Source organism: Podarcis raffonei, chromosome 18 (assembly GCF_027172205.1).
Source record: "Podarcis raffonei isolate rPodRaf1 chromosome 18, rPodRaf1.pri, whole genome shotgun sequence".
NCBI lineage: Eukaryota > Metazoa > Chordata > Lepidosauria > Squamata > Lacertidae > Podarcis > Podarcis raffonei.
The window spans coordinates 5,763,958-5,823,729 of NC_070619.1; the positions used below are offsets into that span (position 1 = coordinate 5,763,958).

The following is a 59,772-nucleotide window of genomic DNA, read 5'->3' on the forward strand; positions in this document are numbered from 1 at the left end:
CTGAACCCCAAAGGGTTGTTTCCAGACAAATTCTACTCACGAGTAGAAATTAATGAGCCCGAGTTAGACATGACCCTCAATTTAAATGGGTTCAGCCCTGAGTAGAGGAAGCCTAATGCTTCTCTGTGCGGCGACTTACTTTATCCGCAAACAAAATTTGGTTTCATTCCGCAGGGCACACAAGACGCCGCCGGAGCAATGCTAAGTAGCAAACTTTTAATCGACAAAAGTTGTTCGCAGGTTAGATAAGACCCTCCGGCAGAGTCCGGCCAATTGACGACTCAAATGCTGTGGGGGAGATCTTTAGCGGAAGCCAAATCGAACGTGGACCAGATGAACAATTCGAAATCTGCGAGCCGATAAGGGCTGGGGATAGCCTCAAACCAGCAGATTCCCTTCCGCTGGTTTGAGAACTGCAGTTTGCAAGCTAAGCGCTGGGACCGCACGATTCTATGCTGCCGACAGGATAATTTCGACACCTACCGACGTAGGTGAATTCTAGACTTGGCGCCCTTGGGGGGGGCTGCCGGCGCGGCCTCCTCACCCCACCCCTTTCACGACCAGGGGGTCGGCAGGAACGGCAAACGGATTATTTTAAAATCCGCGAGCCTTTTGAAAAATAAAATTTGAATCGGCCTAAATTTGCAGCACAGGAAGTCCACCTCCGTCCATTTGCAAGGACGGATTTACGGGACTCCTCAAGATCTTGCGATGGAAAAATCAGGAGCGTGACCCCCCAAAAAAGTCTTCTAAGACTTGTACGGAGAGTCAGTGGCCCAAGATTTGCATTTAGACAGCGCCAGGAACCCAGAGGCTGAAAGGTCATTTGCCACCCCACTACAAAACAAAACCCTTGAGAAAACTTTAAACCTCTATGGGCATTATCTGAAATGAGCACCTTCAGGAAGGGGGGAGGGCAGGGGGAGGGGAGAGGAAGAGAAAGGAAGTTCCCCCCCACCCCACCAATTCATTGATTCCTCAAGCCACCAACACAATTTATCTCCCTGCTTTTTTGTTCCTTTGGAACATTACGCTTGCTAAAATAGATAAAATCTCCAATATAATATATATTTATATATACACATATATATATGTATAAGTTTTAAAACGTTTAACAAACTAAAAACTCTGGAAGCTTCGTCTCGTATTTAATAGACCCCCCTCTCTTTCCCCCTCCAACCTGGTTTCCAAAACTTTCCTCTAAACACCTCTTTTCCCCCACCCCCAAGGGCAGGAAAAAACAAAAAAAACCTTAAAAATTAATCTGCGGCTAACGAGAGGGGTACAACAAACTGCCTATTATTATGGGGAAGATCACAAACAAGATATATATATATATATTATAGACTTATAAGGCTATTCTTTTCCTCGCCCCCGCAAAAAAGAGCGAGGAAACCCATATTTTAAAAGAGGAACTGGAGGAAAAGTTATAACTAGATTTTGTGACACCTTTTTTTCTCTCGTTACGGGTTTTTTTTTGGGTTGTTTTTGTTTTTTAGGAGAGTTCTTCCGTTTCGCCCTCGGACTTCGCCCCCCCTACATTCAAACCCCCCGACGCCGCTTTGGCGCTGGAACTCCCGTCAAAGTGCTGTTCTAAGCCGTCCTGCGGCGCAGTCGCATCCTGCATTTCGTGGGCCTCCTCGCCGCCCGCCAGGCTCCCGTCGTCGGGGTTGGAAGCCGGGGCGGGGGGCGCAGATGCATCTCTCACGCGGGGCTTGCGTCCCCTCCGGGAAGGGATGCCGTTGCAGCCATCCTTCTTAAGGTGCCGGTGCAAGTGGTCGGAGCGGACGAAAGTCTTGAAGCAGCTCTCGCACTGGTAGGGGCGCAGGCCCGTGTGGACGCGCATGTGGTTCTTCAGGTCGTAGTTGTGGGCAAACGCCGCCCCACACTGCTGACAAAGGTACGGCTTCTCGCCGGTGTGTTTCCTCATGTGAACCTTCAGCTTGTCCTGCCTGCGTCGGAAAGAGGAGGAAGGAAAAGTTACGGAGGGAAGATTTAAGACAGAAGTACTGTTGTTGTTTTATGGGACGCGGGTGGCGCTGTGGGTTGAACCACAGAGCCTAGGACTTGCCGATTAGAAGGTCGGCAGTTCGAATCCCCGTGACGGGGTGAGCGCCCGTTGCTCGGTCCCTGCTCCTGCCAACCTAGCACTTCGAAAGCACGTCAAAGTGCAAGTAGATAAATAGGTACCACTAAGGCGGGAAGGTAAACGGCGTTTCTGTGCGCTGCTCTGGTTCGCCAGAAGCGGCTTAGTCATGCTGGCCACATGACCCGGAAGCTGTATGCCGGCTCCCTCGGCCAGTAAAGCGAGATGAGCGCTGCAACCCCAGAGTCGGTCACGACTGGACCTAATGGTCAGGGGTCCCTTTACCTTTTTTACTGTTTGTTTGTTTTAATGGGACACGGGTGGCGCTGTGGGTTAAACCACAGATCCTAGGACTTGCGGATTAGAAGGTCAGCGGTTCGAATCCCCGCGACGGGGTGAGCTCCCGTTGCTCGGTCCCAGCTCCTGCCCAGTTCGAAAGCATGTCAAAGTGCAAGTAGATAAATAGGTACCGCTCCAGCTGGAAGGTAAACGGTGTTTCCGTGCGCTGCTCTGGTTCGCCAGAAGCGGCTTAGTCCTGCTGGCCACATGACCCAGAAGCTGTACACCGGCTCCCTCGGCCAATAAAGCGAGATGAGCGCCGCAACCCCAGAGTGGTCTGCGACTGGACCTAATGTTCAGGCGTATCTTTACCTTTTTACTGGGGGGGTACAGGGGGCGGGCAGGTGTGGTGGACTCCTGGTCCTGAATGGGGCAACTGTGTGCCTGAAGGACCAGGTGCGCAGCCGGGGGGTCATTTTGGATTATTAATAAATAATAATAATAATAATAATTTATTGTTTGTACCCCACCCATCTGACTGGGTTTCCCCAGCCACTCTGTGGGGCTTCCAACAAAGATTAAAAATATATTAAAATGTCAACACATTAAAAGCTTCCCTGAACAGGGCTGCCTTCAGATGTCTTCTAAAAGTCTGGTAGTAGTTGTTCTCTTTGACATCTGATGGGTGGGCTTTCCACAGGGCGGGCGCCACCACCGAGAAGGCCCTCTGCCTGGTTCCCTGTAGCTTTGCTTCTTGCAGGGAGGGAACTGTCAGAAAGCCATTGGAGCTGGACCTCGGAGACTCACAGCTGTCCATGGAAGCGCAGGTCAATTCTGTGTCCAGGGCAGCTGTCTACCAGCTCCACCAGGTACGCAGGATGAGACCCTCCCTGCCTGGAAACTGTCTGGCCAGAGTGGTCCATGCTCTGGTTATCTCCTGCTTGGACTTCTGCCACGCGCTCTAAGTGGGGCTACCTTTGAAGGTGACCCGGAAACTGCAACTAATCCAGAATGCGGCAGCTAGACTGGTGACTGGGAGTGGCTATCGAGACCATATAACACCGGTCCTGAAAGACCTACATTGGCTCCCAGGACGTTTCCGAGCACAATTCAAAGTGTTGGTACTGACCTTGAAAGACCTAAACAGCCTTGGCCTAGTATACGTGAAGAAGTATACTTCTTCCCCAAACACTGAGGTCCAGCTCCAAGGGCCTTCTGGCGGTTCCCTCCCTGCGAGAAGTGAGGTTACAGGGAACTAGGCAGAGGGCCTTCTTGGTAGTGGCTCCCTCCCATCACATGTCAAGGAAATAGACAACTATCTGACTTTTAGAAGACATCTGAAGGCAGCCCTATTTAGGGAAGTTTCTAAAGTTTGATGTTTTCTTGTGCTTTTAATATTCTGTTGAGAGCCGCCCAGAGTGCCTTGGGAAACCCAGCCAGATGGGCAACATTAAGATAAATTCAACAGTGTAAATAAGTTTTAATGGATATAATAATGGAATACTGAATGGTATGGTTTCTGTAAAATACGCAGGGATTTATGATACGCAAAATGAACCATGGAAAGAGAAGAAGGGAAGTCACTGACATTTTAAGGTTGTTTAAAGGAATATTCTAAATGTGTAAAACAGAAATTCTTATAAAAATTATAGGGGGAAGGAAATGAGGTACATTTTGCGACTGGCGAGGTTCCCAACTGCAACCACGTGGAGATTTGTGGGTGCTAGGCTGGCTCCTTATACCAAGACCAGGAGGGTCCGCTCTGGCCGGCAACAGCTCTCCGTGCTGCCAGACAGGACTTTCCATTCCCAGTCTGACCCTGAGATGCCACTGCGTGCAAAATAAGGTGCTCTACTATGTCCAAGTGGCAATGGTGGTTTTTTGGGTGTGTGTTTTGGGGGGGGTGTTTTGTGACAGCAGTCACGAAATTAAAAGACGCCTGCTTCTTGGGAGAAAAGCAACGACAAACCTGGACAGCATCTTAAAAAGCAGAGACATCACCTTGCCAACAAAGGTCCATATAGCTAAAGCTATGGTTTCCCCAGTAGTGATGTATGGAAGTGAGAACTGGACCATAAAGAAGGCTGATCGCCGAAGAATGGATGCTTTTGAATTCTGGTGCTGGAGGAGACTCTTGAGAGTCCCATGGACTGCAAGAAGAACAAACCTCTCCATTCTGAAGGAAATCAGCCCTGAGTGCTCACTGGAAGGACAGATCCTGAAGCCGAGGCTCCAAGACTTTGGCCGCCTCATGAGAAGAGAAGACTCCCTGGAAAAGACCCTGATGTTGGGAAAGATGGAGGGCACAAGGAGAAGGGGACGACAGAGGACGAGATGGTTGGACAGTGTTCTCGAAGCTACCAGCATGAGTTTGACCAAACTGCGGGAGGCAGTGGAAGACAGGAGTGCCTGGCGTGCTCTGGTCCAGGGGGTCACGAAGAGTCGGACACGACTAAGCGACTAAACAAAAAGTGTGTTTTTGTGCATCTCACAGCTTCAAAGGTTGTTAGGGGCATCTATCTGCATGTCATGGGATTCGGGGTGGGGAGTAGAGTGTGGGCAAAAACATCCTCCATGGTTCTCCCCGGCGTTATTTTCATGCCATCTTCCCCCGAGTGCGGCAGGCTGCTCCACCCATCAATCTTCCTAATGCACCGCAGTTTATGAACTAGGCTGCAACAGAGCTGCTTTTAATGCATAAGGGACTCTCCCTTCCAGAGGGGAGGGGAGGCGGAAAATAAGAGCAGAGAACATTACAGGGAGTGCGGGGTGGGGAGAAACAAGAAAGGGCGTTCGGCATCACGAGGGACTGATTTAGACTCTTCAGCTCATATGAGGCTTGCTTCCTCCACCCCAAAGACGGTATTGCACCCCCTCCAAAACTGGAACAGCCAGTGCCGGATTACGTATAAGCTAAACAAGGGCCCCACTCTCTTTAAAGGGAAAATTTAAAGGGAAAAAAACCTGGGTGCACATTTCCAAAACATAATATTAAAAACCCCAAATAAAATAAAACCTACACACAGCAACAGTGTTGTGCAGGCTCCTATTTTGTTATGTGCAAATGGCTTTAGATACCTATTAGGTCCGTAAATGACCACATAGGCATATATTCAACACAAAAAACAGCGACAATTTGTGGTTGACAAAGGACAGCTGGACATATAAAGGGCCCCCATTACCTCCAGTAGCTTACCCTGCCCGTACGGGCCAGTCTTGACAGACTCTAGGGTTGTGCGCCCATCTCACTCAAGAGGCCGGGGGCCAGCGCTGTCCGCAGACACTTCCGGGTCACGTGGCCAGCGTGACAAGCTGCATCTGGCGAGCCAGAGCCGCACACGGAAACGCCGGTTACCTTCCCGCTAGTAAGCGGTCCCTATTTATCTACTTGCACCCGGGGGTGCTTTCAAACTGCTAGGTTGGCAGGCGCTGGGACCGAAAGACGGGAGCACACCCCGCCGCGGGGATTTGAACCGCCAACCTTTCGATTGGCAAGCCCTAGGCGCTGAGGCTTTTACCCACAGCGCCACCCTAAATCCGGCCGTGTGCACAGACCCAGGATCAGGGCCACCTCTTTTCATAGCTGTCAACTTACAGATTTGAAAATAAGGGGCCAGCAGCCTCGAAAATAAGGGATCAGCAGCCAAAATAAGGGAACAACAATTACTTTGATAAAATACATCTTTTGTTGCGTGCAAATGGCTTTAGATACCTATTAGGTCCATAAATGACCATATAGCATATATTCAACACACACAAAAGCAACGATTTGTTGTTGACAAAGCACAGCTGGACATAGAAAGGGCCCCATTACCTTCAGTAGCTTATTTAAGGGACATCATCAATAAGGGACAGCAGCGGGACATGGCGCTGGGATAAGGGACTGTCCCGCCAAATAAGGGACGCTTGACAGCTATGCCTCTTTTTTTCAAGGTTAAATCAGCCACAACACTCCCTACCACTTTTGCAAAGCAGATCTAACAGATCCAAAATGGGCAGTGTTAGAAGTTGTGGTTACCACAATAGGATGTCTAGGTACCCATTTCCCCCCTATGAAATTTGTTGTTATTATTATTATTCCTCATTTCATTTCTATATTGCTTTATTTTTTAAAGAAAACAATCTCAAAGTGGTTGACAACGCATTGAAATATCAAATCTTAAAGGTAAAGGGACCCCTGACCATTAGGTCCAGTCATGGCCGACTCTGGGGTTGTGGCGCTCATCTCGCTTTATTGGCCGAGGGAGCCGGCGTACAGCTTCCGGGTCATGTGGCCAGCATGACTAAGCCGCTTCTGGCGAACCAGAGCAGCGCATGGAAACACCATTTACCTTCCCGCCGGAGAGGTAACCTATTTATCTACTTGCACTTTGACGTGCTTTCGAGCTGCTAGGTTGGCAGGAGCAGGGACCAAGCAACGGGAGCTCACCCCGTCGTGGGGATTCGAACCGCCGACCTTCTGATCAGCAAGTCCTAGGCTCAGTGGTTTAACCCACAGCGCCAACCCGCGTCCCCTATCAAATCTTAACAATCCAGAATAAAAGAAATGCCAGCTTCACGGAAAATATTTCAGATCCTCCTCGAAGGGACATTTGCCTTTCCCCCTATTTATTTACCAGATTAATTTATAGGGCTGCCCTGTCACGGATAAGAGATGAGTGGAAGTGCTTTGAAGAGCATCATAAAGGGTATAATAGTGAATTTAACCTACACGTAAGAATGAACATATGGGCAGCAGATAGCATTAAAGGAAGGAAGATTTGAGACAAAAATGGGTGGAATAAAAGATTATGCAGCTGACCAAAGACTACCTAGAATGCCATGCAGAGATGAAGTCTGAGGAAAAGAGACAATGGCCAATATTGTATGATACATATATTTCAGTTCTCAAAGCTCTTGACCCGAACTCAAGGTTGTCATCTGAACTAGCGAGGCGTTTAACTGAGAATCAGTCACAGTCCATTCATCCTTTGAAAAATAGGATTTGCCGCAAAATGGCAACTAGACATTCTGTCTTGGCGACTCCAACCTTGGTTGAAGGAGCCATTTAGCACCTAGATTATATATCTGAGTTTCTAACACCGCCCATCGCCAAATCTTTAGCTCCACGTGGCCATGATTTTTGGCCCCTTGGTTGGCTCAGCTTGATGGGAACTAGAGTTCAGTAATACCCGACTGGCTGCTGCAGAGTTCTACTCGGAAGAAAACCTCTAAGTGGCTTAAAAAGGTCCAGCTCCGAGGGCCTTCTGGCGGTTCCCTTGCTGCGAGAAGCAAAGCTACAGGGAACCAGGCAGAGGGCCTTCTCAGTGGTGGCACCCGCCCTGTGGAACGCCCTCCCACCAGATGTCAAAGAGAACAACGGCTACCAGACTTTTAGAAGACATCTAAAGGCAGCCCTGTTTAGGGAAGCTTTTAATGTTTAACAGACCACTGTATTTTAATATTTTGTTGGAAGCCGCCCAGAGTGGCTGGGTATAAATAATAAATTATTATTATTATTATTATTATTATTATTATTATTATTATTATTGAGGAATAATTGTCTCATGTTAGCCAGAAAACATACTGTGAAATACACGTATGCACAACCTCTCGTTGTCATTTCAAACGTAGTTAAAATGGCAACCTGGTAAGAAACTTCCATACCTTGGAAGTCAAATGGAATCCGTTCCAGAAGGCTGTTCGACTTCCAAAACATTTGGAAACCGAAGTGCGGCTTCCGATTGGCTGCAGAAGCCCTGTTGGACGTTTGGCTTCCAAAAATAGTTCGCAAGCCGGAACAGTCACTTTCAGGTTTGCGGCATTCGGGAGCCAAAATGTTTGGGAACTAATCTGTTCAAAAACCAAGATACAACTGTATATCTAAGGGGCCCACAGTCAAATAATAATAATAATAATAATAATAATAATAATAATAATAATAATAGTAACAGCTCACAACAAGCCCCCCCCCCAGTTTACTAGTCCTCAGAAATGTTTAATCTAGCTTCCTGCCCCTGGACCAATTTTCTGGCACTGACTTTTGGCTTACAAAGAACCAACTTTTAAGCACATTCTTATTTCCAAAGCTTGGAACATTGCTTCTTTGGAAAATACCCAGGGTGTCCTATAATGAGAACCAGATTGGGAGACCTGGGAGAAGAGGGTTCGAAGCCCCGCTCGGCTCAGTGGATGCGTACAAATGTAATCAACTAATAATAATGAGGGAAATAATAATAACTTTTCAGAGATGGAAAGAAGATAAAGTTCCTACCAGAGAAGAATGGCATAAGAAGTTGATGGACTATGCCGAAATGGTCAAAATGACCAGAAGAATCAGAAATCAGGAAGACCAAAATTTTTAATAATGAATGGGGGAAATTTATAACTTATCTTAAAGACCATTGTAAACAGTTAAAATCGTTAGTAGGATTGGATTAACACTTGTAGTTTAATGGTGAATTTTGGACACAATGGAGAGATAAAAGATGTGGGATTATCATAAAAAATGTAGGAGGAAATTATTAATAATAGGATCCACAAAGGGAAGGAGGGAAGTCCAGGAGATTCTCTGGAATCTTGTTTCTATGTTGTACGTCCGGTATGTGACTGCAAAGTTTTAAACTTTACTAAATAAATAAAACGTATCATAACGAGCAAGAAACAAACAAAAAACAACAAAAACTAAAGCAACAGGTTAAAAACAAACAAACTTTTTTGCAAGAAGTTTCCTACCTTGTTTTCCTGGGTGCAATTTTGTTCCTCCAGTAACTTGGGGCATTGACAGGGAAGGGCAAATTATGGGTTGTGGATCTTAGCATACCTTTCAAACGCCTCTCCAGGTGTGTTCAAAGAGATCCGCTTGCATTTTGGGAGGCCGCTGGCACACACCTGAGCAGGCCATTGGGGGGGGGGTCTTGTCCACCAAAACCCGCCTCCCCCCCAAGAGGTCGGATTAACAGAGAACGCCGTTTCAATGCTCTAAATCCACATTGTTTTCAATGCCACCTCCCCTCCCTGGCCACATCTGTGCTTAAAATTGCGTACGGCTGACCTGCAGAGAACTTGGAAAGTTCCTTTTTTTTAACGTTCCAAGACGTCCAAAGAGAAGCGAACTAATTCAGTTCACGGTCAGTTCGCAGTTCAGTTACAAATGATCTCTGGCAATTCCGCCCCACCTGCAGCGTTTAGATCAGGGGTCAGCAAACGTTTTCAGCAGGGGGCCAGTCCACCGTCCCTCAGATCTTATGGGCGGCTGGACTATATTTTGGAAAAAAATATGAACAAATTCCTATGCCCCACAAATAAACCAGAGATGCATTTTAAATAAAAGTGAGGTAGGAGAACTGTGGAGGGGGGGGAGAGGAATCACACATGGCAAGCCTTGTGCCCCTTTGGTTTCAGCTAGTATGTGGTTAGAAGACTCTGAATAGCCTCTGAATTTTCACGGCCCTCTAGCAGCTATGGTGGCTCACTGACCAGAGGTTGTGTATTTTGTGTTAACTCTGGAAATGTATACAGTTGAACCTTGGTTTTTGAACGCCTTGGTACTTGTACGTTTTGCCTCCTGAACGCCGAAAACCCAGAAGTAAATGCTCTGGTTTTTGAACGCTTTTCGGAACCCAAACCTCTGACGCAGCTTGAGTGCAAGAAGCTCTTGCAACCAATCGGAAGCCGCACCTCGGTTGTCAAATGTTTCGGAAGTTGAACGGTCTTCCGGAACGGATTACGTTCGACAACCGAGGTTAGACCGTACTTGATTCTTACCCAACTGAGCCTCCTAGAGGGGAATATGTATGTAAAGACATCGACATCTAGCTGGGAGGCAGGAAAAGAGGTCAAAACGCAGCACCACTCACCTCAAGAAGCGTAATTCAGGCCTATCTGAAATTCACTTCCAAGCATTTCGTGTGGCGTCTCCCCTTCGGAACTCCCTGCCAATTTATTGAGAGCAAGCCTTCACCGCGCCCACTCTCCTGCTTAGACAAGCCTACCCAGATGCTTAGAAAAGTTGTGGTGGTTGCAAACTATTTTAGTACAGCGGTACCTCGGTTTTCGAACGTTGACGAACGTTTCGGAACTCGGACGCTGTAAACCCGGAAGTAAACACTTCCGTTTTCGAACGCGGCTCGGAAGTCAAAATGGCTTCCGCTGAGCGTATGTTATTTTCCTCCATTAAATCTGCAGGCCGCATTTTGCGCCTCTGTTTCCGGAACTTGGACGGTCTTCCGGAACAGGTTACGTTCGGAAACCGAGGTACCACTGTATTTGAACCTTCGTATGTTGCAAAGCACAGTTGCAATTCCACCCCTCGATTGTTTCATCTTTCGCAAATCGCCTTGTATAAGGAGTGTATAAATTTACGAAAATTTAGAACGAACGAACGATAAATAATATTCTCACAGTAGTAAGGACTGGGATCTTCCGGAGGGGGGCAACACTGCGGACCCGCCCCCAGCCCGCCCCCTCTCCCTGTGCTCACCTCGTAAACCGAACTTTGCAAATGTTACATTCATACGGCTTCTCTCCCGTGTGGGTCCGGATGTGGCGAGGGAGTTTGCCCGCCCCTTGAATCACCTTCTCACAGATGGGGCACTTCTGGAATGCTTTCGCCCGGATCTTCTTCTCCGACTTGTGGGACCAGGACGGGTACTCGCCCCCCTCTTGGGAAGTGCTAAAGTATTTCAAGTAATAATCCATGACTCCGTCGTCGTCTTTGCGGTCGTCCTCGGCCAGCTGTTGCCGCTCCACGGAATTGATCATCCGTTGCAGGAGGGTGCTGGCGGCCAGGCCGTCCACCTCCCGGGGGTCCGCCTCCTCGCCCTCCCCGGGGACGAAGGCGGGGGAGCCCCCCGCCTCCTGCTGGTCCAGTTGAGCCGCCGCCTCGTCCTCCCCGGGCACCGTGGCCAGGCTGTGCCCGCCGTACTGTCCGTTCTGCGAGGCGGGGAACAAGGGTCCCTGGGCGGCGGCCGCCTTGGCCTCTTCGGCGTCCAGCCACATCTTGCCGTCGGGATCGCCGTCGTTCGCCTTTGGTCTGTCGCTGAGGGCGGCCTGAGTGTAGAAGTCCAAGCCGTTGCAGTCTGGCTCCTCCTTGACCTCCGGGCCCCGGAAGCCGAGCCGCTGAAGGTCCCTCAAGTCCGGGTTGGTCCACGGGTACGTGCCCTGTTGCCCGTTGATGGGGTTGCTCTGAAAAAACTCCAGGTATTCTTTCGCTCTGAGATGGTTCCTTTGATCAATTTGATCTACTGTGTCCATCTGGTCGTGCTTGGCCAGAATCTTCCTGTCCAGCAGATCCGTGCAAACGTCCCTGACCGCCTGGATCTCTAGCAGCGTGGCGGCGTTGAGGATCTCGCCCACGTTCGAAGTGCTGACGGTGAGGGTGGCCGTGTAGGCGAACTCCAGCAGGGACGAGAGGGCCTCGGCGCTCACAAAGTCTATCTCGTACACGTTCTGCTGGTCGACCACCAGCCCTGAGGTGAAGAGCTTCTTGAAGTACTGGCTGCAGGCCGCCAGGACCGAGCGGTGCGTGGGGAACTCCTGCCCGTCCACCAGGATCACCACGTCGCAGAGCAGGCCGTGGTTCCGCTGCTCGTTCAGGCTGCTCAAGATGTCGCTGCTGTGGTCGGGGAAGGGGATTCCGATGGGGCCGTCCACACCGCCCTCCATGCTGACACCAGGGGGCTGGGGAGAGGAAAGAGAAACTATCAAGCAGTGCTAGAAACCGTCAAGCGGTGCTGGAAACCCTCAAGCGGTGCTAGAAACCGTCAAACGGTGCTGGAAACCGTCAAACGGTGCTAGAAACCGTCAAGCGGTGCTAGAAACCGTCAAACAGTGCTAGAACCTGCCCCCCCCGCAGGTGGCCTCTGGGAAATGATATATAATGAGCCAGAGAAAATGTTTAAGATAACTTTTGTTAAAAAAACCAGAGGCCTTTTTAAAGGTATTATAGGTGAGGAACTACCAAAATAAAATTGGGAATTCCATCAGTAAGAGCGTGGCAAAACTATGTGAACACATAGACTTGGCAAGGTCACGGCTAGCGGAGGACTGCGCAAAACCCGAAGCTTGGGGTGCGCTGAGCTCAGCGCACCCCAAGCTTCTGGGTGCTGGCAAGGTCTCCGCTAGCCGTGGGAGAGCTGCGTCTCCCACAGCTAGCGGATAGCTTCCTGAAGCCTGCATTCACCCCATAGGACGCACACACATTTCCCCTTCATTTTTGGAGGGGAAAAAGTGCGTCCTATAGGGCAAAAAATACTGTATAACCAGACCTAATACTGCTCTGTATTTTAACAAAAAAACCCACCAAAATGGTGCATCTGGAAGACAACACATTGTGCAAATTTGGTATATTTGGTGTAACTAATATGCAATTACAGTGGTACCTCGGGTCTTCGGGTATTGTAATTTTGAGTTATTAATGCGGCAAACCCAGAAGTGTATACTTCCGGGTCTCGTCGCGCGCGCATGTGCAGAAACGCTTTGCACATGCGCAGAAACACTCTATCGGCCGTGTGTGCGCGCAGAAGTGGCGCCTCCGGATACAGACTTTTCGGGATAAGTATGGACCCCCGAGACGAATTACCGTATTTTTTGCTCTATAAGACTCACTTTTTCCCTCCTAAAAAGTAAGGGGAAATGTGTGTGCGTCTTATGGAGTGAATGCAGGCTGCGCAGCTATCCCAGAAGCCAGAACAGCAAGAGGGATTGCTGCTTTCACTGCGCAGCGATCCCTCTTGCTGTTCTGGCTTCTGAGAGTCAGAATATTTTTTTTCCTTGTTTTTCTCCTCCAAAAACTAACTGCGCCTTGTGGTATGGTGCGTCTTATGGAGCAAAAAATACGGTAAGTTCATATTTGGAGGGTTCACTGTATTTTGAAACCACCACCTGCTCCAAATACGGTGGACGCTCGGGTTGCGAACGTGATCTGGACAGGATGGACATTCGCAACACACAGCGGCTCGTCAGCACATGCGCAGGTCTCAAATCAGCGCTTCTGTGCATGCACAATTTAGCACTTCTGCGCATGCGCGACCTCTGAAATCCAGAAGTAACCCATTCTGGTAATTCTGGGTTTTGGCGGTCCGTAACCCAGGTGGTGCTGTGGGTTAAACCACACAGCCTAGGACTTGCTGATCAGAAGGTTGGCGGTTCGAATCCCCGCAATGACGGGGTGAGCTCCCGTTGCTCGGTCCCAGCTCCTGCCAACCTAGCAGTTCGAAAGCACGTCAAAGTGCAAGTAGATAAATAGGTACCACTCTGGCGGGAAGGTAAACGGCGTTTCTGTGCACTGCTCTGGTTCGCCAGAAGCGGCTTAGTCCTGCTGGCCACATGACCCGGAAGCTGTACGCCGGCTCCCTCGGCCAATAAAGCGAGATGAGCGCCGCAACCCCAGAGTCGGCCACGACTGGATCTAATGGTCAGGGGTCCCTTTACCTTTAACCCAAAGAACGCAACCTGAAGTGTCTGTAACCCAAGGTATGACTGTACTTTGGAACATCCAGGATTCAGAAGGGAATATACCCATTTCTGGGACAGCTCAGTGGGTTAGAGCATGGGATTCTTTAAGGCCAGGGTTCTGGGTTCGAGTCCTGTGTTGGGCCAAGGGATTCTTGCACCACGGAGGGTTGGGCGAGATCACCCCCTTACTCCACAATTCTATGACCCGCGCTGACATGCACCTCGTTGTACATCCGAGTCATCCGGGTGCTTGTTTGCACATCGCCCTCCCATGCCATAGTCATGATGAGACAGGAAAGACTGGCTCCCCACCCACCAAGCGCCAACACGAAACAGAAGGAAATTCTGGTTTGCCCAACCATGCAGGGTTTCTGGAGTGCCACAAGAGAGGCTGCGAGCAACACCCACCCGCAACAGGCACGTTCCTGGCTCAAGAGAAACCAGGGTGGATAAAAACCAATGATTAAAAAACACACAGCAAAAAACGGAATTTTTATTTACTTAAATTGGATTTTTTAAAAAATATTAAATTGGATTTTTTAAATGCTTTTGGAGGAAAAATCATTCCGAAGATTTTCTCTTAAAGTTACATTCTAGTCCGAAGGCTATTCATTAGGAAATAAGGATTTGTTTTAAGTTTTTCATGTGTGCTAAAATCAGCCTAAGTTTTTTTTTTTTAATTGTTTAACCACATCAGTTAACAAACATGGACACATATGCTATAATGTTATTGTTTTAGCCAAACGAATTGTTTAAATTGTTACGATTATTTTTCTCCTTCCAATTAAGTACAGCAGAAAAGTTGTCCAAATATAAACAGTCAACTTATTAAACCTCGCAACAATTTCACAATTGCCTGTCTGTGTATTTCGAATAGTATAACCAAATCAGTCATTTTTGATATAACTGTAAAAAAAAAAAAAAATGACTCCGGAAATTTATTATTCCAAAAATGAAACGGGTTGTAAATATTAAGATTATACCAGCAAGAATGACTCTTTCTGTACAAAATAATCATGATTTAAATCAAGTCTTACTGACTAGTGATTTAAATCGATTTGATTTAAACCAAACCCCACCCTGAGAGAAACCCACCATTCCAAACCCCGCCGGACCTCCTTTTGAGGAACTCAGCAAACGTTGCAGGCTTCTAGCCCTCAAGTTCCTATTCTGCGAGCACTAAGAAAAGCTGGATAGAGAGATTGCGCCAAGTTAGCACGTTGACAAGATTTCCCTTTATTCTGTGCATTCAGGTATTTGGCAAAAGAATGGTTTTAATAGTCATGGGGGAAAGCCAGTAAGGCGCCACTGATGCCAAGACTTCTGCGATATCAGCAGGCTTGCCTTCTTGGCACTGAGGACTAGTGCCTTGGTTTCAATTTAATAAAAACCAACATTCTCAGGGAGCAGGAACCTGTGTCCCAGGGGTCTGCAACATAAGGCCCATGGGCCACAAGGGTCATTTAACCGGCCCACGGACCCCCCGCTTGGTTCCCATGCGCTGCACTAAACCGGCGCAGAGCACAGCACAGCAGGGACCGCCCTCCACGACGCTGGCCGGCTTCCCATTGGCTGCAGGAAGCTGCGCATGCCTCCTCCGCGCCGGAAATAGAGTTTGCGCATGTGTGCGCACGCGCACTCCGGCCCGCTGCGGCGTCTGCAGGACCATAAACCGGCCCAAGCCACAAAAACTTTGCCGACACCTGCGGTCCAGTAACAATGTTTTGTGCTGCTGGTGCAACTGTGGCGTTCAAATAGCTGCCTACCAAACTCCTCACGCCGCTAGTCCTCAATCTTGTTCCTGTTTTGTTGTTTTCGTTTCAACTGTTTACTCGCTTTTTTTTACCTTGCGTTTCACCCTGAGATCTTGTGAGAAGGGTGGTACATAAATCTAAACTACAACAACTACTACAACAAGCTTTGCTGAAGGAAATCTGCTCTTAAGTAAGGCTCTTACATCTTATTACTCATTTTAGACCACGGTCGGCAAACTTTTCAGCAGGGGGCCGGTCCATTGTCCCTCAGACCTTGTGGGGGCCGGACTATATTTTGAAGGGGAAAAATGAACCAATTCCTATGCCCCACAAATAAGCCAGAGATGCATTTTAAATAAAAGGACACATTCTACTCATGTAAAAACACGCTGATTCCCGGACCGTCCGCAGGCCGGATTGAGAAGGTGATTGGGCCGGATCTGGCCCCCGGGACATAGTTTGCCCACCCATGTTTTAGAGCCTTAAGGTCCTAATATTCCCCTCCCATCTCCCCAATCCAGGGTCTTTGTGTGGACACCAATGGCAGAGATTTTTGCTGGATGCAGCAATTCCCTCTTGTGCCTGAAGAGAGCTCTGTAGGCTGGGCACAAACAGCCGCAGCGAGCCCGAGGTTACCCGTTCAAATCCTGACATGCCTCCTCTTGTGACAATGCGAAGGCTCGCGTTACAATTAAATTCATTAACGCTGAATTGCATTCTTTGCTCTCTATTTTTTTTAAAAGGGAAACTAAACTATGCAAATCGAAACGACGACAATACTGCTTGCCCTCTCGAGAGCTTGGGAGCGGCTCAAATGCTTCGCCACCGTGTCCGTGACTATAATTCCTACAAACAACCGGGCGAGGTAGGCTAGGCTGACTGGTAGATGGGAAAAGAATCATGGAATCAAGAGTTAAAGGACATGATCCGCAATGGGGGGAAAGCAAGGAAGATGCAAAGGTAGGCTAGCAAAGTGGTGTGGCCTGAGGAGAAGAGAGCCGTGAGGGCCAGAGGGGGTCATTTCACCCCTTGGCCTAAATGCATAGATCAGGGGTAGGCAACCTTGGGACGCGGGTGGCGCTGTGGGTTAAACCACAGAGCCTAGGGCTTGCTGATCAGAAGGTCGGCAGTTCGAATCCCTGCGATGGGGTGAGCTCCCGTTGCTCGGTCCCTGCTCCTGCCAACCTAGCAGCTCGAAAGCACGTCAAGTGCAAGTAGATAAATAGGTACCGCTCCAGCGGGAAGGTAAATGGCGTTTCTGTGCGCTGCTCTCGTTCGCCAGAAGCGGCTTAGTCCTGCTGGCCACATGACCCGGAAGCTGTACGCCGGCTCCCTTGGCCAGTAAAGCGAGATGAGCGCCACAACCCCAGAGTCGGCCACGACTGGACCTAATGGTCAGGGGTCCCTTTACCTTAGGCAAACTAAGGCCCGGGGGCCAGATGTTGCCCAATCGCCTTCTAAATTCGGTCCACAGAGGGTCCAGGAATCAGCGTGTTTTTACATGAGTAGAATGTGTGCTTTTATTTAAAATGCATCTCTGGGTTAATCGTGGGGCACAGGAATTTGTTCCATTTTTTCCCTTCAAAATATAGTCCACCCCACCACATGGTCTGAGGGACGGTGGACCGGCCCAAGGCTGAAAAAGGTTGCTGACCCCTGGCACAGATCAATGGTAGGAAGGTCAACCAAATCAGATGCGATTATTGCATCACACGGGCTTGAACTAGGTAAAAAAAAGGTAAAGGACCCTGGACAGTTGAGTCCAGTCAAAGGCGACTCTGGGGTTACGCCGCTCATCTCGCTTTCAGGCCGAGGGAGACGGCGTTTGTCCACAGACAGCTTTCCAGGTCATGTGGCCAGCAGGACTCAACCGCTTCTGGCACAACGGGACACCGTGACGGAAACCAGAGCGCACAGAAACGCCGTTTACCTTCCTGCCGCAGTGGTACCTATTTATCTACTTGCACTGGTGTGTTTGCAAAGTGCTAATAATAATAATAATAATAAATTAAAATTAACACACATGCCCCCGTTCGCTCGGTGTGCTGCTTGCGGTGGCCACCACGGCATGAAGCGGCCAGCTGAGCCAGGAGGCGCCATGTTCAGCCTTCGCCTCTTCACCGCTGGAGGAGCCACTCTCCAGCCGCTGCCCGCCTCCTCCAGCCCTAAAAAAGGTTGACAACTCTGGGAAAGGGGGGCCACCGGATATGCTTAAGACGGACCTGACCACAGCACCACCTGCGTCCCATGCTTGGACTAGACAACCACTCGGGGTCCCTTCCAATTCTGTGGACCTTAAGGTAAAGGTAAAGGGACCCCTGACCATTAGGTCCAGTCGTGGCCGACTCTGGGGTTGCGACGCTCATCTCGCTTTACTGGCCGAGGGAGCCGGCGTACAGCTTCCGGGTCATGTGGCCAGCAGGACTAAGCCGCTTCTGGCGAACCAGAGCAGCGCACGGAAACGCCGTTTACCTTCCCGCCGGAGCGGTACCTATTTATCTACTTGCACTCTGACTTGCTTTCGAACTGCTAGGTTGGCAGGAGCAGGGACCGAGCAACGGGAGCTCACCCCGTTGCGGGGATTTGAACCGCCGACCTTCTGATTGGCAAGCCCTAGGCTGTGTGGTTTAACCCACAGCGCCACCCGCATTCCTCTGTGGACCTTACTTCGGCTCATAGCAAGCACAGAGTCCAAGACATGCAGGCAAAGCAGGAGATGCAGAACCGAAGGGAAGCAACGAAGATTCCCCAGAGAGATTCTAGCCGACTCTACGATTCTTAGATTCTAGGATGAAATTATCAGTAAGAAAAGTTGAACGACAATGGACGAAGAGTGGATTAAATCTTGCGGAAAGCTTTCTGAACACCTGGGCAGGCTTGTCTTCAAACAAAACCGCTTTTCGTCGGCACCAAAATGAGCACAGCAAAGGCTGCCTGCCTGAGATTCAGAGTGAGGCCAGAAAGAGCCATGTCGAAATCAAGCCGGTTGTCTGTCTCAAGGCCCGCAATCCCGAATTTTGCAGCACACGTCTACTCGACCTGCGCTCTGAAAAGTCTTGCGTTCTCCCCCTCGCCTATTCTTACAGCTCACCGCCTGCTCGCCCCACCAAGAGATACTGCAGTCCATTTACAAACGCTGCAATCATCACAAAGACAGGCCTGAGAAGGCTCTTCGCCTCCTTGGGGTCCATTCCCTGCAGGCTTTGCGGAGACCTCTGCAAGCGTGGCGGCCCAGAGAGAGGGAGGAAAACGGGAAGGACTAGAAGGCAAGAGAAGCAGCACCGAATGCAGCCCCTTTCTCCAATTCCACATGCATTTTTCCTTTAAGGAAAGGAAAGACGAGTGGGAGCCAGCCACTTAACGACCGCATCTACTCTCTGTTCCCTCGCGAAATGCAAGCACATCCGTTCGGCGAGGAATGTGCTTGCTGGATGGTTTTCCCGCACCATCCTGAAGCTATCCGAATTACACAGGCCCACGAAGGGCGTCGTCAAAATCCTGTCCCAGTATTTGGACCCAGGTGCTCTGAAAGGGGGTTGCGCAGGTTTGGAAACAGCTGCAAGTACCAACAGTAGAAGAACGGCGACAGAAGGTAATGGAATATGCAGAAATAGCTAGATTAACGGGGGGAATTTGACAATGGGGCGATGAAACATTTCAAAAAGAATGGGGGAAATTTATGTCATCCACAGGAAGGGTAAGGTGAAATAGTGAAGCCAGTAGAATTGAAACAAACCTCATAATGTGAAATACAAAGAAAATTTCTGGATAAAGAAAATAATGAAAAGTAAAATGTACAACGTGATTAAGGGAATCAATAGTAAGGGGACCTCTGACCATTAGGTCCAGTCGTGGCCGACTCTGGGGTTGCGGCGCTCATCTCGCTTTATTGGCCGAGGGAGCCGGCGTACAGCTTCTGGGTCATGTGGCCAGCAGGCCTAAGCCGCTTCTGGCGAACCAGAGCAGCGCACGGAAACGCCATTTACCTTCCCGCCGGAGTGCTACCTATTTATCTCCTTGCACTTTGACGTGCTTTCGAACTGCTAGGTTGGCAGGAGCTGGGACCGAGCAACGGGAGCTCACCCCGTCATTGTGGGGATTCGAACCGCCGACCTTCTGATTGGCAAGTCCTAAGCTCTGTGGTTTAACCCACAGCACCACCCGCGTCCCTTCCTTAATAGTAAGAGAATGATATTGAAGATGAACTTAAAAAGGCTTCACAAAGTTCTGGCCCCCCGCCCCCAAATGAACTTGGTTTCATGTTCATTTCACTCAGCCGTTCTGGGAACTGCTTTCAGAGAACTGGAGGAGAAGAGGAGACCGAGAGGAGATGGGATAGCCGTCTTCCAATGGAGTTTGTTTTCTCCTGCTCCAGAGGGTGGGACTCGAACCCAGGGCTTTCTGACTGTGTTAGGCACTGCTTTGTCGGAGGTGTTTAAGCAGAGGCTGGATAGCCACCGGTCGTGGGTGCTTTAGTTGAGGTTTCCTACATTGCAAGGGGCTAGACTAGATAACTCTCAGGTCCCTTCCAAGTCTACAATTCTGCGGTTCTAGTTCGGCTAGCATCGTTCGACCCAACTGGGTCGTTCGAACCCCTGGGTGTAAACATGCACAGGATTAAGACCTTGGAGCAGGAACAGGGGTTTGTTTGTTTGTTTTTGCTCAGCCGGAATCCTTGGTTTTCCACCCAAAATAAGGGGTCCCTTTACCTTTACCTGTTAAGAAGGATATTGACAAGCTGGAATGTGTGCAGAGGAGGGCAACTAAGAAGACAAAGAGTGTTTATTTGACGCTTGATGTCCAGTCCCTCCCAATACTGCTGATATCTGTACAATCATAACTCCATGTTACTGACACTTTGGGTTGCGCGATTTCGGGTTGCGCACCGCGCCGAACCTGGAAGTACCAGAACACGGGTTATTTTTGGGTTTTGGTGCTTGCGCATAAGTGCTAAATCACGCTTTGCACGTGCACAGAAGCACGACCCGCGCATGCGCAGACACGTCGCTGCAGGTTGCGAATGTGCTTCCTGCACGGATCACGTTCGCAACCCAAGCGTCCACTGTATTGGTTTATTGCGTTCTGTACATTGCCTTCAAATGTGTGTGGAAATCAATTAACAAATAAATAAATACAGTGGTACCTCGGGTTACAGACGCTTCAGGTTACAGACTCCGCTAACCCAGAAATAGTACCTCAGGTTAAGAACTTTGCTTCAGAATGAGAACAGAAATCGCGCGGCAGCAGGAGGCCCCATTAGCTAAAGTGGTGCTTCAGGTTAAGAACAGTTTCGGGTTAAGAACGGACCTCCAGAACGAATTAAGTTCTTAACCCGAGGTGCCACCGATGGCCTCTGCCTCTATTTCCCTTTTAACGCCATCCAGACTGCTGCTGTTCACTACCTTTTGTGGCCGTGTGAAAGTCTTTCTCTGTCTCTTGCGAATTGCGAGACTCTAAGCTGGCCTCGCTTTTCAAAGAGCAGGCGGACCTGATAGCTAAAAGGGAGGGAAGGAGAGACCTGCCTGCTTCAGCTTCCAATTTTTTACCTTTCCACATCTGTTTGCGAATTGGGTTTTTTAAAGGTTTTTTAAAAAAGACCTTGTGAAAGAAACCAGAGGTCTTTCTTCTTGGAATAATAGGTTTGGAAATGCCCCAAAAGATGTTAAATTATTTTTGTATGCCACAACTGCTGCTTGAATTTTATTAGCTAAGAAATGGAAAACACAAGAAATACCAACAGGGAAGATTGGCAGATGAAGATGATGGATTTTTCAGAGCTGGCCAACCTGACCGGAAGAGTCTGTGACCAAAAGGAGGAGGATTACCAGGAAGAATGGACGAAATTTAAAGATTATTTAGTTAAATACGTTAAATTAATTTATTTGGAAAAGCTTGCAAATACCAGATAGGCCTAGGATTTAGATATGCAATGAGATGAATTAATATGTTTAATGCTGAATTGGAAAGAAAGAAAGATGTTAAGTGTTTAAGTTAACTTCATAAGAATTTAGGTTTTGGAAAACCGTTAAAATGATGTACACTGAAATTCAACCAGGGGGATACGAGGAAGTCACTTAACAATGTTACAAAGTTTGGTTTAAATACGGTTGAGATTTATGTCTGTTTGTTTGTGTATTTGTTTGTTTGTCTTAAAAAAAATTCTGGAAAATTAATAAAACTTTTTGAAAAATAAAATAAAAGACCTCGTGAACATCCACCCACATTTCTGCGCAAATTTCTCCTGTACACACACATTGCCACTATGCATTTCTGCAACGTCCCCCGATAAAATGTGCTTGTGGTTTTCGCTAATGTGAACATTACTCTGCGCCCAGAGTGTCGCCTCTCCCCGCCCCCCCAGTTCGAGAATTGCACCTTGCAAAATTCCGGTGAATTTCGGAGGGCGGTTGCACTTTGGCTTGCAAACTGCTCCAGAAATGTTTGCCTTTTTTAAACGCAAGCCGAATCCGGTTTCTCCCCCATTCCCAGCTATACGTGGCAAAAGATCCCAAAGAGTTGAGAGGCCTAGCTGACAAGCAGGCGTCGCAGTCCGCCCCCCGCGCCCCCATTTCCTGGCAGAGACCACGTGCCTCATTCTTTCACACCCAGCGCAGAAATGCAGTGGGATGGCTAGAACGCTAATCCGTCGAAATTGGAAGAAATCCCAAAAACCACCTTCTATATAGACGCACGGCTTTCTAAGGTGTGGGGAACAGTTTGCAGGATTCAGCCGACCACAGGCGTATTGGCAAGGTGGATGGGGAGGGAAAATTTGCGGAGAAACGAGAGCTTGTTTACTCTTGTTACCGGAATGACAATGTGCAAGAAAAAAATCGATCCTTATGTATTACAGTCATACCTCATGTTAAGTTTTTTTCAGGCTGCGTCCCGCGGCAACCCGAAAGTACTGGAAAGGGTTACTTCCGGGTTTCGCAGCTCGCGCATGCGCACAAGTGCTAAATTGTGCTTTGCGCATGTGCACAAGCGCCAAATCACGCCGCGCACTTGCGCAGATACGGCACTTCAGGTTGTGGGCTTTTCGTTTTGCAAACGGGCCCCCGGAACGGATCCTGTTCACAACCAGAGGTACCATTGTATTAGGAATATATAGGATAGGAAAAGGCCCCCTTCAGATTTGCTCAATTTGTTAATCTAGTTTAGGACTGTCTCAACTGAAATCCGGGTGAGTCCATGCCGGTTAGATGGGTTTCTCCTAGCCCTAGATGTAGGTAACCCTAATCCTAGCTAGGGACAAAAACTTTCATTTATGTGATTACACACACACACACACACACTTGTGCGTGCATATTTTACGTGACACGTGTAAAGATATATCTTGAAATACATATATATTATTAATTCTAATTACCGTATTTTTCGCTCCATAAGACACACTTTTTTCCTCCTAAAAAGTAAGGGGAAATGTCTGTGCGTCTTATGAAGCAAATGCATGGTCCCTGGAGCCCAATTGCCCAGGGGTGAAAAGCAGATTGTGCTTATTTTTTTATTTTTTAGAGAGAGGGAATGGGGTGCTGAAACAAAGCCGCTTAGTAGCTGATCAGCAAGCGATCAGGAGGGGAGATAAGGAACTCTCGCGATAAAGGAGGCTGCCACAGCATGAACCACAAAAATCATACATCCACTGTTTCGTTCAGAATATTTTTTTTCTTAGTTTCCTCCTCTAAAAACTAGGTGCATCTTATGGTCAGGTGCGTCTTATGGAGCGAAAAATACGGTAGCTGAAAATAGGGAAAAGGAATAATGATTCCATTTGCGCAACTTGTTCCCCTGTTTAGTCACCCCCAACCCATCAAGAAGGCTGATCGCCAAAGAATGGATGCTTTTGAATTCTGGTGCTGGAGGAGACTCTTGAGAGTCCCATGGACTGCAAGAAGATCAAACCTCTCCATTCTGAAGGAAATCAGCCCTGAGTGCTCACTGGAAGGACAGATCCTGAAGCTGAGGCTCCAAGACTTTGGCCACCTCATGAGAAGAGAAGACTCCCTGGAAAAGACCCTGATGGTGGGAAAGCATGGCAACAGCAGAAATGGCACAAAATCCCACAGGCCTTTGCAAGCGCAATCCCATGAGCCTTTGCACCGGGTTTTAGAGAGCTGGAGTCTGAGCAAAGTCTGGAGGGAGCAGCTGTGGTGGCGCTTGGTGGGCGTTGGGTTCTCTAAAGGGGTTTCGGATAGTTTTTAGAGGGTGTTTGCAAGCTTTTTCCAAAGGTGTTTCTGGTATAAGTAATTTCACTTACACGCGTGGTGCCTGTAATACTACTACTACTACTACTACTAATAATAATAATTTATTATTTATACCCCGCCCATCTGGCTGGGTTTCCCCAGCCACTCTGGGCGGCTTCCAACAAAACACTAAAATACAATAACCTATTAAACATTAAAAGCTTCCCTGAACAGGGCTGCCTTCAGGTGTCTTCTAAAAGTTTGGTAGTTATTTTTCTCTTTGACATCTGGTAGGAGGGCAGGTGCCACCACCGAAAAGGCCCTCTGCCTGCTTCCCTGTAACTTGGGTTCTCGCAGCGAGGGAACCGCCAGAAGGCCCTCGGTGCTGGACCTCAGTGTCCGGGCTGAATGATGGAGGTTAAGGCTAGAGAATATGACAAATTCTTCGAGGTCTAGTACTGTGGCCCTACCTTATTTATGTACCCCTATGATGTTATAGTTTATAATTATTGTGTAATGTTTTATTTCTGACTATCGGTCGAATAAAGGAAATTGATTGATTGATTGACAAATTCTTCCAATTATCTCAAGTGTTGTTTCACACACGGAAGATGGGAGGGGAACAGATTTCAGCTAAACGCCAAGTGAAACTTGCCACGGCTGTTCAGGCTGCCTCAAGGTGGTGCTGGGCTCCTTTTTTGCTGGAGGTACTTAAGCCTCCTGCCATGGATGCTGTAGCCCAGCCGGGGGCCATATTGGACGACAACAGAAATCCCTGTCCAGCCACATGGTCCCAAGAAATCCAGAACGGGAGCCAAGTAGGCTCTCTGCCCAAACGCTCACCAAGCCCAGACCGGCTGGGCTCTCTCTAGCTGAGCAACTGCAGGTGTTCCCCGAACCGGTGGGGCAAGTCCTCAGTGAAGAAGGCCGCATTGGAGGAGCATCAGTAGGCAGGTAGGGCAGAGCTCCGAAGGAAATCCGGCAGAGCAAGCTCTTCCAGTTACAGAGGGCAATCGGGACGAGGCGGCACGTCCCCCGAGCCAGAAACGCAAGCAGCCTTTCTCGGCTGACGTTTCAGAAGTAGGGCAAGTCGCAATGGGATGTTGCAACGGGAGGCTGACATAGAACAGGTTGCTCCACCCAAGGGAGTCCTTGCCAGGTCTGTCCTCTGTGATACCAGGGGACTGCGCTCAAAACCCATCAAAACTTATGGTCTGTGTGTGTGGTTTGGGAGCTGCACCGTCAGGGGAAAAATAATGCTGTCCAGGGTTGTAAAGACTGCGGAGAGAATAATTGGGCGCACGCTTCCCACCTCGGATCAAATCTATGCTTCCAGGTGCCATAAGAAAGCGGCAGAGATAGCGCAGGATAGTGCGCACCCCGGAAATGATCTCTTTCAGCTTCTGCCTTCTGGGAGAAGGTACAGGGTTATAAAGACTAGGACTAGCCGCCTGAGAAACAGTTTCTATCCAAATGTGATTTGGGTTTTAAACGCACTGTAAGGTAGTCTCTAGGGGACGCGGGTGGCGCTGTGAGTTAAACCACAGAGCCTAGGACTTGCCGATCAGAAGGTCGGCGGTTCGAATCCCTGCAACAGGGTGAGCTCCCGTTCCTCAGTCCCTGCTCCTGCCAACCCAGCAGTTCGAAAGCACGTCAAGCTGCAAGTAGATAAATAGGTACCGCTCCGGCGGGAAGGTAAATGGCTTTTCTGTGCGCTGCTCTGGTTCGCCAGAAGCGGCTTAGTCCTGCTGGCCACATGACCCGGAAGCTGTACGCCGGCTCCCTCGGCCAGTAAAGCGAGATGAGCGCCGCAACCCCAGAGTCGGCCACGACTGGACCTAATGGTCAGGGGTCCCTTTACCTTAAGGTAGTCTCTATGGGAGTATATTGTATTCAGTTATGGGGTATCAGAGTTTTTAGGGGGTTAACCAAGCTGGGATAGCAGGCTTGTGGATTTTTGAATGTCTGATGTAGATTTTTTCAATTTCATTGTTCTGTATGGGACAATGGACAATGACAATAAAGATTATCGTATCGGAACGCAACCTCCAGGTACCTGAGCTTGGGCTTCCTTTCTGAACTCAGATCCCACTGTCCCAACTTGACTTGTTGAGCGCCCAAGGTGCCCAGTCCTGGGCTTGGAATGAAGAAAGGTCACTGAGCTAGTTCAAAAGCAGGGGTCAGCAAACTTTTTCAGCAGGGGGCTGGTCCACCTTGTGTGGGGCTGTAGTATATTTTGGGAAGGGAAAAAAAAAGAACGAATTTCTGTGCCCCACAAATAACCCAGAGATGCATTTTAAATAAAAGGACACCTGGCGCCTGAACCCAGGACCTTCTGCATGCAAGTCAGAGATGCTACCTCTGTGCTATGGCCCTTGCCTTCAACTCACTTTATGACTTCTTCTACCCATTTCGTCATGCAAAAGGCTGCGCTGGATGAATCCCAAACCGGAATTAAGATTGCCGGAAGAAATATCAACAACCTCAGATATGCAGATGACACAACTTGGATGGCAAAAAGTGAGGAGGAATTAAAGAACCTTTTGATGAGGGTGAAAGAGGAGAGCGCAAAATATGGTCTGAAGCTCAACATCAAAAAAACTAAAATCGTGGCCACTGGTCCCATCACCTCCTGGCAAATAGAAGGGGAAGAAATGGAGGCAGTGAGAGATTTCACTTTCTTGGGCTCCATGATCACTGCAGATGGTGACAGCAGTCACGAAATTAAAAGACGCCTGCTTCTTGGGAGAAAAGCGATGACAAACCTAGACAGCATCTTAAAAAGCAGAGACATCACCTTGCCAACAAAGGTCCGTATAGTAAAAGCTATGTTTTTCCCAGTAGTGATGTATGGAAGTGAGAGCTGGACCATAAAGAAGGCTGATTGCCGAAGAATTGATGCTTTTGAATTCTGGTGCTGGAGGAGACTCTTGAGAGTCCCATGGACTGCAAGAAGATCCAACCTCTCCATTCTGAAGGAAATCAGCCCTGAGTGCTCACTGGAAGGACAGATCCTGAAGCTGAGGCTCCAAGACTTTGGCCACCTCATGAGAAGAGAAGACTCCCTGGAAAAGACCCTGATGCTGGGAAAGATGGAGGGCACAAGGAGAAGGGGACAATAGAGGATGAGATGGTGGGACAGTGTTCTCGAAGCTACCAGCATGAGTCTGACCCAACTGTGGGAGGCAGTGGAAGACAGGAGGGCCTGGCGTGCTCTGGTCCAGGGGGTCACGAAGAGGCGGACACCACTAAACAACAGCAACAACAACAAATGCAATCTTAAGTTCGTGTTATTCAATATCCCTGGTACAACTTATATGTCCTTTAGCACACAGGTATAAATCACTTGAGCCATTGTAAACGACCTGCACAATATTGTCAAGTGAAGCTAAAAGGTAAAGTAGAAGGACCTCTGAACGGTTGAGTCCAGTCAAAGGCGACTACGGGGTTGCGGCGCTCATCTCGCTTTCAGGCCGAGGGAGCTGGAAGACAGGAGTGCCTGGCGTGCTCTGGTCCAGGGGGTCACGAAGAGTCGGACACGATTAAACAACAATGAAGCCATTTCTCGGGACTGTGGCTGCTGTTGCCTGCTGACGGCTTTGAGGAGCCGCAGGTGACAGCTAAGTGCAGGATGGGGACCAAAGGTGGATAAATGACCCCAAAAGGAGCACTACCCAGAGGTACTACCCCGTCCCCTAACACCCCATACGCCCGATAGTAGGAATTATATAGACCAGGCATGTCCAAAGTCCGTTTGGGGGGCCTAATCCAGTTTTATCCAGCCCCTGTGGCAGTCTATTTATTGGGGTCAAATCCTTAAAAAAAACTCAACAACTTCAATCAAAAAAAAAAAAGCTCAACTTTGGCTCACTGGCCCTCTTCGAAAAAATCTTGGGCACCCTTGATATACAGTGGTACCTCAGGTTACAGACACTTCAGGTTACAGACTCCGCTAACCCAGAAATAGTGCTTCAGGTTAAGAACTTTGCTTCAGGATGAGAACAGAAATCGTGCTCCAGCGGTGTGGCAGCAGCAGGAGGCTTCATTAGCTAAAGTGGTGCTTCAGGTTAAGAACAGTTTCAGGTTAAGAACGGACCTCTGGAACGAATTAAGTATACTTAACCTGAGGTACCACTGTAGATGTAAGTATCTAACATACTTTGGAACTCCCTGCTGATTGACATAAAGAAAGCTCCCTCCCTGTACCCTTTTTGGCGCCTGCTAAAAACATTCTTGTTTAGACAGGCCTCCCCGAATATTCAGAAAGCTGATGCAAGTTTCAACGTGCTTTGAAGTCCACTGTTACGTTAACTTTTAAATTATTGTTAACTTTTCCCCTATCGGCAACTTTGTTGTCTTAGCCTTTTTCGTAAACTGCTTTGAGGGTTGCTGGTTGGTTTTTTGTTGCAGTGGTTGCTTACAATCAAGTGGTACATAAATTTTAAGGAACAAATAAATGAGATATATGCACACTCAAAGCGCAGGTGGCGACTCTTGCAAAATAGTTGCTGGCTCAGAGCCTACGCAAGTCAAAATCTGGCCCAACTGTGGAACCTCCATTGCTCCATCGGTGATGAATCACTTGCAGCGACAGGGCAGCTAAGACGTATTCAGTGCATGCTCAGTAAAATTGAGAGACTCCATTATGTTCAATGGGTCGACCGAGGGTGGCCAATGTACAGATAATATATGTAAATTTAATGTTTCTATTTAATTTTTCTTTCCTTTTTATTTTTTTATTTATCAAAACATTTATATGAAAATACACTTGTGTAAAATATAACAAGTGTAATTTAGTGTTGAACGAGTCTTGCAACGTACAGGTAATATACGTAAATGTAATGTTTCTATTTAATTCTTCTTTCCTTTTTATTTTTTTATTTATCAAAACATTTATATGAAAATAATTTAATAATATAACACTGTGTAAAATATAACAAGTGTAATTTAGTGTTGAACGAGTCTTGCAACGTACAGGTAATATACGTAAATGTAATGTTTCTATTTAATTTTTCTTTCCTTTTTATTTTTATTTATCAAAACATTTATATGAAAATAATTTAATAATATAACACCGTGTAAAATATAACAAGTGTAATTTAGTGTTGAATGAGTCTTGCAATGTACAGGTAATATACGTAAATGTAATGTTTCTATTTAATTTTTCTTTCCTTTTTTTATTTGTCAAAAAGTTTCTATGAAAATAATATAATAATATGACACTGTGTAAAATATAACAAGTGTAATTTAGTATGTGTGTTTTTTAAACATTCGGAAGTCTACTTTAGGTCTTTTTAAAAATTTCTTGTATTCTTTTTTAAAAAAAGAAATTGTTCTATGGGACAAGATATAAATTGTAATATGGTATTGTTGTCAGGCACCCGGGTGGCGCTGTGGGTTAAACCACAGAGCCTAGGACTTGCCGATCAGAAGGTCGGTGGTTCGAATCCCCGCGACGGGGTGAGCTCCCATTGTTCGGTCCCTGCTCCTGCCAACCTAGCAATTCGAAAGCACGTCAAAAGTGCAAGTAGATAAATAGGTACCACTCCGGCGGGAAGGTAAACGGCGTTTCCGTGCGCTGCTCTGGTTCGCCAGAAGCGGCTTAGTCCTGCTGGCCACATGACCCGGAAGCTGTACGCCGGCTCCCTCGGCCTGTAAAGCGAGATGAGCGTTGCAACCCCAGAGTCCGCCACGACTGGACCTAATGGTCAGGGGTCCCTTTACCTTTTATTATTATTATTATTATCATTATTATTATTATTAGTGGTGCAGATGCGACCTTAATCCTGCGGGAAACCGCCGAGGGTCCGCATGCAGGGATCAGGGTGCGAGACAGTACGCGGGGGGTGATATTTTCACAGCTCAAGGCATCTTCCCGCCGCCAGCGTTGCTTTGTACAAATATCTGCATGGTACTTTTACACCAAGGGATAAACAGAAGCTCTACAGATAGCAGAGACAAAACGTGCATCTATCTGGCCTGGCCCGGAAGCGGAGGACAGACAGCCATCAGCAGGAAAAGCCCTTGGCTAAAACATCTTCACTGGCTGCCCAGGGGCTGCTATTTATTATTTACTTTTCCATAATATTCTTTATTGGTTTTCATTTGCACATATTGTGTTACATTTACACCTGCTCCCCAGAACTGACTTCATTCATTCCCTCTTCTGGCCTAGGTATATCACATCTAACTTTTTCGCACTGTCTTCATCCGTTTTGTATATTATTGTTCTTCTTTCGTATTTGTCCATAGAGTGTCTATAGTCAAATAAATCCTCCTGTATATATACAATTTTTATTGTCTGTCTATATTCATTTACAACGACCATTGGTTACATTGAGCACATTGCACATTGAGCGCCGCAACCCCAGAGTCGGTCACGACTGGACCTAAGGCTCAGAGGTCCCCTTACTATTGATTCCCTTAATCACATTGTACATTTTACTTTTTATTATTTTCTTTATCCAGAAATTTCCTTTGTATTTCACATTGTGAGGTTTATTTCAGTTCTCCTGGTTTCACTATTTCACCTTACCCTTCCTATGGATGACATAAATTTCTCCCAATCTTTTTGAAATGTTTCATCGCCCTGTTGTTGAATTTTCCCCGTTAATCTAGCTATTTCTGCATATTCCACTACTTTCTGTCGCCATTCTTCTACAGTTGGTAAAGGTAAAGGAACCCTGACGATTAGGTCCAGTCGTGACCAACTCTGGGGTTGCGGCGCTCATCTCGCTTTACAGGCCAAGGGAGCCGGCGTACAGCTTCCGGTTCATGTGGACAGCAGGACTAAGCCGCTCCTGGCGAACCAGAGCAGCGCACGGAAACGTCGTTTACCTTCCCGCCAGAGTGGTACCTATTTATCTACTTGCACGTTGACGTGCTTTCGAACTGCTAGGTTGGCAGGAGCAGGGACCGAGCAACAGGAGCTCACCCCGTCGCGGGGATTCAAACCACCGACCTTCTGATCGGCAAGTCCTAGGCTCTGTGGTTTAACCCACAGCGCCACCCACGTCCCTCTACAGTTGGTACTTGCCGCTATTTTTATTATTATTATTATATCATATTGTATTGATCTTTATTAATGTATTGTATTGATCTTTATTACGGCCATTGGCCCATCACACGACAGTTTCCCATACCAACATAATGTACTTAAACCTCCAAATTTAAAACCGCCAAGACTTACAAAAAACAGACAAGAACCAAAGCAAAACAAAACAAAAACAAGAGACCAACATCATACATTACAATAAATTTGTAACATAAACATCGCCCTCTACTCATAAATTAGTAGAAGACATGAATGGTGAAATCACCTAATTACATCCTAAAACATAGATCATAGTTTAAAGAGATTATCCGAGCCGCACAGGAGTCCGTTTCTCTTCTTTAGGGATAGGACGCTGGTCAAGAATCTGGCAACCATGAGTGATCTTAGGGGGTCATCATCATTTAATAGATATCTCAGTTTGGCTTCATTCGTATCATCGGCAATTCCCTTTAGATATTGAGCAAGAAACTTGCACCTGGCCGATGAGTGAAATGCACAATCAAAAATTATGTGATGCAACGATTCCGGTGCCCCACAATTACAATCACATAAGAGCGATATCTGTCCATTGGAGAATCTATTTCTCAGCACGTTATATCATAGAATCGTAGAGTTGGAAGGGAACCCCACGGGTTATACAATGGAGGAACCTCAGCTACAAAGCGCCCGTATCTTTATTCATATCCTGCCTTTATCCCCCGACAGGGACTCAGCGGGGCTTACAAACTAAGGCTCGGGTGCCGGATCCGGCCCAATCGCCTTCTAAATTCAGCCCACGGGTAGTCCGGGAATCATCGTGTTTTTTGTGGGGCCTGCCTGGTGTTTTTACGTGAGTAGAATGTGTGCTTTTATTTAAAATGCATCTTTGGGTGATTTGTGGGGCATAGGAATTCGTTCGTCCCCCCCCAAAAAAAATATAGTCCGGCCCCCCACAAGGTCTGAGGGACAGTGGACCGGCCCCCTGCTGAAAAAGTTTGCTGGTCCCTGGTCCAGATACAAGGATTTCCAGATGGAGAAATCAGGCACAGTCGTGGCACCCAGAGACTTGGTCGCAAGTGGCCGATTGTTGTTGAGTCATTTAGTCGTGTCCGCCTCTTTGTGACCCCCTGGACCAGAGCACGCCAGGCACTCCTGTCTTCCACTGCCTCCCGCAGTTTGGTCAGACTCATGCTGGTAGCTTCGAGAACACTGTCCCACCATCTCGTCCTCTGTCGTCCCCTTCTCCTTGTGCCCTCCATCTTTCCCAACATCAGGGTCTTTTCCAGGGAGTCTTCTCTTCTCATGAGGTGGCCAATGTATTGGAGTCTCAGCTTCAGGATCTGTCCTTCCAGTGAGCACTCAGGGCTGATTTCCTTCAGAATGGAGAGGTTTGATCTTCTTGCAGTCCATGTGACTCTCAAGAGTCTCCTCTAGCACCAGAATTCAAAAACATCCATTCTTCGGCGATCAGCCTTCTTTCTGGTCCAGCTCTCACTTCCATACATCACTACTGGGAAAACCATAGCTTTTACTATATGGACCTTTGTTGGCCAGGTGATGTCTCTACTTTTTAAGATGCTGTCTAGGTTTGCCATCGCCTTTCTCCCAAGGAGCAGGCGTCTTTTAATTTCGTGACTGCTGTCACCATGCAGCAGTCCGATAGCCAGGTGCAAAATGCGCCTGGCGCCTGGCTAATTTCGAACACTGCCCCAAACTTGCAACAGGGAGCTGGGGAGCGCTCGACCCTGAACAGATTTTGGGCGCACACTGGTGGGAGGTTGCGCTTATGGAACAACGCTGTTTAGTGCAGCCTTGGATACAACCCATAATGGCAAGAGCTCTCGCCATAAATATATAAATAGTCCCATGAAGAAAGAACCAGCACTCTGCTTGTGCTCAGAGAAACTCCTTGAGCTGTAACATGGCGCAAGACTAAGCAAGCCCTGACGTAAAGGTCGCAGGGCTGATTCATCGCTCATCATCATCATCATCATCAATTTCATTTATACCCCGCCCTCCCTGGCCAGAGCCGGGCTCAGGGCGGCTAACATCAATAAAATCACAGTAAAAACATAATAGGGGGAAAAGAAAAAAAAAAAATTTAAAATACAGGTTAAAATGCAATTTAAAATGCAGCCTCATTTTAAAAGTAGCCCATAGATCAAAACCGTAAGGGGAGGGAAACAGAAGGGTCAGACTGAGTCCAAACCAAAGCCCAGGCGGCACAGCTCTGTCTTGCAGGCCCTGCGGAAAGATGTCAAGTCCCGCAGGGCCCTGGTCTCTTGTGACAGAGCGCTCCACCAAGTCGGGGCCAGTACTGAAAAGGCCCTGGCCCCAGTTGAGGCCAAACTAACCACCTTGAGACCTGGGACCTCCAAAATATTGTCATTTGTGGACCATAAGGTCCTCCGCGGGACATATCATCACCATCAACTTTATTGCACTAGCCAAAGGCCATGGCATCATTCACAAAGGGAACAAAGAGAAAAGCAACAATAACCATAAAAAAACCACAAAAACATCAGGTGCTGCAGATACAGTGAGCCACGATCACTTCTCCTAAAAATTATTTGTTGTGTACGCAAGGGGTTCTCAGGTAGAATGTGCCAGCTTAAATTTCCGAATCACCTTTGCAATTGACCGCAATTTTATCTAATTCTTTTCGTGTGATCTTCTTAGCTGCCAATGCATATAAAGGTAAAGGGACCCCTGACCGTTAGGTCCAGTCGTGGCCGACTCTGGGGTTGCGGCACTCATCTCGCTTTACTGGCCGAGGGAGCCGGCGTACAGCTTCCGGGTCATGTGGCCAGCATGACTAAGCCGCTTCTGGCGAACCAGAGCAGCGCACGGAAACGCCGTTTACCTTCCCGCCGGAGTGGTACCTATTTATCTACTTGCACTTTGATGTGCTTCCGAACTGCTAGGTTGGCAGGAGCAGGGACTGAGCAACGAGAGCTCACCCCATTGCGAGGATTCGAACCGCCGACCTTCCGATCGGCAAGTCCTAGGCTCTGTGGTTTAGACCACAGTGCCACCCGCATCCCCTGCCAACCCATATAGTGGTACTTTATAAGTTACGAAGCCATCAGTAGCACTCAGCACCCATTTCACCTTTTCCGCCCTGTTCGAGTGTGTTCCATTCGTGAGCAGGGCTTTTAAAAATCGGCCTCTTGGTTCTATATATAGCGGGCATTGCAATAAATAACCATCCACCACCGCCGAGGGCATCGATTGAATCGCAATTCTGTAAAAGCGATTCTTAATACGGCAAGTGGGAGCTTTGTCAAATAACTAGCTCGGATGTACTCCGTTTTGATAAGTGGGAACCATGGTTAACTTTTCGTAGAGGCAACCGTGGTTAAATCCCTTTCTGCATCAGACCTGAAGAGACAATCTCTTAAGTGCCTCTTATCCATCTTCATGATCACCTGAAGATCTTGTAACTGATACTGTGGTACCTCGGGTTACATACGCTTCGGGTTACAGACTCCGCTAACCCAGAAATAGTGCTTCAGGTTAAGAACTTTGCTTCAGGATGAGAACAGAAATTGTGCTCCGGCGGCGCAGTGGCAGCGGGAGGCCCCATTAGCTAAAGTGGTGCTTCAGGTTAAGAACAGTTTCAGGTTAAGTACGAACCTCTGGAACGAATTAAGTACTTAACCCGAGGTACCACTGTATTTGGTCAATCAAACTTTTTCAACAGGGGGCCAGCCGGTCCACTGTCCCTCAGACCTTGTGGGGGGCCGGACTATATTTTGGAAAAAAATGTATGTAACAAATTCCTATGCCCCACAAATAACCCAGAGATGCATTTGAAATAAAAGGACACATTCTAAAAACACGCTGATTCCCGGACCGTCCGCGGGCTGGATTTAGAAGGCGATTGGGCTGGATCCGGCCCCCGGGCCTTAGTTTGCCTACCCCTGGTCAAAAGGCTCATCTTATCCAGGTATTGCAAAAGGAAATGAGGGTTGTCAGAAGAGCACAGGAACACGGGAGATGCAGATTTGTGAGGGGAAACAGGGCATCTCCTAGCGACTCTCAGCATCCTTTAAAAACTACGGGATTCTCTGGGGGGAACAGGCCGTGATTCTTGCGATTCCTGCATTGAAGGCGGTTGGACTAGATGACCGCTGGAGGTCCCCTTCCAACTCCACAATTCCATTCTTCTAACTAGAAATCATCTTAAAAAGCAGAGACATCACCTGGCCAGCAGTGGAAGACAGGAGGGCCTGGCATGCTCTGGTCCAGAGGGTCACAAAGAGGCGGACACGGCTAAACGACAACAACATTGCTGTTGAAAGTGGCATAACTGTGCTCGAATGCCAAAGAGCAGTTTCTGACTCCAAAAAGTGGACTCCAGTCACCTTTGGAGAACCTGCAAGCATCTCTCACCAAAATAACGCACACAAAAGCATCAGTTTTAGCCCGCTCCCTAGGAAAATTGCAAAGAGAAAATAATACAGTAAATTTCCACTGCCGCTAAAGAACTTGGTTGGGGTGTGGATCTCAAAAGGTGGGCTGGGTTTTTTTTATATATTTCATTTCGTTCCCGCTCTCCTGGGCACAGAAGGGAATAAGCAAACTTTAAATCTCCTCCTACACGTCGCCTGGGCGGAAGGAACGCAGAACGCGGCCCTAACTAAACCACAATCTCTCCTCCTTTGCTTCAAAACAAAAACCCAAACATCTATGATCCCCTTTCCTCTGGCAAATCCTCAAAATCCAGAGATTTGTGCAACACCCGATCTGCTCTCAGAATTCCGCGTGGGGTTCTGGTCGCCTCGGTCCTGAAAGGAGTTCGAAAAGGTTGATGGAACAGGCCAGATCAAAGGGGTCGCAGCGACTCCCCTATGAAAAAAAGGGTGCAGTATTTGGGGAGGGGGGTCAGTTTAGAGAAAAGGTGAGTAAGGGGTAAGACGGAGGTGAATAAAATCATGCATGGCATCAGTGCTATTTTTCTAGAAGGAGTGTCCTAGTAACAACAACAGTGACCACCCGAGAGGCACCGGAAGCAGGGAGGATTTGATTTAAAACAAATCGATTTAAATCATGGTTTAAATCACTAGTCAATAAGACTTGATTTAAATCTCTCTTTTTTTCCAGAAAGACTCGTTCTTGCTGGTATAATCTTAATATTTGCAACCAGATGAAGGTTTCATTTTTGGAACATTAAATTTTCAGAGCCGTTTTTACAGTTATATCAAAAAGTACTGATTTGGTTATGCTATTAGAAATACACACAGACAGATAATTATGAAATTATGGTGAGGTTTAATAAGTTGACTGTTTATATTTGGACAACTTTTTTTGCTGTATTTTATTGGAAAGGGAAAAATAGTCATTTCCTTAATAACAATTTATTTAACTAAAACAGTAACATTGTAGCATATGTATCCATGTTTGTTAACTGATGTGGTCAAACAATTATGCACTCGTGTGTGTGTGTGTGTGTGTGTGTGTGTGTGTGTGTATGTATATATATATATATGGTAAAGGGACCCCTGACCATTAGGTCCAGTCGTGGCCGACTCTGGGGTGGCGGCGCTCATCTCGCTTTACTGGCCAAGGGAGTCGGCGTACAGCTTCCGGGTCATGTGACCAGCATGACTAAGCCGCTTCTGGCGAACCAGAGCAGCGCACGGAAACGCCGTTTACCTTCCCGCCGGAGCGGGACCTATTTATCTACTTGCACTGGTGTGCTTTCGAACTGCTAGGTTGGCAGGAGCAGGGACCGAGCAACGGGAGCTCACCCTGTCGCGGGGATTCGAACCGCTGACCTTCTGATTGGCAAGCCCTAGGCTCTGTGGTTTAACCCACAGCACCACCTGCGTCCCCTAGAGGCTACCTTACACTGTGTTTAAAAACCAAATCACATTTGGATAGAAACTGTTTCTCAGGAGGCTAGTCCTGGCCTTTATTACCCTGTACCTTCTTCCAGAAGGCAGAAACTGAAAGAGATCATTTCCAGGGTGCGCACTATCCTGCGCTATCTCTGCCGCTTTCTTATGGCACCTGGAAGCATAGATTTGATCCAAAGTGGGAAGAGTGCACCCAATTATTCTCTCCGCAGTCTTGACAACCCTGGACAGCATTGTTTTTCCCCCTGACCATGCAGCTCCCAAACCACACACACAGACCATATATTTACTGAGTTTTAGCACACATGAAAAACTTAAAACTAATTCTTATCTCCTGATGAATAGCCTTTGGACTGTAACGTAACTTCAACAGAAAACCATCTTTAGGAAGAGTTTTGATCCAGAAGCATTTTGTTTTAAAAACCCAATTTAAATAGTAATTAAAAAATCAGATTTTTAAAGAAAGGGAGGGGTTAAAGTTTGTCGATGGAAAGGGAGGAATTTGCAATGACTCCCGGAGTCTGTTTGTGGATGGGCAGAAGGGATTTCTTAGCTTGCTCCTGGTTCCCTGCGAAGTGTAAAATATGCAACCGAGGAGGAAGTGAGGACGCAAGAAATTCCTAGGAACTCTGCCCTATTATTTGGAGCCCTGTCTCCCCTCCTCCCCAGTCTTCCTGCAAAACGAGATCGGGAAGTACAGCTGACGAAAGGAAGGGGGGGCAGAGAATACGCTGCCTCCTTGTCTAGGCACGAAGCGACAGCCAGGGGGTGGAAGGGGGAAAGGGGGAGAATTACCTGTCCCTGCAAGCCCAAGCTGAGCGCCCACATCTTTGGGGTGGAACAGAACAAGCCTCTCCCTTTCAGCCCTCCGGATTCCAAAGCGTCTCTGACCATTGGGCCTGCTGACCGGCTCTGGAGGGCAATAGGTTTTCCCCCAGCCAGGATGTAAGAAGAGGCACCCCCTGACCAAGAGGGAACACCTCTTCCAAACTGTGACAAGAATAGGTTTTCCAACCCTACAATTCTACGAAATGCAATAAATACATAATAATCAATAATCTCTGCCTCTTTTAGACGACCTAGGCCCCATTTAGGGCAAATCTCTTGTCACCTGAAGTGACAATTCAGATGCTTTCTGGGGGAAACCACAACCACCACAACAACAATTCTATTACCGGATTTTTTGCTCTGTAAGACTCACCTTTTCCCTCCTAAAAAGTAAGGGGAAATGTGTGCGCGTCTTATGGAGCGAATGCAGGCTGCGCTGCTATCCCAGAAGCCAGAACAGCAAGAGGGATTGCTGCTTTCACTGCGCAGCGATCCCTCTTGCTGTTCTGGCTTCTGGGATTCAGAATATTTTTTTTCTTGTTTTCCTCCTCCAAAAATTAGGTGCGTCTTATGGTCTGGTGCGTCTTATGGAGCGAAAAATATGGTGCTTGTACCCTGCCCATATGGCCAGGTTTGCCCCAGCCACAAGTCTTCCGCTGCCTTATACCAAGTCGCCAGCGCTCTCTTATCCTTTTGCGACACCTCCAATTAATTCCTTGCACGCTCTCGTCCGAAGACCCCAGGGGTTTCGAATCCGATTCCGTTTCTCAGACACGGCACTTAGCAAATACCCACCCGAAGGTGCAGGGATTACTTCGACTTCCAAGAAAATGCAAGAGCGATCTATTTCCGCTGGGCCTGCTTGCTTTCGAAAAAACATCGCGAAAGAAACATTTTGCGCTTTGGATCTCAAGCGGCAAGAAATCAAGTCTTCCGACACACGACGGCAAGAAGCCCAGGAGATCCCTTTTCGACCGGCCGCACGATGCAGGTTTTTATTAAGTGTGAGGCATTCTGAGCACCCGGCAGCAAACCGTTGTTAAGAACAGAATTAATATCCATATGGAAGATCACAAGCAACACCTGGGTTCACTTTTTTTGCCTGCTCCAACATCGCAATGGGGCGGTTCCAAGTTTAGGGGGTCGATTCAGGGACAGATGGGAGCCAGGGACATCCTTCTGAATGCATGCCCAAACACAAGAACTGCATTGCACAATTACGCCATGGGAACCCCCTGGTTCCCAACAGAAGGAGGACTGGAACTCAAGACCCCGGTTTCTACCCAAACCCTTAACACTAATAATAACAACAACAATAATAACAATATTTATTATTTATACCCTGCCCATCTGGCTAGGTTTCCGCAGCCACTCTGGGTGGCTTCCAAAAAGATTAAAAATCTATCAAAATGTCACACATTAAAAACTTCCCTAAACAGGGCTGCCTTCAGATCTTTTCTAAATGTCAGGTAGTTGTTTATCTCTTTGACATCTGGTGGGAGGGTGTTCCACAGGGCGGGTGCCACCACCGAGAAGGCCCTCTGCCTGGTTCCCTGTAGCTTTGCTTCTCACAGGGAGGGAACCACCAGAAGGCCCTCAGAGCTGGACCTCAGTGTCCGGGCTGAACGATGGGGGTGGAGACGCTCCTTCAGGTATACTGGACTGAGGCCATTTAGGGCTTTCAAGGTCAACACCAACACTTTGAATTGTGCTCGGAAACATACTGGGAGCCAATGTAGGTCTTTCAGGACCGGTGTTATGTGGTCCCGGTGGCCGCTTCAAGTCCCCAGTCTAGCTGCCGCATTCTGGATTAATTGTAGTTTCCAGGTCACCTTCAAAGGTAGCCCCATGTAGAGTGCATTGCAGTAGTCCAAGGTCAGATCAGTACGTGAGCAGAATAGTGTTCAAAAGCAAAACTGGTGCTCAGGCACTGATGGAAATTCATGATATATAAGCTAACCGCCAAAGAGTATCATAAACCTAGGCTGTGGCCGTCACAATGGAATGTATAAGCACTTTTTCTTTCCCTGCCTGGTGAAATTATCATTACTATTACTATTATTATCAGTCGTACCTCCGTTTATGTAACCCTCTGGTTACGTAAACTTCAGGATGCACGCACGGCAAACCCGGAAGTATTTTACCAGGTTTCGTGCCACGTGCATGCGCAGAAGCGGTCCTTAGGTTGCGGAAACCTCGGGATCCAAATGGATCCTACCTGCAACTGGTGGTACCACTGTATTAATTATTATTATTATTATTATTATTATTATTATTATTATTATTATTATTACTAAAGTGGTACCTCGGTTCTCAAACGTAATCCGTTCCAAAGACCGTTCGACTTCCAAAACGTTCGAAAACCGAGGTGCAAAGGGCTGGCTGCAAATTCAATTGGAAAAATTGGAAAAAGAAAAAAAAACACCGGAAGCCATTCAACTTCCGAGGCGCGTTCAAAAACGGAAGCAACTACTTCCGGGTTTTCAGCGTTCAAAAACGAAAGCTTCTGAGACGCTTTAAAACAGAGGTTCCACTGTATTTGTTGTTGTTCATTTATTTTTATGCCACTTTATATTATGAAGAAAAAGAACCTCAAAGCGGTTTGCGACACGCGAAAACATCCGACGAAACGATCCGGAACTTGTTTTGTTCTGGAGTATTTTGTTGCATGTTTTCACGTGTTGTGAAGCCTTTTGAAATATTTTCTTTATACAGTGGTACCTCGGGTTACATACGCTTCAGGTTACATACGCTTCAGGTTACAGACTCCACTAACCCAGAAATATTACCTCGGGTTAAGAACTTTGCTTCAGGATGAGAACAGAAATTGAACTTTTGGTAGAGGCAACCGTGGTTAAATCCCTTCCTGCATCGGACCTGAAGAGACAATCTCTCAAGTGCCTCTTATCCATCTTCATGATCACCTGAAGATCTTGTAACTGATACTGTGGTACCTCGGGTTACATACGCTTCGGGTTACAGACTCCGCTAACCCAGAAATAGTGCTTCAGGTTAAGAACTTTGCTTCAGGATGAGAACAGAAATCGTGCTCCGGCGGCGGGCTGGCAGCGGGAGGCCCCATTAGCTAAAGTGGTGCTTCAGGTTAAGAACGGTTTCAGGTTAAGTACGGACCTCCGGAACGAATTAAGTACTTAACCCAAGGTACCACTGTACAGTGGTGCCCCGCAAGACGAATGCCTCGCAAGACGAAAAACTCGCTAGACGAAAGGGTTTTCCGCTTTTTGAGTCGTTCCGCAAGACGAATTTCCCTATGGGCTTGCTTCGCAAGACGAAACGTCTTGCAAGTTCGTTTCCTTTTTCTTAAAGCCTCTAAGCCGTTAATAGCTGCTAAGCCGCTAATAGCCGTGCTTCGCAAGACGAAAAAACCGCAAGACGAAGAGACTCGCGGAACGGATTAATTTCGTCTTGCGAGGCACCACTGTATTTAGAAAGAAATGAAATGTATTTTCCCTCCTCCTCAGGGGGGAAACAGCGATGTTGTGCTGACCCTAAGCTATAGTCGGTTTAAGGTGCCATATGGCGATTAGCTGCCCCTAACCCTGGTCGCAATACTAATTTAAGAAGGGGAGAGGAAGGCTGCAGAACGGCCGGCCCCACATTCAAGCACTTGCAGGAGTTACAGGGAAACTGAAAGCTCAAAAGCAGGTTAAACTACTACAAGGAACATCTGTGGGAAACCCAAGGAAATGACCTCGCTGTAGAAGCACTGCCAACATTGCATAAAACTCAGAAAACACGGCTGCCCCGGAAGAATGCTTTCCTGTTCGTACGGGGAAAGAGAAAGTAAACTATAGAGAGATACCTAGGTGAGCTTTAGGCACAGATACTGAAATCCATTATGCCGAAAGGGCTAAAACGACCGGGAGAATCAGGAAGACCAAAATTTTAACAAGGAATGGGGGGAAATAATTATAATCTATCTTAAAGACCGCTGCAAACAGCTAAAATCGTTAGTGGATAGCGCTTGTGAATTTTGGACAAAATGGGAGATGTTAAAGATCAGGATTATCATAAAAGATGCAGGAGGAAATGATTTAATAACAGGACCCAGAAAGAGGAGGGAAGTCCAGGAGATTCTTTGAAATCTTGTCTTTTATGTTGTACGTCGGATATGTGATTGTAAAATATGAAAACTCGAGTAATTTATTTGTTTGTTTTCTTAAAGATACTGAAATCCATCACCATTTTAATTTATTTCCCACCCTTCACTTCAAGGGGTGGGGATAAAACTGTTTAAAACGGGCAACATTAAAAACGATTTCTAAAAACTTCCCGATTACCACGAAGAAAACGACATTCGAATAAGAACAACAACTTCTAATAAAAAGCAAGCAAAGGTCAAAACCATTGCAATTATTTATTTTTATTTGTACTCTGCCCATCTGACTGCGTTGCCACTTTGGGCAGGATCCAGATCTCCAATCTTTCTGCATTACAAATCTTCAAGGCTGTTTTCTATTTTGAAAGAGAGAGAGAGAGATTTCTTTCCCCAGATCATGGGGTTGCATCCAGCATCACAACCTCTTGTAACGTTTTGAAGGTCCAAACGATGGACCGAAAGTGGGCTTTTCAAAATGGCGGGAGGATCCCTTTGCCGGGATTGAGCTGAGAGGCAGGCAAGCGTTTCTCCTGATGTGAAAGGGGGAAGAGGAGCAGTTGTGTCTCACCTGGGCGTGCACCTGGGCGCTGGAGCAGCGACAGATAATGACAGGGGAGGCAGATTTGCATATCAAGGTAATCCCGTCTTCCTGCTTGGTGGCTCCTTGCAAATGAGCAGCCTGCTCCTCCACAGAGCCCAATCGCTCCTTGCTTTCGTCCTCCCCTGACCTGAGAAGAACAGACATGTGCTTCCTGTTGCATCTGAACGAGGGAGCAACTAACCACCACCGCTTTGGTTTATCAAGGCTTTGGTTTATCAAGCCGGGTCTGCCAAGGCGAGAGTCAGGAGTCGATCGGCAACAACTCACAAGGCGCCAGCGCAGTTAGCTCTTCATTCAAAGAAACCAAAACAGCTCAGGCCTAATGCGCACAGCAAGTCTTCCCAGTAGGTCTTAGCCCCAATGGGGCAGTTGCGAGGACTGAAGGTCCCCAGCGTCCCACTGCTAAGTCTCGTCCTTCCCAAGCACACTGAGACTTCTCCGCCTTGTCTGTCTCTGCTCTAATAATAATAATAATTTATTATTTATACCCCACCCATCTGGGTGGCTTCCCAAAAAACCATTAAAATACTGTAATACATCAAACATTAAAAGCTTCCCTAAACAGGGCTGCCTTAAGATGTCTTCTGAAAGTCTGGTAGTTGTTGTTCTCTTTGACATCTGGTGGGAGGGCGTTCCACTGGGAGGGCGCCACCACCGAGAAGGCCCTCTGCCTGGTTCCCTGTAACTTGGCCTCTCGCAGTGAGGGAACCACCAGAAGGCCCTTGGTGCTGGACCTCAGTGTCCGGGTAGAACGATGGGGGTGGAGACGCTCCTTCAGATATACTGGACCGAGGCCGTTTAGGGCTTTCAAGGTCAGCACCAACACTTTGAATTGTGCTCGGAAATGTCCTGGGAGCCAATGTAGGTCTTTCAAGACCGGTGTTATGTGGTCCCGGCGGCCACTCCCAGTCTCCAGTCTAGCTGCTGCATTCTGGATTAATTGCAGTTTCCGGGTCACCTTCAAAGGTAGCCCCACGTAGAGCGCATTGCAGTAGTCCAAGCGGGATATAACCAGAGCATGCACCACTCTGGCGAGGCAGTCCGCAGGCAGGTAGAGTCTCATCCTGCATACCAGATGAAGCTGGTAGACAGCTGCCCTGGACACAAATTTGACCTGTGCCTCCATGGACAGCTGTGAGTCCAAAATGACTCTGCCCTCTTCACGCCTCTGTGGGCTCTGGGAGAACAGGGAGAGAGGGGACTTGGTCGCAGCAGGAGGGGAAGATCCCTGGCTTCTTCATCAGCCTGCCTCCCCTCTGCCTCTTGGCCCACCCCTGCTTCTGCCTCCGATTCTGGACTGCTCTCTGCCACGGACTCTTCCTGCTCACCAAAGCCTGTTACCTCTTCAGTTTCCGACACCTCCTCTTCCCAGACTTCTCCCTCTGACCGCTCATCGTTGCGCCACAACCACTCCCCAGGCTCTGAGCTGACTTCCCCTGGGGGTTCCCTAGCTGGTGCCTCCCACCACTCCTCTCGAGTTCAACCCGTCCGCGACAAAATCTATGGTGTGCAACTGCATATGGAACGCTGCCTTTAAGAGGGGTTACCGGGCTCTCGTTGGGCCAGGATAGCCTTGCTGCTATTTTGGAAGCCTTAGCAATAGAATCATAGAGTTGGAAGAGACGACAAGGGCCATCGAGTCCAACCCCCTGCCAAGCAGGAAACACCATCAGAGCACTCCTGACATATGGTTGTCAAGCCTCTGCTTAAAGACCTCCAAAGAAGGAGACTCCACCACACTCCTTGGCAGCAAATTCCACTGTCAAACAGCTCTTACTGTCAGGAAGTTCTTCCTAATGTTTAGGTGGGATCTTCTTTCTTGTAGTTTGGATCCATTGCTCCGTGTCCGCTTCTCTGGAGCAGCAGAAAACAACCTTTCTCCCTCCTCTATGTGACATCCTTTTATATATTTGAACATGGCTATCATATCACCCCTTAACCTCCTCTTCTCCAGGCTAAACATGCCCTTAGCCGGCAGAGGGAGAGTGGCGGCAGAGTTGCGTTGCCGCGCGTTTGCACCAATTCCACTCCTCCCCTGGTGTGAATGGGACAAGCAAACCTTCCCATGGCGTCTGTTTGCTTTGTTTGCTCCCTAAGAAGCCAAGATCGATAAGAATGAGAGAACTCTAAGAAGACCCTGCTAGAACATAGCTACCCTCCTTTCCCACCAATCTGTCTAATCCCCCGTAAGCCCACCCAAGTCGACGGCCTTCTAAAACATAGAACACAGAATTGCAGAGCTGGAAGGGGTTCCATGGGTCATCTAGTCCAACCCCCTGGAATGCAGGGATAATGTGTGGGGACTGAATCTGTGCCACTGGTGTCATCCGCACCATGCTCAAAGCAACGGCTTCCTTCGTAGCTTAACTGCAGGCTGTATGAAGTCCCAATTTCTCCAACCTTCAGCTTCCTCGGATGACCCCCAAGTTTTTTTAGAAGAGAGGGGGAGGGGAAAGGGCTTTATCCAGTCTTTTCTGTGCCGTGCACCATTTTACATACCTCTATCGTGCCCCCTCTCCCTTACACGTTTTTCTCAAATTGGAAATTCCCAAGTGCTGCATGGTAGGGGAGTCGCTGCACCCCCTTGATCATGTTGGGTGCCCCTTTTCTGAACCTTTCCCCAGCTCCACAAAACGTATGCCAACAGATGTAGCATGGCACATGTCAGGTCATGAAATCATAGAACTGTAGAGCTGGAAGGAAAGCTTCAACGGTCATCTATTTCAACGCCCTTGCAATGCAGGAATCGCAGCTAAAGCACCCATAACCGACGGCCACCCAACCTCTCCTTCAAAACCTCCAAGGAAGGAGGTCCTACCCCCCCGGAGCAAGCAGAAGCATGCTTTTTCCAGCTTCCATGTGGGCAGCACTTCAGGTATCTGAACACAGCTGTCACGTCCTCTTCTCCAGGCGAAACACCCCCAGCTCCTTCAACCGTTCCTCATCAGGCTCAGCTTCCAGACCCTTGAGATCATATTGATCTCCCTCCTATGAGAGCCAGTGTGGTGTAGTGGTTAAGAGCGGTGGACTCGTAATCTGGTGAGCCGGGTTCGCTTCCCCGCTCCTCCACATGCAGCTTGGGCTAGTCACACTTCTCTGAAGTCTCTCAGCCCCACAGAGTGTTTCTTGTGGGGGAGGAAGGAAAAGGAGAACGTTAGCCGCTTTGAGACTTCTTTGAGTAGTGATAAAGCGGGATATCAAATCCAAACAACTCCTCTTCCTCTTCTTCTTTGCATACCTTCCAGCTTGTCAATACCCTTCTTGGTACTGGGGCCCAGAACCAGAAGCTACCGTTAATCATTTTTAAAGGATGAATAAATTTAACTACAGCGGTACCTCGGTTTAAGAAAACCCTGTTCACAAACTATTTGGCTTACGAACTCCACTAAACCGGAAATACTGTCCCGGTTTGCAAACTTTACGTCGGTCTAAGAACGGAATCCGAACGGTAGAAGGGCACCAGCGGCGGGAGGCCTCGTTAGGGAAAGAACGCTTCGGTTTATGAACGGTTTCGGTTTAAGAACAGACTTCTGGAATGGATTAAGTTCGTAAACCGAGGTACCACTGTACAATCTAAAATGACCCTCCAGCTCAAAGGTCCTATGATCCTTTTTAGAATTGTTTTGAATTTGTAACGTCTTTGCTGTTTTTATTCATCAACTCTCCTGCAACACACCTGACTTCCTTCCTTCCTTCCTTCCATCCCTTCCTTCCTTTCTTTCTTTCTTTCTTTCTTTCTTTCTTTCTTTCTTTCTCATGGGTATGATAACAGAGAACCCAGAAGACCTGCGACACTTCCTTAAATCAGTTACAGACGGATCTCCTTAGCAGGTCACAGACTATCACGACTTCTTGGAAGTTCATCTGAAAAGTGGCAGCTTCTGAGTACAACCTGCGTCTTGCAGAGGGGCGGCAATTCTCAACCCACCCAGTAAGTTTCTGAGGAAATGGACACCACGAGGCAAGGTCTGGTTTCCTTTAAGGACTCAAATTGCTTTCCAGACCCAGATCAAGCAAGCAAACTTGCATCCTCCTCGGCCCAGCAAAATCCACTCGGAGTTAAGTGAAGCCCTCAGCCAAAAAGAGCGCAAACAAAACACCACATCCCACCATCTTAAGATCATTTGGGTGGTGCCTCTCCACTCCCACTTTTCCCAGAACAGGCTTGAGCGGCAGCCAAAACAATTATTAAAACGGGAATCCTCCGCTCCATCGGGGCTTTGGTTTTTATTTTTCAAGCCAATTCCACGCAGGAACGGACGCTCCTGATCAAAATTGACGGTAAACTCTCAAGATCAGTGTTGCCTCTTCTCCTGCAAGTTCTTCCCCGCTTTAACTGTGTATAGATGATGCTTTGGGACGCGGGTGGCGCTGTGGGTTAAACCACAGAGCCCAGGACTTGCTGATCAGGTCGGCGGTTCGAATCCCCGTGACGGGGTGAGCTCCTGTTGCTCGGTCCCTGCTCCTGCCAACCTAGCAGTTCGAAAGCACATCAAAGTGCAAGTAGATCAATAGGTACCGCTCTGGCGGGAAGGTAAACGGCGTTTCCGTGCGCTGCTCTGGTTCACCAGAAGCGGCTTAGTCCTGCTGGCCACATGACCCGGAAGCTGTACGCCGGCTCCCTCAGCCAATAAAGCGAGATGAGCGCCGCAACTCCAGAGTCGGTCACAACTGGACCTAATGGTCAGGGGTCCCTTTACCTTTTTATAGATGATGCTTCAGGAAAAATACATGAAGGAGGCAGCAACCTGTCACCCTCTTGCAATGAACTGTTTTGCTTTTATATCGTGCTGAGGAATCCTTCGCCTTAATCTCAACGACCCTGAGATTAAGAGTCTCACGAGGTTCTTCTTTGGCGATCCCTCGTAGCCGATTAAGATTGTCTTCCATAAACACGATTTTAACAGTGAGTTCATAAGTGACTGTGTAGGCCAATTCTGGATCCACACGTCCTTCCACAGTGGGGATTTTAGTTACCGGGCGGGAGTTGATCACGGTGAGGGCTTGGCAAGCGTGCCTTCCTCTTGGCACATTTCTCCCTTGCGTCCTGAGTTCGAGTGTCTTCAAAGTCCACGACGCCTTTGGTCAAGGCTGTTCTCCAACTGGAGCGCTCTCAGGCCAGTGTTTCCCAGTTGTCGGTGTTTATACTACATTTTTCAAGATTTGCCTTGAGACAGTCTTTCAACCTCTTTTGTTGATCAGCAGCATTACGCTTTCCATTTTTAAGTTCAGAATAGAGCCAAGTCTTAACCCCAGAAAGCTTGCCCTAGCCTAAAAGTTTCACAGAAATTTCACGAGCATCACTTCTCGGCTTTTGTGATTCTGCTAAGCTCTCCAAAACCCCCATAACCAACTAATGCTGAAGACAGATCTGTGCAGGTAATAGTAATACTTTTAATCTCTGAGTATCGTACAAGCGACTCTCAACTTACAGCAGGGTTATGTCAAAACACAATACAGCGGTACCTTGGTTTTCGAACAGAATGTGTTCCGGGAATCCGTTCAAAAACCAAAGTGCGGCTTCCGGCTTCTGAAAATTGTTCGGAAACTGGAACATTCACTACCTCCCAGTCGAGTAAAGCTGAATGTGCACAAGTTAAATGCGCCTAATTTGCGAGCTACCTGCAATCCTTTTCAAAAGGTACCTCCTTAGCGCTTGCCCTGGAGAAAAAACAAATGAGTGCTTCCTTCTGCCACCACCTTGTAGATTTTGGTGAATGCCGACTCCTTCGGCCGGACAACTGCGTTTGTGGAGAAGACCCAAGCCAAAAGTCGTTCCGACACCCAACGGATCTGCAGCACGACATTCTGCAAATATCATCACACCTATTTACTTGAGTAGTCCATCTCACGCATATCAAGTTCTTGCACACTTCAGAATTTCTGCACAAAGCAAGAGTTGGTCGTTTGAGAAAAGGAAAGACGATGATGGTTACGGCGAGGTTACCGGGCTAGGGGAAATCACCATCACACTATCAGCAAGTGTGTTTCTTTACAATGCTAGTTTCTTTGAATTTCATGCTGGAAAACCAGATTCTACACGCTTTCCCCAGACACAAGACAGGAAACAAATCACACTTTCCTAATATATGTACCAGCTTTAGAGAGAGCCATTTTGGCAAAGCCAAGTGAACGTTATGGTTTGAAACCAGTTAATAGGGTAACACCCCTCAGGTCCACTGTCTACACTGGAGGTTCCACAACTTGATCTACATGCTCTCTATGCAGGTGGCCCAAGAAAGGCAGGGTGGTGTAGTGGTTAGAGCAACCCACCACTCAACAAGAGAAAAGCTGTGGAAGAGTCAATGCCACCTCTGGATAGTTCAGTTATCGTTTTTTTGCTCTATAAGACTCACTTTTTCCCTCCTAAAAAGTATGGAGCGAATGCAGGCTGCGCAGCTATCCCAGAAGCCAGAACAGCAAGAGGGATTGCTGCTTTCACTGCGCAGCGATCCCTCTTGCTGTTCTGGCTTCTGAGATTCAGAATATTTCTTTTCTTGTTTTCCTCCTCCAAAAACTAGGTGCGTCTTATGGTCTGGTGCGTCTTATAGAGCGAAAAATATGGTGGTTAGAGCGTGGGGCTGAGGATGCCAAGGTTGCAGGTTCAATCCCTGTATGGGACAGCTGCATATTCCTGCATTGCAGGGGGTTAGACTGGGTTCCTTCCAACTCTACGATTTTCTATTTGGCCCTGCACGTTATTTGCGGGTGTCAGACAATGGAAATCAAGGCTGATTGAAGCAGGGTCCGATTGTTGCACAGCCCTAAGAGGACTTTGACTTACGGCCCACAATTTTGCAGAATACGAAATCGCTGGTTGCAAAAAACTGATTTTTCACTTAAAAACTTGCCCATTGCAAGGAACCTTCTCACCAAATGTTTAATTTGCAAGGAGACAAAAACAGAGAAGGCGGTTTCTTACACATATTCTGGACTTGTATTAAGGTGACAAACTGTTGAGGGCTATAAATGAAATCTTCGGTAGAAATAGAAACACCAAAATATGTTTTACTGGGATATATCCGAACACAGGAAGCTACCGTATATTATACAGACTCAGGCCACTGGTTTATCTAAGCTCATCTACACTGAGTGGCAAAGGCTTTCTAAGGTTTGAAGCAAGGCACCCAGCTCTTCCACCCAGCTACTGAACGAGGAAGACTTGAAATTTGCAACAGCGATGATCACTGCTGCCAGACTAGTCACAGCAAGAAACTGGATAAACCAGATGACACCTTGCAGCGATATACAAACATATGGGATACAGCACTGTTGACAAAACTCACACCTTATAAGATATACCGAAGGCCACGCACCAAACAAATTCATTTAAAAACCGAGCTTGTTAAAGTCACGGGAATGTAAAATTTCAAACACCCATTTCCACTCCTATAATTTAACACCTAAAAAGTTATGCGAACACTTCTTTAAAGGATAATTCATTTTATTTTTTTGCTGGGGGTAGTAGCGTGCTTCTGAATACCAGTTGGTGAAAACGGCAGGAGGGGAGCGGACGGCTGTTGCACCCAGTTCCTGCTTGCGCCTTTCGCACTGTGAGAACAGGACGCCTGGATGAAATGGGCCAATGGTTTCGTCTTCCAAGCTGCTCTTACGTTCTTTCGCCCTGCTGGGTGGAAAAAAGTTCGCCAAGTGGTCCAGGGAGAGGTCCCAGCAATGTTCAAGCGCTCCACACACACACACACACACACACAAAGTTTTAGTTACAGGTATAGCCGTGTTGGTCTGCCGTAGTCGAAACAAGATAAAAAAAAATTCCTTCCAGTAGCACCTTAGAGACCAACTAAGTTTGTTCTTGGGATGAGCTTTTGTGTGCATGCACACTTCTTCAGGTACACTGAAGATACTTCTTCAGATACACTGTGGATCCGAAGAAGTGTGCATGCACACGAAAGCTCATCCCAAGAGCAAACTTAGTTGGTCTCCAAAGTGCTACTGGAAGGAATTTTTTTAAATTTTGTTTCGACAAAGTTTGAGAACCACTGTGGCCTCCCCTTAGGGTTCCAGACCAGGGTCTTTTCCGGCCCAACTTGGGAGACGGCAGGGACTGTTTTTGCACGCGAAGCATTTATCTGTCCCACCTAAGAACCAACACCCGCCCCTCTCCCCCCTTGCAAGTTTTCCACAGGAGTTGTTCGCCTACTGCGGAGCAGCACTCGGGGAGGGAAAAAGCAGTAGTGACCTTCAGAGCCATCACCTGACCTTCGTGGGGGAAAACGCCGTGTACAGACAGGCCAGGAGCAAAAAAAAGACAAAACACCAAAAGCCCACAGGACACAAAATGCACACAGAAGCAGTGGAATCCTCAAGATTGCTGGCTCCGGGAAGTAGACAAGGACAAGGGGATCCGGGGACCTCCAGCGTGCTCTCGAATGCGTTCCTGGCTCTCAGGGGAGGGGCAGCACAGCAGCAACCACTCTGCGATTCAGCCCTAGGGGTTAAGTACAGGCAGTAGAGAGACATGGGCATTGGGGGGGGGGGAGAAATGGAAGGGTGGGGATTGGGGGAGAGTACTAACAATCATAGTCTTTGAGCGAGCCTCCTCCACTCTTGGCCTCGCTGCCAGAAGGGGGGGGGGGAATCAGGGAGGGGAGACTGGAGCCAGGACAAATTTGCATACACCCCACCCTCCTTCCCTGCCTGGCAGAGCCGCTGTTTTGTTAAATCCACCAAGTGGGCAACTTCGTACCTACTCTCTCAATCTGCCAGTTCTCCAGGGCTTAAGTGGGAAGAAGAAGAAGAAAACAGGACCCCGCCCAACTCCCCCCCCTCTCCGAGCACTGGAAGGCATGCAAGACCGAGCACATCTCATGCTTCGCCTCCTCTCACCTGCCCCTTCCCAAATCAGCTTCCAGGAGTCCCATTTTCCTACGCTCAGGTTCCCTGCAGAACCACCTCGCTCTCTGTGTCATTCCGCGCCCCCTGTCTCTTTAAACATCTCCCAACAGCATGGAGGTTAAGGCATAGGAATAAGCTGAATCGGTAAAGGTACCCCTGCCCGTAGGGGCCAGTCTTGACAGACTCTAGGGTTGTGCGCTCATCTCACTCTAGAGGCCGGGAGCCAGCGCTGTCCGCAGACACTTCTGGGTCACGTGGCCAGTGTGACGAAGCTGCTCTGGCGAGCCAGAGCCGCACATGGAAACGCCGTTTACCTTCCCGCCGGAGTGATACCTATTTATCTACTTGCACCCGGGGGTGCTTTCGAACTGCTAGGTTGGCAGGCACTGGGACCGAGCAGCGGGAGCGCACCCAGCTGCGGGGATTCGAACCGCCGACCATGCGATCGGCAAGTCCTAGGCGCTGAGGTTTTTCCCACAGCGCCACCCGCATCCCTAAGCTGAATCGGTAGAACATAAGAATCTTAATCTCAGGGTTCCGGCCCCACGGTGTGCAAAAGATTCCTTCATTGCATGGGGTTGGACTGGATGACCCCACGGGGTCTCTTCCAACTCTATGATTCTGTCATTCATCTTCGTTCCGCTCTGTCGAAAATCCCATGTGGACTGATCGTTACCATCACCATAACCATTGATTAAATTTACCGGTCGCTTGTGACCCAAAGGAATCCAAGCAACTTACAGCAATATGTATTTTATGCAGTGGTACCTCGGGTTACATACGCTTCAGGTTACAGACTACGCTAACCCAGAAATAGTACCTTGGGTTAAGAACTTTGCTTCAGGGTGAGAACAGAAATCGTGCTCCGGCGGCGCAGCAGCAGCGGGAGGCCTCATTAGCTAAAGTGGTGCTTCAGGTTAAGAACTGTTCCAGGTTAAGAACGGACCTCCAGAACGAATTAGGTACGTAACCAGAGGTACCACTGTACTGATTTGGATTAAACGTGACCGCCAGTTAGGGTGCGGACGCTCTTCAAGGGCGACCCACATGGTTCAAGGAGACCAGCCTGTTGACCATGTAGGACTCAGTAGGGAAGAGGATGGAGACAATGCTTGAATTCTGGCTCCCTGTCTTCCTCGCCAACAGATGCCGCTGGGATGGTCGCACAAACACACCTGGTTTAATTCACACTTATAGATTTATATCCCACCTTTTCTGCAAGGAGCTCACTTTGCCGCCTCTCCGGAAGTTGGGCCGAGAGATATCGCTACTGACCCACGGCCACCAAGTGGGCCTTTGAACCCAGAGCCCAGTCGCACGCTCTAATCGCCGCATCACGCCATAACAAGGGTATATGCATCACCGAAGAATGGATGCTTTTGAATTCTGGTGCTGGAGGAGACTCTTGAGAGTCCCATGGACTGCAAGAAGATCAAACCTCTCCATTCTGAAGGAAATCAGCCCTCAGTGCTCACTGGAAGGACAGATCCTGAAGCTGAGGCTTCAAGACTTTGGCCACCTCATGAGAAGAGAAGACTCCCTGGAAAAGACCCTGATGTTGGGAAAGAGGGAGGGCACAAGGAGAAGGGGACGACAGAGGACGAGATGGTGGGACAGTGTTCTCGAAGCGACCAGCATGAGTTTGACCAAACTGCGGGAGGCAGTGGAAGACAGGAGTGCCTGGCATGCTCTGGTCCAGGGGGTCACGAAGAGTCGGACACAACTAAACAACAAAACTGGACACTTGCGACCAAGCGAAAATGCCTGAAATCTGCTCCACCTGGAAACGCATGGTGGGGATCGTTGGCTCTTGACTGTTTTCGTCTCTGAATCAAGCGACTTTTCTTCTTTTAAGTTCTCAGAAGTTCTTACCAGGCTCAAGGCTGTCGTCTGAACTAGCCAGACGTTTTAACTGAGAATCAACCACAGTCCATCCATCAATTGAAAAAATAAAGACTTCACAGCCATCTTTCCCAAAGACGGCAAACTAGACGACTGCAACCTTGGTTTTGGTGACTGCAACCTTGGTTTAAGGAGCCATTTGGCACCTGGCTTCTACATCCGAGTCTTCTAAGCCTGAGTCACTGCCCTCCGCTGAAGCCCTGCAAGCTGCCATCAAAACTGCCACGTGGGAAGATTTCCAAGCTTCCGACAAACAGCCCCTGACACCTACTCAAAAGGACCAGAGGCTCTCCACATTCCCAGCTAGCAGGAATTCGGGACTTGTGTAGGTGTTGAATCTGACGCTGCAAAAAGGGAGCCGGGGAGAATCTAGGCCGGCTTTGGAAATAAAAGTGACCAGGGATATACCGTATTTTTTGCTCTATAAGACTCACTTTTTCCCTCCTAAAAAGTAAGGGGAAATGTGTGTGCGTCTTATGGAGCGAATGCAGGCTGCGCAGCTATCCCAGAAGCCAGAACAGCAAGAGGGATTGCTGCTTTCACTGCACAGCGATCCCTCTTGCTGTTCTGGCTTCTGAGATTCAGAATATTTTTCTTCTTGTTTTCCACCTCCAAAAACTTGTGGTCTGGTGTGTCTTATACAGCGAAAAATACGGTACTTTCTAACGCCGTTAGAAAGAACCAGCTACTTTTCCAGTTTACGGATCTCCCCTGCTAACAGAAGACTCTTTCTCCATCGCAAAGGAACGGTGTGTGGCTATTTACAAGCCCCCAAAAACCCAGGCTTGCGGTCTGCGTCTTCCGTCTCATCAGCCACCCTAGGCTAAGCCTTTGGGGCTACTGCAGTCCGCTACGCCAGCCAGCCCCACGGTTTCCTCAGCAAGCGAGGGTGAGGAGCTTGTTGGGCGCTCATCAAAGCCAGGGGTGATGGGAGAGACAGTCCAGCACATTTTAGACGGCACGTTGTCCACTTCTACCCTAATGCACGTTTCTCGAAGAAAGAGAGACCAAAAACGCCCAATGCACATTTCTAAAATAAAAACCAAAAGCAAAGTCCACGGCTAGGGAAGTCTTCCCAAACATCAGGTCCAGGCTGCTTCTTACAGCCTGATCAACCTGCTTCCTTGGACCCCTTATAACCACAGACTGAATCCCCGGGAGAAAGATGGAGGTCAGAAGGTCCGGAGAGGCGCTTTCCGTCAGCGCAGACAAAACTGAGCAGGGTGAACTCAGTGCAAGGCTCTTTTTCATGCATCTCTTTCGAAGACAGGCCCCTATGGAGAATGGTTTAGGGCAGGGATCTCACTTTTGTTTCTAGGGAAGATTTCTAGGTAAGAGAGCCTTTGAAGCCATGGAGAGTGACTACAGACACATTACCAACGGTCTACAACTGTGCATAATGCAATCTCCTCTGTTCTTTTCTGCACCTCTCAAGTACCATTTCCCACCTCATAATGATAGACATGGGACACGGGTGGTGCTGTGGGTTAAACCACAGAGCCTAGGACTTGCCGATGGGAAGGTCGGCGGTTTGAATCCCCACAACGACGGGGTGAGCTCCCGTTGCTCGGTCCCTGCTCCTGCCAACCCAGCAGTTTGAAAGCACGTCAAAGTGCAAGTAGATAAATAGGTCCCGCTTCGGCGGGAAGGTAAATGGCGTTTCCGTGCACTGCTCTAGTTCGCCAGAAGCAGCTTAGTCCTGCTGGCCACATGACCCAGAAGCTGTACGCCGGCTCCCTCGGCCAATAAAGCGAGATGAGCGCCGCAACCCCAGAGTCGGCCACGACTGGACCTAATGGTCAGGGGTCCCCTTCCCTCTTCTTATTCATCCTTACGAACAACCCTTTTAGGCCGGCCAGCAATATTCACCTCAAGCGAATATTGTGAAGAGAGCCGAGAGCCAATGGGTGACCTTGGAGTCAGTCGCCATCTCTTAGCCTGACCTACCTCACAGGGTCATTGTGAAGATGAGATGGGGAGGAGGACGACCATGTCCACCGCCTTGAAACCCTCTGAAGATAAAGGCGGCATATAAATGTAATAATAGTAATAATAATAATAATAATAATAATAATAATAAAGCAGGTGTGAGTTGAACAACGCCGAAGAATTGATGCTTTTGAATTCTGGTGCTGGAGGAGACTCTTGAGAGTCCCATGGACTGCAAGAAGATCAAACCTCTCCATTCTGAAGGAAATCAGCCCTGAGTGCTCACTGGAAGGACAGATCCTGAAGCTGAGGCTCCAATACTTTGTCCACCTCATGAGAAGAGAAGACTCCCTGGAAAAGACCCTGATGTTGGGAAAGATGGAGGGCACAAGGAGAAGGGGACGACAGAGGACGAGATGGTGGGACAGTGTTCTCGAAGCTACCAGCATGAGTTTGACCAAACTGCGGGAGGCAGTGGAAGACAGGAGTGCCTGGCGTGCTCTGGTCCAGGGGGTCACGAAGACTCGGACACAACTAAACAACGAGTTGAACAAGGGTCTTTCACATCCACCCTCCTATAACGCACCTTTTAAGCAATCAAAGGTTTCTGTACACGTCCTTTCAGCTACCTTGACAACAGCCAGTGGCCACACTGCGATCTCTTTGTAGCTTCTGCCCTCCAAGTTCAAACTCAGGACATTGGTGACTCCTCCAAATTTTCACTGAGAGATCTGTAGCCTGCCTCGGTAGGCTAATTTTTAAAAGGAAATTAAAAAAGACCAATAGAATACTAACATCCCAATGCAAGCAAACATGCTGTTTCCTCACCTGCTGCCCAAACAAATCCCTTTCTTTCAGGGATTCACGTGGCAACCTTACTATTACTTCCCAGCCTAATCAATGAAATTGGGCCTCGTGTTTCCCTGCGCCACAGAGGAGTACCAAACAGCCTCAACCAGAAACCTGCTATTTAGCGTCGACAGACCCATGCTGCATGGAGCACTCTTCCAACAGAGATGCGGCGGGCACCCTCGCTTTTGACTGAAGACCTTTCTCATTGACCACTGCGCAGCCGTTTCCAAATTTTCTCAGGTAGCATCTCACTTGTAACATCTGCATGTGCAGCTTTTCATGTGTCTGTTAATGCTTTTATACGGCCGTAAAAACCGCCCCACTTATGGGAGAACGGCATATCGGATCATTAAACCGCAGAGTTAGAAGGGACCCCGGGAGGCATCTAGATCAACCCCCTGCAAAGGCAGGAATCTTTTGCCCCATGCGGTTGCCCCTGAGATTAAGAGTCTCTACCAACCGAGCCAAATTATAATAATGAACCTATTTAATTGATAAAGCCTCCCCCATCAGTAGTTTTGCTGTGGTTGTTCTGGAAACCTTTACAGACAAATCCCACCATTTAAAATACTTGCATAGGAACAATTTAAACAGTTTAAACACAGGACACCCCACCTCACTAATGCACTTAAGCAAGTCCATAGGCCAAAAGTAGAAATCCGAACTCGAGGCTGCATTGGCTCGCAAGCTCCGTAGGAGCCAAACCTTCCTGCGGCTGTTGTTGTGTATATGCATATATAGGAGATAGATAGATAGACAGATAGACAGATAAATAGATAGATAGATAGAATTGTAGGTGGTTTGGGCAGGTGGTTTGCATTACTTTCCTTAATTTTAAGAAAAGTTATGATGTGTCTTATTTTGAACAGGTTGCGAGTCACCTGAAGGCCTTTGAGCAGCAAGCGACTAGCAAGTCTAAATAAAATAAATAATAATAATAATAATAATAATAATAAATTAACAAATATGCTACAACTCTTTGGAACTATTTTCACGCTCCCACCCCCAGTTTTTGAACCTTAAAATCATTCAAAACCCTGAAACCCATCACCACATTCACCCCCTAAATATCAGAAGTTCCCCCCCCAAACCCCAAAATATTTGCCCCCAGTTTCCATACACCCCGCCTTCAACAGCAGCCCCCTCCTCAAATTCCCCCTCAGAAGGGTGAGGAGGGGGCCAGCGCCTCAGCTGCCCCCTCTGTACCCTTCACAGCCCCCACTGGGGAAGCTGGGAAGGCAAGCGAGCCCCGCCCGGGGCCTTGTACTAGGCCTCAAATCCCCGGCCTTTCCTGGTCGCCGCGCCCGCGGACCCCACCTCTCCCCCCCGGGGGCAGGGCTGGCTCGAGCCCTTCGCCGCTTTCCCTTCCCTTCCCTTCCCCCTCTTTCCCTCCCTCCCTCGGTCCGCCATTGGCCGCGGCGGCGGCTGGTGGGGAGAGGAAGCGGCAGGCGGGCCGGCCATTGGCCGCCGCGGCCGCCCGTCAGCCAGCCTCACGCGGAAGGCCGAGGCAAGGCCCCGGCGCTGAGCACCTCGGGAGACGTAGTCCCCGCCTCCATTGCACCTGCAGGCCGGAGCGCGGGGGAAAGACTACAATTCCCAGGGAGCCGAGGCACTTGTCCTCCCTGGGGCTTGCAAAAGCCCCCTCCCTTAAAAAAACACACACACATATATCCTGCCTTAAGAGTACAACGTATGCAACGCAGCACAGAATAGGGTCTTTGGCAGGAAGGAGGAGGAGGAGGAAAGGAGGGGTGGGGGGGGGCTGAAGGAGGAGGAAAGTTATTTCCAGCTTCCCCTTTGCACTTAATTGCAACCTTCCCCCCCCCCACCCAGAAACCAGCCCCTGCAGTTCCCCCATGCAAAGGGGCAAGTCACACAGAAAATGCAATTATTTCCAGATTGCAACGTGCCCTATACAGCTTGCATCTCGTGCAATTGCACTTGCGCCCCCCCCTCAATGCAAAACAAACACAGCCCCCTCCCCCAGCAGCAGCACCCTTGACTTCAGGCTCTCACCTTCAAGGCTGCTTTCCCTCCCCCCCCCCCGCACTTCAAACACCCCCTTCCCCACTCTCAACTTCCTCCCACCCCACGGAACATCTCTCCCCTCCCCAAAAAAACCACACACACAAAACACCCCCCCACCCCAAAATCCCCTCCCCCAGCAACCTCCTCTCACTTAAGTCAAAGTTCTTGGCCCCCCCTTCTTCCAAGATCCCCTGGGTGAAAGTTGCAAAGGCAAGAGGAAGCAGGAAAAGATGACAGCGGGGAGATCTCTCTTTTTAAAGGGGATCAGATCCCTTGGCCAGCCAAAAAATAACCCCCAAGAGAGAAAGATCCAGGGGTCTTACCTTGTTGGTCCTGAAGGTGTGGGGGGGCAGGAAGAGGAGGAGGAAAGGGGGGGCGCCTGGAGTTAATTCCTGAGCAGCTTCTGCTCGTCCGGCCTGCCTGCCTCCCTCCTTTTTTCTCTCTTTTCCTCTCCCTCTCTCTCTCTCTCTCTCTCCTCTCCTCTCTGCTGTTCCTGCCCCTACTGTAACAGTAGATGCAAAGCCCCGTATGATGCCGTGAACTCCCTTCCTGGTTTGCTCTCAGGGTAGGAAAAAAAAAGAGAGAAGCAGAAAAGGGACAGGGGTCCCTCCCTTTTCTTAAAGGTGCAGCAACTGCGCTGGAGGGGGGGGACTTGCTTTCTCTTTGGCAAGGTTTCCCCTTTTTGCAAACTGACATGAGGCTTTTTGCAAACTGGCTGGGCGAGTCTTGGTTGCTTTTTGCAAGGGAGACTTTATTATTTTTTTGCAAAGGAGGAGGAGGAACGTGAAGGGAGATTGCAACTGGCAAAGGCACAGGGGGGGGTGGGAGGGTGGAGAGAAAAATAAAATAAAAGAGAGAGGGAGCATTCAAGGCAAACCAAGGCTTGCTTGCTCGCTTGCTGCCACGTCTCACCCTGGGCTGGCTTGCATCTTGCCAAGGGCACGCTCCGGCTGCAGGCGGGCAATGGCCGTGTGGTTTTTCGCTATATTTTTATTTTTTGCAGCCTGCAATTGCTGCCTTCTGCGACCCCACCCAGGGGACGGAGCGACCCTTCTCCTCCCCCAGCTAAGCCCATGTTATCTAACCCAGCAAGGGAAGCGTTTGCCGGGGAGGTGCAAAGGGAACCCTGCAATGCAATGCAAAGCAAGCCTGGAGAAGACAGGTGCGTTTCCTTATTTAAAAAGGGAGGGGGGAAATAAAATCTTTTTGGAAAGAGTTGGTGGGGAGAGTCGGGGCTTTTTATTTTATTTGTTTGCTTTGCAAATGATGCTGATGATAATGATGCAAGCTTTAGGACCGCACAGAAGCATTTGCAAGCCGGGGAGGTGGAAAGGGAACCCTGCAATGCAATGCAAAGCAAAGCAGCCAGCCTGGAGAAGACAGGTGCGTTTCCTTATTTAAAAAGGGAGGGGGAAAATAAAATCTTTTTGGAAAGAGTTGGTGGGGAGAGTCGGGGCTTTTTATTTTATTTTTATTTGTTTGCTTTGCAAATGATGCTGATGATAATAATGATGCAAGCTTTAGGGCCGCACAGAAGCGTTTGCAAGCCGGGGAGGTGGAAAGGGAACCCTGCAATGCAATGCAAAGCAAAGCAGCCAGCCTGGAGAAGACAGGTGCGTTTCCTTATTTAAAAAGGGAGGGAAAAAATAAAATCTTTTTGGAAAGAGTTGGTGGGGAGAGTCGGGGCTTTTTATTTTATTTTTATTTTTTTGCTTTGCAAATGATGTTGATGATAATGATGCAAGCTTTAGGACCTCACAGCACTCCGGGTCCTCGGCAGAGGGGTTCCCTCCTGTTTGATTAGTGTTCAATTTGATTTCTTTTTAAATTTTTATTTTGTTAACATATAAAACACATACAGTGGTACCTCAGGTTAAGTACTTAATTCGTTCCGCAGGTCCGTACTTAACCTGAAACTGTTCTTAACCTGAAGCACCAGTTTAACTAATGAGGCCTCCTGCTGCCGCCGCACAATTTCTGTTCTCATCCTGAAGCAAAGTTCTTAACCCGAGGTACTATTT

At 48.2% G+C, this 59,772-nt stretch overlaps 1 protein-coding gene across 1 annotated transcript; it reads right to left on the minus strand.

Moving 5' to 3' along the window:
• Nucleotides 1–396: 396 nt before the first annotated feature.
• Nucleotides 397–58,348, minus strand: ZBTB7A (zinc finger and BTB domain containing 7A). The gene is made up of 3 exons (XM_053372644.1): nucleotides 58,075–58,348; nucleotides 10,827–12,025; nucleotides 397–1,952 (listed from the first exon to the last, which is right to left on the minus strand). Exons 2-3 carry the CDS (start codon nucleotides 12,008–12,010, stop codon nucleotides 1,496–1,498), a joined length of 1,641 nt encoding a protein of 546 aa, XP_053228619.1. The 5' UTR covers nucleotides 12,011–12,025; nucleotides 58,075–58,348; the 3' UTR covers nucleotides 397–1,495.
• Nucleotides 58,349–59,772: the final 1,424 nt, after the last annotated feature.

Bases quoted from the DNA above. Each gene is read 5' to 3' on its own strand.
- ZBTB7A (XM_053372644.1), bottom strand. From the start codon at position 12,010: ATGGAGGGCGGTGTGGACGGCCCCATCGGAATCCCCTTCCCCGACCAC. The intron at 1,953-10,826 runs GTGAGCACAGGG...TTTCCGACGCAG, and splicing joins TGCAAAGTTCGGTTTACGAG to GCAGGACAAGCTGAAGGTTC.